Source organism: Pleurodeles waltl, chromosome 2_2 (assembly GCF_031143425.1).
Source record: "Pleurodeles waltl isolate 20211129_DDA chromosome 2_2, aPleWal1.hap1.20221129, whole genome shotgun sequence".
Lineage (NCBI taxonomy): Eukaryota > Metazoa > Chordata > Amphibia > Caudata > Salamandridae > Pleurodeles > Pleurodeles waltl.
The window spans coordinates 1,134,785,418-1,134,850,243 of NC_090439.1; positions in this window are offsets into that span (position 1 = coordinate 1,134,785,418).

Genomic DNA, 64,826 nt, shown 5'->3' on the forward strand with positions numbered 1-64,826 from the left:
TGGGAGCTGTAGTTTCCTAGGCCCTGTGTGTGGTAGGAGAGGTGGGAGCTGTAGTCCCCTACGCCCGGAGTGTGGTAGGAGGAGGTGGGAACTGTAGTTCCCTAAGCCCGGTGTGTGGTAGGAAGGGGCGGGATCTGTAGTCCCCTACACCTGGTGTGAGGTCAGGGGAGGGGGCTGTAGTCCCCTAGGTCTGGTGTGTGGTAGGAGGGGTGGGAGCCCTCGGCCCGGTGTGTGGTAGGAGGGGGTGGGAGCTGTAGTCCTCTAGACCTGGTGTGAGGTAGGAGGGGGTGGGAGCTGTAGTCCCCTAGGCCCGGTGTGTGGTAGGAGGGGTGGGAGCTGTAATCCCCTAGGCCCGGTGTGGTAGGAGGGGAGGGATCTGTAGTCCCCTAGGCCCGGTGAGTGGTAGGAGGGGGTGGGAGCTGTAGTCCTCTAGGCCCAGTGTGTGGTACGGGGGGTGGGGGCTGTAGTCCTCTAAGCCCAGTGTGTGGTGGGAGGGGGTGGGAGCTGTAGTCCCCTAGGACCGGTGTGTGGTAGGAGGGGTGGGAGCTGTAGTCCCCTAGGTACGGGGTGTGGCAGGAGGGGTGGGAGCTGTAGTCCCCTAGGCCCGGTGTGTGGTAGGAGGGTGTGGGATTTGTAGTCCCCTAGGCCCAGTGTGTGGTAGGAGGGGCGGGAGCTGTAGTCCCCTAGGCCCGGTGTGTGGTAGGATGGGTGGGAGCTGTAGTTTCCTAGGCCCGGTTTGTGGTAGGAGAGGTGGGAGCTGTAGTTCCCTATGCCCGGAGTGTGGTAGGAGGGGGTGGGAACTGTAGTTCCCTAGGCCTGGTGTGTGGTAGGAGGGGGCGGGATCTGTAGTCCCCTATACCTGGTGTGAGGTGGGGGGAAGGGGCTGTAGTCCCCTAGGTCTGGTGTGTGGTCGGAGGGGTGGGAGCCCTAGGCCCGGTGTGTGGTAGGAGGGGTGGGAGCTGTAGTCCTCTAGACCTGGTGTGAGGTAGGAGGGGGTGGGAGCTGTTGTCCCCTAGGCCCGGTGTGTGGTAGGAGGGGTGGGAGCTGTAATCCCCTAGGCCCGGTGTGGTAGGAGGGGTGGGAGCTGTACTCCCCTAGGCTCTGTGTGTGGTAGGGGGGAGGGAGCTGTAGTCCTCTAGGCCTGGTGTGTGGTGGGAGGGGGTGGGAGCTGTAGTCCCCTAGGCCTGGTGTGGGGTAGGGGGTGTTCGAGCTGTGGTCCCCTAGGCCTGTTGTGTGGTAGGGGGGAGGGAGCTGTAGTCCCATAGGCCCGGTGTGTGGTAGGAGGGGGTGGGAGCGGTAGTCCTCTAGGCCCGGTGTGCAGTGGGGGTGGGGGGGGCTGTAGCCCCCTCGGTCCGGTGTGTGGTAGGGGGGAGGGAGCTGTAGTCCCCTAGGCCCGGTGTGTGGTAGGAGAGGGAGGCAGCTGTAGTCCCCTAGGCCCGGTGTGTGGTAGGAGGGGGTGGGAGCTGTAGTCCTCTAGGCGCGGTGTGTGGTAGGAGGGGTGGGAGCTGTAGTCACCTAGGCCCAGTGTGTGGTAGGAGGGGAGGGAGCTGTAGTCCCCTAGGCCCGGTGTGGTAGGAGGGGTGGGAGCTGTAGTCACCTAGGCCCGGTGTGTGGTAGGAGGGGTGGGAGCTCTAGTCACCTAGGCCCAGTGTGTGGTAGGAGGGGAGTGAGCTGTAGTCACCTAGGCCCGGTGTGGTAGGAGGGGTGGGACCTGTAGTCCTCTAGGCTCTGTGTGTGCCAGGAGGAGTGGGATCTGTAGTCCCCTAGGCCCGGTGTGTGGTAGGAGAGGTAGGAGCTGCAGTCCCCTAGGCCCGGTGTGTGGTAGGAGGGGTGGGAGTTGTAGTACCCTAGACCCTGTGTGTGGCAGGAGGGGTGGGAGCTGTAGTCCCCTAGGCCCGGTGTGTGGTAGGAGGGGGTGGGAGCTACATTCCCCTAGGCCCGGTGTGTGGTAGGAGGGGCGGGAGCTGTAGTCCCCTAGGACCGGTGTGTGGTAGGAGGGGTGGGAGCTGTAGTCCCTTAGGCCCGGTGTGTGTTAGGAGGGGGTGGGAGCTGTAGTCCCCTAGGCCCGGTGTGTGGTAGGAGGGGTGGGGGCTGTAGTCCTCTAGGCCCGGTGTGTGGTAGGAGGGCTGGGAGCTGTACTCCCCTAGGCCTGATGTGTGGTAGGGGGGATGGGAGCTGTAGTCCCCTAGGTTCTGTGTGTGGTAGGAGGGGTGGGAGCTGTAGTCCCCTAGGCCTGGTGTGTGGTAGAAGGGGGTTGGAGCTGTATTCCCCTAGGCCCTGTGTGTGGTAGGAGGGGTGGGAGCTATAGTCCCCTACGCCTGGTGTATGGTAGGATGGGGTGGGAGCTGTAGTCCCCTAGACCCGGTGTGTGGGAGGAGGGGTGGGAGCTGTAGTCCCCTAGGCCCGGTGTGTGGTAGGATGGGTGGGAGCTGTAGTTTCCTAGGCCCTGTGTGTGGTAGGAGAGGTGGGAGCTGTAGTCCCCTACGCCCGGAGTGTGGTAGGAGGGGGTGGGAACTGTAGTTCCCTAGGCCCGGTGTGTGGTAGGAAGGGGCGGGATCTGTAGTCCCCTACACCTGGTGTGAGGTCGGGGGAGGGGGCTGTAGTCCCCTAGGTCTGGTGTGTGGTGGGAGGGGTGGGAGCCCTAGGCCCGGTGTGTGGTAGGAGGGGGTGGGAGCTGTAGTCCTCTAGACCTGGTGTGAGGTAGGAGGGGGTGGGAGCTGTAGTCCCCTAGGCCCGGTGTGTGGTAGGAGGGGTGAGAGCCGTAATCCCCTAGGCCCGGTGTGGTAGGAGGGGAGGGAGCTGTAGTCCCCTAGGCCCGGTGAGTAGTAGGAGGGGTGGGAGCTGTAGTCCTCTAGGCCCAGTGTGTGGTAGGGGGGGTGGGGGCTGTAGTCCTCTAAGCCCAGTGTGTGGTGGGAGGGGGTGGGAGCTGTAGTCCCCTAGGACCGGTGTGTGGTAGGAGGGGTGGGAGCTGTAGTCCCCTAGGTACGGGGTGTGGCAGGAGGGGTGGGAGCTGTAGTCCCCAGGCCCGGTGTGTGGTAGGAGGGTGTGGGATTTGTAGTCCCCTAGGCCCAGTGTGTGGTTGGAGGGGCGGGAGCTGTAGTCCCCTAGGCCCGGTGTGTGGTAGGATGGGTGGGAGCTGTAGTTTCCTAGGCCCGGTGTGTGGTAGGAGAGGTGGGAGCTGTAGTTCCCTATGCCCGGAGTGTGGTAGGAGGGGGTGGGAACTGTAGTTCCCTAGGCCCGGTGTGTGGTAGGAGGGGGCGGGATCTGTAGTACCCTATACCTGGTGTGAGGTGGGGGGAAGGGGCTGTAGTCCCCTAGGTCTGGTGTGTGGTCGGAGGGGTGGGAGCCCTAGGCCCGGTGTGTGGTAGGAGGGGTGGGAGCTGTAGTCCTCTAGACCTGGTGTGAGGTAGGAGGGGGTGGGAGCTGTTGTCCCCTAGGCCCGGTGTGTGGTAGGAGGGGTGGGAGCTGTAATCCCCTAGGCCCGGTGTGGTAGGAGGGGTGGGAGCTGTACTCCCCTAGGCTCTGTGTGTGGTAGGGGGGAGGGAGCTGTAGTCCTCTAGACCTGGTGTGTGGTGGGAGGGGGTGGGAGCTGTAGTCCCCTAGGCCTGGTGTGGGGTAGGGGGTGTTCGAGCTGGGGTCCCCTAGGCCTGTTGTGTGGTAGGGGGGAGGGAGCTGTAGTCCCATAGGTCCGGTGTGTGGTAGGAGGGGGTGGGAGCGGTAGTCCTCTAGGCCCGGTGTGCAGTGGGGGAGAGGGGGGCTGTAGCCCCCTCGGTCCGGTGTGTGGTAGGGGGGAGGGAGCTGTAGTCCCCTAGACCCGGTGTGTGGTAGGAGGGGGTGGGAGCTGTAGTCCTCTAGGCCCAGTGTGTGGTAGGAGGGATGGGGGCTGTAGTCCTCTATGCCCACTCTGTGGTGGGAGGCGGTGGGACCTGTAGTCCCCTAGGACCGGTGTGTGGTAGGAGGGGTGGGAGCTGTAGTCCCCTAGGCAAGGTGTGTGGCAGGAGGGGTGGGAGCTGTAGTCCCCTAGGACCGGTGTGTGGTAGGAGGGGTGGGAGCTGTAGTCTCCTAGGACCGGTGTGTGGTAGGAGGGGTGGGAGCTGTAGTCCCCTAGGCCCAGTGTGGTAGGAGGGGGTGGGAGCTGTAGTCCCCTAAGCCCGGTGTGTGGTAGGAGGGGGTGGGAGCTGTAGTCCCCTAGGACCAGTGTGTGGTAGGAGGGGAAGGAGCTGTAGTCCCCTAGGCCTGGTGTGTGGTAGGAGGGGTGGGAGCTGTAGTCCCCTAGGCCCGGTTTGTGGTAGGAGGGGTGGGAGCTGTAGTCCCCTAGGCCCGGTGTGTGGTAGGAGGGGTGGGAGCTGTAGTCCCCTAGGCCCGGCGTGTGGTAGGATGGGTGGGAGCTGTAGTCTCCTAGTGTGTGGTAGGAGGGGTGGGAGCTGTAGTCCCCTAGGCCTGGTGTGTGGTAGGAGGGGTGGGAGCTGTAGTCCCCTAGGTACGGGGTGTGGCAGGAGGGGTGGGAGCTGTAGTCCCCTAGGCCCGGTGTGTGGTAGGAGGGTGTGGGATTTGTAGTCCCCTAGGCCCAGTGTGTGGTAGGAGGGGCGGGAGCTGTAGTCCCCTAGGCCCGGTGTGTGGTAGGATGGGTGGGAGCTGTAGTTTCCTAGGCCCGGTTTGTGGTAGGAGAGGTGGGAGCTGTAGTTCCCTATGCCCGGAGTGTGGTAGGAGGGGGTGGGAACTGTAGTTCCCTAGGCCTGGTGTGTGGTAGGAGGGGGCGGGATCTGTAGTCCCCTATACCTGGTGTGAGGTGGGGGGAAGGGGCTGTAGTCCCCTAGGTCTGGTGTGTGGTCGGAGGGGTGGGAGCCCTAGGCCCGGTGTGTGGTAGGAGGGGTGGGAGCTGTAGTCCTCTAGACCTGGTGTGAGGTAGGAGGGGGTGGGAGCTGTTGTCCCCTAGGCCCGGTGTGTGGTAGGAGGGGTGGGAGCTGTAATCCCCTAGGCCCGGTGTGGTAGGAGGGGTGGGAGCTGTACTCCCCTAGGCTCTGTGTGTGGTAGGGGGGAGGGAGCTGTAGTCCTCTAGGCCTGGTGTGTGGTGGGAGGGGGTGGGAGCTGTAGTCCCCTAGGCCTGGTGTGGGGTAGGGGGTGTTCGAGCTGTGGTCCCCTAGGCCTGTTGTGTGGTAGGGGGGAGGGAGCTGTAGTCCCATAGGCCCGGTGTGTGGTAGGAGGGGGTGGGAGCGGTAGTCCTCTAGGCCCGGTGTGCAGTGGGGGTGGGGGGGGCTGTAGCCCCCTCGGTCCGGTGTGTGGTAGGGGGGAGGGAGCTGTAGTCCCCTAGGCCCGGTGTGTGGTAGGAGAGGGAGGCAGCTGTAGTCCCCTAGGCCCGGTGTGTGGTAGGAGGGGGTGGGAGCTGTAGTCCTCTAGGCGCGGTGTGTGGTAGGAGGGGTGGGAGCTGTAGTCACCTAGGCCCAGTGTGTGGTAGGAGGGGAGGGAGCTGTAGTCCCCTAGGCCCGGTGTGGTAGGAGGGGTGGGAGCTGTAGTCACCTAGGCCCGGTGTGTGGTAGGAGGGGTGGGAGCTCTAGTCACCTAGGCCCAGTGTGTGGTAGGAGGGGAGTGAGCTGTAGTCACCTAGGCCCGGTGTGGTAGGAGGGGTGGGACCTGTAGTCCTCTAGGCTCTGTGTGTGCCAGGAGGAGTGGGATCTGTAGTCCCCTAGGCCCGGTGTGTGGTAGGAGAGGTAGGAGCTGCAGTCCCCTAGGCCCGGTGTGTGGTAGGAGGGGTGGGAGTTGTAGTACCCTAGACCCTGTGTGTGGCAGGAGGGGTGGGAGCTGTAGTCCCCTAGGCCCGGTGTGTGGTAGGAGGGGGTGGGAGCTACATTCCCCTAGGCCCGGTGTGTGGTAGGAGGGGCGGGAGCTGTAGTCCCCTAGGACCGGTGTGTGGTAGGAGGGGTGGGAGCTGTAGTCCCTTAGGCCCGGTGTGTGTTAGGAGGGGGTGGGAGCTGTAGTCCCCTAGGCCCGGTGTGTGGTAGGAGGGGTGGGGGCTGTAGTCCTCTAGGCCCGGTGTGTGGTAGGAGGGCTGGGAGCTGTACTCCCCTAGGCCTGATGTGTGGTAGGGGGGATGGGAGCTGTAGTCCCCTAGGTTCTGTGTGTGGTAGGAGGGGTGGGAGCTGTAGTCCCCTAGGCCTGGTGTGTGGTAGAAGGGGGTTGGAGCTGTATTCCCCTAGGCCCTGTGTGTGGTAGGAGGGGTGGGAGCTATAGTCCCCTACGCCTGGTGTATGGTAGGATGGGGTGGGAGCTGTAGTCCCCTAGACCCGGTGTGTGGGAGGAGGGGTGGGAGCTGTAGTCCCCTAGGCCCGGTGTGTGGTAGGATGGGTGGGAGCTGTAGTTTCCTAGGCCCTGTGTGTGGTAGGAGAGGTGGGAGCTGTAGTCCCCTACGCCCGGAGTGTGGTAGGAGGGGGTGGGAACTGTAGTTCCCTAGGCCCGGTGTGTGGTAGGAAGGGGCGGGATCTGTAGTCCCCTACACCTGGTGTGAGGTCGGGGGAGGGGGCTGTAGTCCCCTAGGTCTGGTGTGTGGTGGGAGGGGTGGGAGCCCTAGGCCCGGTGTGTGGTAGGAGGGGGTGGGAGCTGTAGTCCTCTAGACCTGGTGTGAGGTAGGAGGGGGTGGGAGCTGTAGTCCCCTAGGCCCGGTGTGTGGTAGGAGGGGTGAGAGCCGTAATCCCCTAGGCCCGGTGTGGTAGGAGGGGAGGGAGCTGTAGTCCCCTAGGCCCGGTGAGTAGTAGGAGGGGTGGGAGCTGTAGTCCTCTAGGCCCAGTGTGTGGTAGGGGGGGTGGGGGCTGTAGTCCTCTAAGCCCAGTGTGTGGTGGGAGGGGGTGGGAGCTGTAGTCCCCTAGGACCGGTGTGTGGTAGGAGGGGTGGGAGCTGTAGTCCCCTAGGTACGGGGTGTGGCAGGAGGGGTGGGAGCTGTAGTCCCCTAGGCCCGGTGTGTGGTAGGAGGGTGTGGGATTTGTAGTCCCCTAGGCCCAGTGTGTGGTTGGAGGGGCGGGAGCTGTAGTCCCCTAGGCCCGGTGTGTGGTAGGATGGGTGGGAGCTGTAGTTTCCTAGGCCCGGTGTGTGGTAGGAGAGGTGGGAGCTGTAGTTCCCTATGCCCGGAGTGTGGTAGGAGGGGGTGGGAACTGTAGTTCCCTAGGCCCGGTGTGTGGTAGGAGGGGGCGGGATCTGTAGTACCCTATACCTGGTGTGAGGTGGGGGGAAGGGGCTGTAGTCCCCTAGGTCTGGTGTGTGGTCGGAGGGGTGGGAGCCCTAGGCCCGGTGTGTGGTAGGAGGGGTGGGAGCTGTAGTCCTCTAGACCTGGTGTGAGGTAGGAGGGGGTGGGAGCTGTTGTCCCCTAGGCCCGGTGTGTGGTAGGAGGGGTGGGAGCTGTAATCCCCTAGGCCCGGTGTGGTAGGAGGGGTGGGAGCTGTACTCCCCTAGGCTCTGTGTGTGGTAGGGGGGAGGGAGCTGTAGTCCTCTAGACCTGGTGTGTGGTGGGAGGGGGTGGGAGCTGTAGTCCCCTAGGCCTGGTGTGGGGTAGGGGGTGTTCGAGCTGGGGTCCCCTAGGCCTGTTGTGTGGTAGGGGGGAGGGAGCTGTAGTCCCATAGGTCCGGTGTGTGGTAGGAGGGGGTGGGAGCGGTAGTCCACTAGGCCCGGTGTGCAGTGGGGGTGAGGGGGGCTGTAGCCCCCTCGGTCCGGTGTGTGGTAGGGGGGAGGGAGCTGTAGTCCCCTAGACCCGGTGTGTGGTAGGAGGGGGTGGGAGCTGTAGTCCTCTAGGCCCAGTGTGTGGTAGGAGGGATGGGGGCTGTAGTCCTCTATGCCCACTCTGTGGTGGGAGGCGGTGGGACCTGTAGTCCCCTAGGACCGGTGTGTGGTAGGAGGGGTGGGAGCTGTAGTCCCCTAGGCAAGGTGTGTGGCAGGAGGGGTGGGAGCTGTAGTCCCCTAGGACCGGTGTGTGGTAGGAGGGGTGGGAGCTGTAGTCTCCTAGGACCGGTGTGTGGTAGGAGGGGTGGGAGCTGTAGTCCCCTAGGCCCAGTGTGGTAGGAGGGGGTGGGAGCTGTAGTCCCCTAAGCCCGGTGTGTGGTAGGAGGGGGTGGGAGCTGTAGTCCCCTAGGACCAGTGTGTGGTAGGAGGGGAAGGAGCTGTAGTCCCCTAGGCCTGGTGTGTGGTAGGAGGGGTGGGAGCTGTAGTCCCCTAGGCCCGGTTTGTGGTAGGAGGGGTGGGAGCTGTAGTCCCCTAGGCCCGGTGTGTGGTAGGAGGGGTGGGAGCTGTAGTCCCCTAGGCCCGGCGTGTGGTAGGATGGGTGGGAGCTGTAGTCTCCTAGTGTGTGGTAGGAGGGGTGGGAGCTGTAGTCCCCTAGGCCTGGTGTGTGGTAGGAGGGGGTGGGAGCTGTAGTCCCCTAGGCCCGGTGTGTGGTAGGAGGGGGTGGGAGCTGTAGTCCCCTAGGCCTGTTGTGGGGTAGGGGGGGTTGGAGCTGTGGTCCCCTAGGCTTGGTGTGTGGTAGGAGGGGGTTGGAGCTGTAGTCCCCCAGGCCTGGTGTGGGGTAGGGGGGTTAGAGCTGTGGTCTCCTAGGCCTGGTGTGTGGTAGGAGGGGGTTGGAACTGTAGTCCCCTAAGCCCGATGTGTTGTGGGAGGGGTGGGAGCTGTAGTCCCCTAGGCCTGGTGTGAGGTGGGTGGGTGGGAGCTGTAGTCCTCTAGGCCCGGTCTGTGGTAGGAGGGGGTGGGAGCTGTAGTCCCCTAGGCCTGCTGTGTGGGAGGAGAGGAGGGAGCTGTAGTCCCCTAGGCCCGGTGTGTGGTAGGAGGGGGCTGTAGCCCCCTATGACCGGTGTGTGGTAGGAAGGGGTGGGAGCTGTAGTCCTCTAGGCCTGGCGTGTGGTAGGAGGGGTGGGAGCTGTAGTCCCCTAGGCCTGGTGTGGGGTGGGGGGGTTGGAGCTGTGGTCCCCTAGGCCTGGTGTGTGGTAGGGGGGAGGCAGCTGTAGTACCCTAGGCCTGGTGTGTGGTGGGAGGGGTGGGAGGGGTGGGAGCTGTAGTCCCAGGCCCGGTGTGTGGTAGGAGGGGGTGGGAGATGTAGTCTCCTAGGAACGGTGTGTGGTAGGAGGGGTGGGAGCTGTAGTCCCCTAGGCCCGGTGTGCAGTAGGAAGGGGTGGGAGCTGTAGTTCCCTAGGCCCGGTGTGTGGTAGGAGGGGTGGGAGCTGTGGTCCTCTAGGCACTCTGTGTGCCAGGAGGGGTGGGATCTGTGTTCCCCTAGGCCCGGTGTGTGGTAGGAGGGGTGGGAGCTGTAGTCCCCTAGGCCTGGTGTGTGGTAGGAGGGGTGGGAGTTGTAGTACCCTAGGCCCTGTGTGTGGCAGGAGGGGTGGGAGCTGTAGTCCCCTAGGCCCGGTGTGTGGTAAGAGGGGGTGGGAGCTACATTCCCCTAGGCCCGGTGTGTGGTCGGAGGGGCGGGAGCTGTAGTCCCCTAGGACCGGTGTGTGGTAGGAGGGGTGGGAGCTGTAGTCCCTTAGGCCCGGTGTGTGTTAGGAGGGGTTGGGAGCTGTAGTCCCCTTGGCCCGGTGTGTGGTAGGAGGGGGTGGGGGCTGTAATAACCCTAGGCCGGTGTGTGGTAGGAGGGGTGGGGGCTGCAGTCCCTAGGCCTGCTGTGTGGTAAGAGGGGTGGGAGCTGTAGTCCCCTACACCCGGTGTGTGGTAGGAAGGGGTGGGAGCTGTAGTTCCCTAGGCTCTGTGTGTGGTGGGAGGGGTGGGAGCTGTAGTCCCCTAGGCCTGGTGTGTGGTAGGGGGGATGGGAGCTGTAGTCCCCTAGGTTCTGTGTGTGGTAGGAGCGGTGGGAGCTGTAGTCCCCTAGGACTGGTGTGTGGTAGAAGGGGGTTGGAGCTGTAGTCACCTAGGCACTGTGTGTGGTAGGAGGGGTGGGAGCTATAGTCCCCTACGCCTGGTGTATGGTAGGATGGGGTGGGAGCTGTAGTCTCCCAGACCCGGTGTGTGGTAGGAGGGGTGGGAGCTGTAGTTCCCTAGGCCCGGTGAGTGGTAGGATGGGTGGGAGCTGTAGTTTCCTAGGCCCGGTGTGTGGTAGGAGGGGTGGGAGCTGTAGTCCCGTACGCCCGGAGTGTGGTAGGAGGGGGTGGGAACTGTAGTTCCCTAGGCCCGGTGTGTGGTAGGAGGGGGCGGGATCTGTAGTCCCCTATACCTGGTGTGAGGTGGGGGGAGGGGGCTGTAGTCCCCTAGGTCTGCTGTGTGGTAGGAGAGATGGGAGCCCTATGCCCGGTGTGTGGTAGGAGGGGGTGGGAGCTGTAGTCCTCTAGGCCCGGTGTGTGGTAGGAGGGGTGGGAGCTGTAGTCCCCTAGACCTGGTGTGAGGTGGGGGGGTGGGAGCTGTAGTCCCCTAGGCCCGGTGTGTTGTAGGAGGGGGTGGGAGCTGTAGTCCCCTAGGCCTGATGTGTGGTAGGAGGGGAGGGAGCTGTAGTCCCCTAGTCCTGGTGTGTGGTAGGAGGGGTGGGAGCTGTAGTCCCCTAGGACCGGTGTGTGGTAGGAGGGGTGGGAGCTGTAGTCCCCTAGGCCCAGTGTGTGGTAGGAGGGGTGGGAGCTGTAGTCCCCTAGGCCCGGTGTGTGGTAGGAGGGGTGGGAGCTGTAGTCCCCTAGGCTCTGTGTGTGGTAGGGGGGAGGGAGCTGTAGTCCTCTAGGCCTGGTGTGTGGTGGGAGGGGATGGGAGTTGTAGTCCCTAGGCCTGGTGTGGGGTAGGGGGTGTTGGAGCTTTGGTCCCCTAGGCCTGGTGTGTGGTAGGAGGGGTGGGAGCTATAGTCCCCTACGCCTGGTGTATGGTAGGATGGGGTGGGAGCTGTAGTCCCCCAGACCCGGTGGGAGCTGTAGTCCCCTAGGCCCGGTGTGTGGTAGGATGGGTGGGAGCTGTAGTTTCCTAGGCCCGGTGTGTGGTAGGAGGGGTGGGAGCTGTAGTCCCCTACGCCCGGAGTGTGGTAGGAGGGGGTGGGAACTGTAGTTCCCTAGGCCCGGTGTGTGGTAGGAGGGGGCGGGATCTGTAGTCCCCTATACCTGGTGTGAGGTGGGGGGAAGGGGCTGTAGTCCTAGGTCTGGTGTGTGGTCGGAGGGGTGGGAGCCCTAGGCCCGGTGTGTGGTAGGAGGGGTGGGAGCTGTAGTCCTCTAGACCTGGTGTGAGGTGGGGGGAGGGGGCTGTAGTCCCCTAGGTCTTGTGTGTGGTAGGAGGGATGGGAGCCCTAGGCCCGGTGTGTGGTAGGAGGGGGTGGGAGCTGTAGTCCTCTAGGCCCGGTGTGTGGTAGGAGGGGTGGGAGCTGTAGTCCCCTAGACCTGGTGTGAGGTGGGGGGGTGGAAGCTGTAGTCCCCTAGGCCCAGTGTGTTGTAGGAGGGGGTGGGAGCTGTAGTCCCCTAGGCCTGATGTGTAGTAGGAGGGGAGGGAGCTGTAGTCCCCTAGTCCCGGTGTGTGGTAGGAGGGGTGGGAGCTGTAGTCCCCTAGGACCGGTGTGTGGTAGGAGGGGGTGGGAGCTGTAGTCCCCTAGGCCCGGTGTGTGGTAGGAGGGGTGGGAGCTGTAGTCCCCTAGGCCCGGTGTGTGGTAGGAGGGTTGGGAGCTGTAGTCCCCTAGGCTCTGTGTGTGGTAGGGGGGAGGGAGCTGTAGTCCTCTAGGCCTGGTGTGTGGTGGGAGGGGATGGGAGCTGTAGTCCCCTAGGCCTGGTGTGGGGTAGGGGGTGTTGGAGCTTTGGTCCCCTAGGCCTGGTGTGTGGTAGGGGGGAGGGAGCTGTAGTCCCATTGGCCCAGTGTGTGGTAGGAGGGGGTGGGAGCTGTAGTTCTCTAGGCCCGGCGTGCAGTGGGGGTGGGGGGGCTGTACCCCCTTGGTCCGGTGTGTGGTAGGTGGGAGGGAGCTGTAGTCCGCTAGACCCGGTGTGTGGTAGGAGGGGTTGGGAGCTGTAGTCCTCTATGCCCAGTGTGTGGTGGGAGGGGGTGGGAGCTGTAATCCCCTAGGCCCGGTTGGTGGTAGAAGGGTGTGGGAGCTGTAGTCCCCTAGGCCCGGTGTGTGGTAGGAGGGGTGGGAGCTGTAGTCCCCTAGGCCCGGTGTGGTAGGAGGGGGTGGGAGCTGTAGTCCCCTAAGCCCGGTGTGTTGTAGGAGGGGGTGGGAGCTGTAGTCCCCTAAGCCCGGTGTGTGGTAGGAGGGGGTGGGAGCTGTAGTCCCCTACACCCGGAGTGTGGTAGGAGGGCGTGGGAGCTGTAGTTCCCTAGGCCTCGTGTGTGGTAGAAGGGGGTTGGAGCTGTAGTCCCCTAGGTTCTGTGTGTGGTAGGAGGGGTGGGAGCTGTAGTCCCCTAGGCCCGGTGTGTGGTAGGAGGGGGTGGGAGCTGTAGTCCCCTACACCCGGAGTGTGGTAGGAGGGCGTGGGAGCTGTAGTTCCCTAGGCCTGGTGTGTGGTAGAAGGGAGTTGGAGCTGTAGTCCCCTAGGTTCTGTGTGTGGTAGGAGGGGTGGGAGCTGTAGTCCCCTAGGCCTGCTGTGTGGTAGAAGGGGGTTGGAGCTGTAGTGCCCTAGGCCCGGTGTGTGGTGGGAGGGGTGGGAGCTGTAGTCCCCTAGGCCTGGTGTATGGTAGGATGGGGTGGGAGCTGTAGTCCCCTAGGCCTGGTGTGTGGTAGGAGGGGTGGGAGCTGTAGTTCCCTAGGCCCGGTGTGTGGTAGGAGGGGTGGGAGCTGTAGTCCCCTAAACCCGGAGTGTGGTACGAGGGGGTGGGAGCTGTAGTTCCCTAGGCCCGGTGTGTGGTAGGAGGGGGCGGGATCTGTAGTCCCCTAGACCTGGTGTGAGGTGGGGGGTGGGAGCTGTAGTCCCCTAGGCCCCGTGTGTGGTAGGATGGGTGGGAGCTGTAGTTCCCTAGGCCCGGTGTGTGGTAGGAGGGGTGGGAGCTGTAGTCCCCTACACCCGGAGTGTGGTACGAGAAGGTGGGAGCTGTAGTTCCCTAGGCCCGGTGTGTGGTAGGAGGGGGCGGGATCTGTAGTCCCCTAGACCTCGTGTGAGGTGGGGGGAGGGGGCTGTAGTCCCCTAGGTCTGGTGTGTGGTAGGAGGGGTGGGAGTCCTAGGCCCGGTGTGTGGTAGGAGGGGGTGGGAGCTGTAGTTCTCTAGACCAGGTGTGAGGTGGGGGTAGGGGGCTGTAGTCCCCTAGGTCTGGTGTGTGGTAGGAGGGGTTGGAGCCCTAGGCCCGGTGTGTGGTAAGAGGGGGTGGGAGCTCTAGTCCTCTAGGCCCGGTGTGTGGTAGGAGGGGTGGGAGGGGTGGGAGCTGTAGTCCCCTAGGCCTGGTGTGAGGTGGGGGGGTGGTAGCTGTAGTCTCCTAGGACCGGTGTGTGATAGGAGGGGGTGGGAGCTGTAGTTCCCTAGGCCCGGTGTCTGGTAGGAGGGGTGAGAGCTGTACTCCCCTAGGCCCGGTGTGTGGTAGGGGGGGTGGGAATTGTAGTCCCCTAGGCTCTGTGTGTGGTAGGGGGGAGGGAGCTGTAGTCCTCTAGGCCTGGTGTGGTGTAGGGGGTGTTGGAGCTTTGGTCCCCTTGGCCTGGTGTGTGGTAGGGGGGAGGGAGCTGTAGTCCTCTAGGCCCGGTGTGCAGTGTGGGTGGGGGGGTGTATCTCCCTCGGTCCGGTGTGTTGTAAGGGGGGAGGGAGCTGTAGTCCCCTAGGCCCGGTGAGTGGTAGGAGGGGGTGGGAGCTGTAGTCCTCTAGGCCCAGTGTGTGGTAGGGGGGGTGGGGGCTGTAGTCCTCTATGCCCAGTGTGTGGTGGGAGGGGGTGGGAGCTGTAGTCCCCTAGGACCGGTGTCTGGTAGGAGGGGTGGGAGCTGTAGTCCCCTAGGTACGGGGTGTGGCAGGAGGGGTGGGAGCTGTAGTCCCCTAGGCCCGGTGTGTGGTAGGAGGTTGTGGGATTTGTAGTCCCCTAGGCCCAGTGTGTGGTAGGAGGAGCGGGAGCTGTAGTCCCCTAGGACCGGTGTGTGGTAGGAGGGGTGGGAGCCGTAGTCCCCTAGGCCAGGTGTGGTAGGAGGGGGTGGGAGCTGTAGTCCCCTAAGCCCGGTGTGTGGTTGGAGGGCGTGGGAGCTGTAGTCCCCTAGGCCCGGTGTGTGGTAGGAGGGGTACGAACTGTAGTCCCCTAGGCCTGGTGGGTGGTAGGATGGGTGAGGGCTGTAGTGCTCTAGGCCCGGTGTGTGGTAGGAGGGTTGGGAGCTGTAGTCCCGTAGGCCCCGTGTGTGGTAGGGGGGTGGGAGCTGTAGTACCATAGGTTCTGTGTGTGGTAGGAGGGGTGGGAGCTGTAGTCCCCTAGACCTGGTGTGGAGTAGAAGGGGGTTGGAGCTGTAGTCCCCTAGGCCTGGTGTGTGGTAGGAGGGGTGGGAGCTGTAGTCCCCTAGGCCCGTTGTGTGGTAGTAGGGGGTGGGAGCTGTAGTCCCCTAGGCCCGGTGTGGTAGGAGGGGTGGGAGCTGTAGTCCCCTAGGCCCGGTGTGTGGTAGGATGGGTGGGAGCTGTAGTCCCCTAGGCCTGTTGTGGGGTAGGGGGGGTTGGAGCTGTGGTCCCCTAGGCCTGGTGTGTGGTAGGAGGGGGTTGGAGATGTAGTCCCCTAGGCCCGGTGTGGAGTAGTGGGGGTTAGAGCTGTGGTCTCCTAGGCCTGGTGTGTGGTAGGAGGGGGTTGGAGCTGTAGTCCCCTAGGCCCTTTGTGTGGTGGGAGGGGTGGGAGCTGTAGTCCCCTCGGCCTGGTGTGAGGTGGGGGGGTGGGAGCTGTAGTCCCCTAGGCCCGGTGTGTGGTAGGAGGGGGTGGGAGCTGTAGTACCCTAGGCCTGCTGTGTGGTAGGAGGGGAGGGAGCTGTAGTCCCCTAGGCCCAGTGTGTGGTATAAGGGGGCTGTAGTCCCCTAGGACCGGTGTGTGGTAGGAGGGGGTGGGACCTGTAGTCCCCTAGGCCCGGTGTGTGGTAGGAGGGGGTGGGAGCTCTAGTCCCCTAGGTCTGCTGTGTGGTAGGAGGGGAGGGAGCTGTAGTCCCCTAGGCCCAGTGTGTGGTAGGAGGGGGCTGTAGTCCCCTAGCACCGGTGTGTGGTAGGAGGGGGTGGGAGCTGTAGTCCTCTAGGCCTGGTGTGTAGTAGGAGGGGTCGGAGCTGTAGTCCCCTAAGCCTGGTGTGGGGTGGGGGGGTTGGAGCTGTGGTCCCCTAGGCCTGGTGTGTGGGAGGGGGAGGGAGCTGTAGTCCCCTAGTCCTAGTGTGTGGTGGGAGGGGTGGGAGCTGTAGTCCCAGGCCCGGTATGTGGTAGGAGGCGGTGGGAGCTGTAGTCCCCTAGGACCGGTGTGTGGTAGGAGGGGTGGGAGCTGTAGTCCCCTAGGCCCGGTGTGTGGTAGGAGGGGGTGGGAGCTGTAGTCCCCTATGCCCGGTGTGTGGTAGGAGGGGTGGGAGCCCTAGGCCCGGTGTGTGGTAGGAGGGGGTGGGAGCTGTAGTCCTCTAGGCCCGGTGCGTGGTAGGAGGGATGGGAGGGGTGGGAGCTGTAGTCCCCTATGCCTGGTGTGTGGTGGGAGGGGTGGGAGCTGTAGTCCCAGGCCTGGTGTGTGGTAGGAGGGGGTGGGAGCTGTAGTCCCCTGGGCTCGCTGTGTGGTAGGAGGGGTGGGAGCTGTAGTCCCCTAGGCCCGGTGTGTGGCAGGAGGGGTGGGAGATGTAGTCTCCTAGGCCCGGTGTGTGGTTGGAGGGGGTGGGAGCTGTAGTCCCGTAGGCCTGGTGTGTGGTAGGAGGGGGTGGGAGCTGCAGTCCCCTAGGCCCGGTGTGTGGTAGGAGGGGTGGGACCTGTAGTCCCCTACGCCCGGTGTGGTAGGAGGGGGTGGGAGCTGTAGTTCCCTAGGCTCTGTGTGTGGTGGGAGGGGTGGGAGCTGTAGTCCCCTAGGCCTGGTGTGTGGTAGGGGGGATGGGAGCTGTAGTCCCCTAGGTTCTGTGTGTGGTAGGAGCGGTGGGAGCTGTAGTCCCCTAGGACTGGTGTGTGGTAGAAGGGGGTTGGAGCTGTAGTCACCTAGGCACTGTGTGTGGTAGGAGGGGTGGGAGCTATAGTCCCCTACGCCTGGTGTATGGTAGGATGGGGTGGGAGCTGTAGTCTCCCAGACCCGATGTGTGGTAGGAGGGGTGGGAGCTGTAGTTCCCTAGGCCCGGTGTGTGGTAGGATGGGTGGGAGCTGTAGTTTCCTAGGCCCGGTGTGTGGTAGGAGGGGTGGGAGCTGTAGTCCCCTGCGCCCGGAGTGTGGTAGGAGGGGGTGGGAACTGTAGTTCCCTAGGCCCGGTGTGTGGTAGGAGGGGGCGGGATCTGTAGTCCCCTATACCTGGTGTGAGGTGGGGGGAGGGGGCTGTAGTCCCCTAGGTCTGCTGTGTGGTCGGAGGGGTGGGAGCCCTAGGCCCGGTGTGTGGTAGGAGGGGGTGGGAGCTGTAGTCCTCTAGACCTGGTGTGAGGTGGGGGGAGGGGGCTGTAGTCCCCTAGGTCTTGTGTGTGGTAGGAGGGATGGGAGCCCTATGCCCGGTGTGTGGTAGGAGGGGGTGGGAGCTGTAGTCCTCTAGGCCCGGTGTGTGGTAGGAGGGGTGGGAGCTGTAGTCCCCTAGACCTGGTGTGAGGTGGGGGGGTGGGAGCTGTAGTCCCCTAGGCCCGGTGTGTTGTAGGAGGGGGTGGGAGCTGTAGTCCCCTAGGCCTGATGTGTGGTAGGAGGGGAGGGAGCTGTAGTCCCCTAGTCCTGGTGTGTGGTAGGAGGGGTGGGAGCTGTAGTCCCCTAGGACCGGTGTGTGGTAGGAGGGGTGGGAGCTGTAGTCCCCTAGGCCCAGTGTGTGGTAGGAGGGGTGGGAGCTGTAGTCCCCTAGGCCCGGTGTGTGGTAGGAGGGGTGGGAGCTGTAGTCCCCTAGGCTCTGTGTGTGGTTAGGGGGGAGGGAGCTGTAGTCCTCTAGGCCTGGTGTGTGGTGGGAGGGGATGGGAGCTGTAGTCCCTAGGCCTGGTGTGGGGTAGGGGGTGTTGGAGCTTTGGTCCCCTAGGCCTGGTGTGTGGTAGGAGGGGTGGGAGCTATAGTCCCCTACGCCTGGTGTATGGTAGGATGGGGTGGGAGCTGTAGTCCCCCAGACCCGGTGTGTGGTAGGAGGGGTGGGAGCTGTAGTCCCCTCGGCCCGGTGTGTGGTAGGATGGGTGGGAGCTGTAGTTTCCTAGGCCCGGTGTGTGGTAGGAGGGGTGGGAGCTGTAGTCCCCTACGACCGGAGTGTGGTAGGAGGGGGTGGGAACTGTAGTTCCCTAGGCCCGGTGTGTGGTAGGAGGGGGCGGGATCTGTAGTCCCCTATACCTGGTGTGAGGTGGGGGGAAGGGGCTGTAGTCCTAGGTCTGGTGTGTGGTCGGAGGGGTGGGAGCCCTAGGCCCGGTGTGTGGTAGGAGGGGTGGGAGCTGTAGTCCTCTAGACCTGGTGTGAGGTGGGGGGAGGGGGCTGTAGTCCCCTAGGTCTTGTGTGTGGTAGGAGGGATGGGAGCCCTAGGCCCGGTGTGTGGTAGGAGGGGGTGGGAGCTGTAGTCCTCTAGGCCCGGTGTGTGGTAGGAGGGGTGGGAGCTGTAGTCCCCTAGACCTGGTGTGAGATGGGGGGGTGGAAGCTGTAGTCCCCTAGGCCCAGTGTGTTGTAGGAGGGGGTGGGAGCTGTAGTCCCCTAGGCCTGATGTGTAGTAGGAGGGGAGGGAGCTGTAGTCCCCTAGTCCCGGTGTGTGGTAGGAGGGGTGGGAGCTGTAGTCCCCTAGGACCGGTGTGTGGTAGGAGGGGGTGGGAGCTGTAGTCCCCTAGGCCCGGTGTGTGGTAGGAGGGGTGGGAGCTGTAGTCCCCTAGGCCCGGTGTGTGGTAGGAGGGTTGGGAGCTGTAGTCCCCTAGGCTCTGTGTGTGGTAGGGGGGAGGGAGCTGTAGTCCTCTAGGCCTGGTGTGTGGTGGGAGGGGATGGGAGCTGTAGTCCCCTAGGCCTGGTGTGGGGTAGGGGGTGTTGGAGCTTTGGTCCCCTAGGCCTGGTGTGTGGTAGGGGGGAGGGAGCTGTAGTCCCATTGGCCCAGTGTGTGGTAGGAGGGGGTGGGAGCTGTAGTTCTCTAGGCCCGGTGTGCAGTGGGGGTGGGGGGGCTGTACCCCCTTGGTCCGGTGTGTGGTAGGTGGGAGGGAGCTGTAGTCCGCTAGACCCGGTGCGTGGTAGGAGGGGTTGGGAGCTGTAGTCCTCTATGCCCAGTGTGTGGTGGGAGGGGGTGGGAGCTGTAATCCCCTAGGCCCGGTTGGTGGTAGAAGGGTGTGGGAGCTGTAGTCCCCTAGGCCCGGTGTGTGGTAGGAGGGGTGGGAGCTGTAGTCCCCTAGGCCCGGTGTGGTAGGAGGGGGTGGGAGCTGTAGTCCCCTAAGCCTGGTGTGTTGTAGGAGGGGGTGGGAGCTGTAGTCCCCTAAGCCCGGTGTGTGGTAGGAGGGGGTGGGAGCTGTAGTCCCCTACACCCGGAGTGTGGTAGGAGGGCGTGGGAGCTGTAGTTCCCTAGGCCTCGTGTGTGGTAGAAGGGGGTTGGAGCTGTAGTCCCCTAGGTTCTGTGTGTGGTAGGAGGGGTGGGAGCTGTAGTCCCCTAGGCCCGGTGTGTGGTAGGAGGGGGTGGGAGCTGTAGTCCCCTACACCCGGAGTGTGGTAGGAGGGCGTGGGAGCTGTAGTTCCCTAGGCCTGGTGTGTGGTAGAAGGGAGTTGGAGCTGTAGTCCCCTAGGTTCTGTGTGTGGTAGGAGGGGTGGGAGCTGTAGTCCCCTAGGCCTGCTGTGTGGTAGAAGGGGGTTGGAGCTGTAGTGCCCTAGGCCCGGTGTGTGGTGGGAGGGGTGGGAGCTGTAGTCCCCTAGGCCTGGTGTATGGTAGGATGGGGTGGGAGCTGTAGTCCCCTAGGCCTGGTGTGTGGTAGGAGGGGTGGGAGCTGTAGTTCCCTAGGCCCGGTGTGTGGTAGGAGGGGTGGGAGCTGTAGTCCCCTAAACCCGGAGTGTGGTACGAGGGGGTGGGAGCTGTAGTTCCCTAGGCCCGGTGTGTGGTAGGAGGGGGCGGGATCTGTAGTCCCCTAGACCTGGTGTGAGGTGGGGGGTGGGAGCTGTAGTCCCCTAGGCCCCGTGTGTGGTAGGATGGGTGGGAGCTGTAGTTCCCTAGGCCCGGTGTGTGGTAGGAGGGGTGGGAGCTGTAGTCCCCTACACCCGGAGTGTGGTACGAGAAGGTGGGAGCTGTAGTTCCCTAGGCCCGGTGTGTGGTAGGAGGGGGCGGGATCTGTAGTCCCCTAGACCTCGTGTGAGGTGGGGGGAGGGGGCTGTAGTCCCCTAGGTCTGGTGTGTGGTAGGAGGGGTGGGAGTCCTAGGCCTGGTGTGTGGTAGGAGGGGGTGGGAGCTGTAGTCCTCTAGACCAGGTGTGAGGTGGGGGTAGGGGGCTGTAGTCCCCTAGGTCTGGTGTGTGGTAGGAGGGGTTGGAGCCCTAGGCCCGGTGTGTGGTAAGAGGGGGTGGGAGCTCTAGTCCTCTAGGCCCGGTGTGTGGTAGGAGGGGTGGGAGGGGTGGGAGCTGTAGTCCCCTAGGCCTGGTGTGAGGTGGGGGGGTGGTAGCTGTAGTCTCCTAGGACCGGTGTGTGATAGGAGGGGGTGGGAGCTGTAGTTCCCTAGGCCCGGTGTCTGGTAGGAGGGGTGAGAGCTGTACTCCCCTAGGCCCGGTGTGTGGTAGGGGGGGTGGGAATTGTAGTCCCCTAGGCTCTGTGTGTGGTAGGGGGGAGGGAGCTGTAGTCCTCTAGGCCTGGTGTGGTGTAGGGGGTGTTGGAGCTTTGGTCCCCTTGGCCTGGTGTGTGGTAGGGGGGAGGGAGCTGTAGTCCTCTAGGCCCGGTGTGCAGTGTGGGTGGGGGGGTGTATCTCCCTCGGTCCGGTGTGTTGTAAGGGGGGAGGGAGCTGTAGTCCCCTAGGCCCGGTGAGTGGTAGGAGGGGGTGGGAGCTGTAGTCCTCTAGGCCCAGTGTGTGGTAGGGGGGGTGGGGGCTGTAGTCCTCTATGCCCAGTGTGTGGTGGGAGGGGGTGGGAGCTGTAGTCCCCTAGGACCGGTGTCTGGTAGGAGGGGTGGGAGCTGTAGTCCCCTAGGTACGGGGTGTGGCAGGAGGGGTGGGAGCTGTAGTCCCCTAGGCCCGGTGTGTGGTAGGAGGTTGTGGGATTTGTAGTCCCCTAGGCCCAGTGTGTGGTAGGAGGAGCGGGAGCTGTAGTCCCCTAGGACCGGTGTGTGGTAGGAGGGGTGGGAGCCGTAGTCCCCTAGGCCAGGTGTGGTAGGAGGGGGTGGGAGCTGTAGTCCCCTAAGCCCGGTGTGTGGTTGGAGGGCGTGGGAGCTGTAGTCCCCTAGGCCCGGTGTGTGGTAGGAGGGGTACGAACTGTAGTCCCCTAGGCCTGGTGGGTGGTAGGATGGGTGAGGGCTGTAGTGCTCTAGGCCCGGTGTGTGGTAGGAGGGTTGGGAGCTGTAGTCCCGTAGGCCCCGTGTGTGGTAGGGGGGTGGGAGCTGTAGTACCATAGGTTCTGTGTGTGGTAGGAGGGGTGGGAGCTGTAGTCCCCTAGACCTGGTGTGGAGTAGAAGGGGGTTGGAGCTGTAGTCCCCTAGGCCTGGTGTGTGGTAGGAGGGGTGGGAGCTGTAGTCCCCTAGGCCCGTTGTGTGGTAGTAGGGAGTGGGAGCTGTAGTCCCCTAGGCCCGGTGTGGTAGGAGGGGTGGGAGCTGTAGTCCCCTAGGCCCGGTGTGTGGTAGGATGGGTGGGAGCTGTAGTCCCCTAGGCCTGTTGTGGGGTAGGGGGGGTTGGAGCTGTGGTCCCCTAGGCCTGGTGTGTGGTAGGAGGGGGTTGGAGATGTAGTCCCCTAGGCCCGGTGTGGAGTAGTGGGGGTTAGAGCTGTGGTCTCCTAGGCCTGGTGTGTGGTAGGAGGGGGTTGGAGCTGTAGTCCCCTAGGCCCTTTGTGTGGTGGGAGGGGTGGGAGCTGTAGTCCCCTCGGCCTGGTGTGAGGTGGGGGGGTGGGAGCTGTAGTCCCCTAGGCCCGGTGTGTGGTAGGAGGGGGTGGGAGCTGTAGTCCCCTAGGCCTGCTGTGTGGTAGGAGGGGAGGGAGCTGTAGTCCCCTAGGCCCAGTGTGTGGTATAAGGGGGCTGTAGTCCCCTAGGACCGGTGTGTGGTAGGAGGGGGTGGGACCTGTAGTCCCCTAGGCCCGGTGTGTGGTAGGAGGGGGTGGGAGCTCTAGTCCCCTAGGCCTGCTGTGTGGTAGGAGGGGAGGGAGCTGTAGTCCCCTAGGCCCAGTGTGTGGTAGGAGGGGGCTGTAGTCCCCTAGCACCGGTGTGTGGTAGGAGGGGGTGGGAGCTGTAGTCCTCTAGGCCTGGTGTGTAGTAGGAGGGGTCGGAGCTGTAGTCCCCTAAGCCTGGTGTGGGGTGGGGGGGTTGGAGCTGTGGTCCCCTAGGCCTGGTGTGTGGGAGGGGGAGGGAGCTGTAGTCCCCTAGTCCTAGTGTGTGGTGGGAGGGGTGGGAGCTGTAGTCCCAGGCCCGGTATGTGGTAGGAGGCGGTGGGAGCTGTAGTCCCCTAGGACCGGTGTGTGGTAGGAGGGGTGGGAGCTGTAGTCCCCTAGGCCCGGTGTGTGGTAGGAGGGGGTGGGAGCTGTAGTCCCCTATGCCCGGTGTGTGGTAGGAGGGGTGGGAGCCCTAGGCCCGGTGTGTGGTAGGAGGGGGTGGGAGCTGTAGTCCTCTAGGCCCGGTGTGTGGTAGGAGGGATGGGAGGGGTGGGAGCTGTAGTCCCCTATGCCTGGTGTGTGGTGGGAGGGGTGGGAGCTGTAGTCCCAGGCCTGGTGTGTGGTAGGAGGGGGTGGGAGCTGTAGTCCCCTGGGCTCGCTGTGTGGTAGGAGGGGTGGGAGCTGTAGTCCCCTAGGCCCGGTGTGTGGCAGGAGGGGTGGGAGATGTAGTCTCCTAGGCCCGGTGTGTGGTTGGAGGGGGTGGGAGCTGTAGTCCCGTAGGCCTGGTGTGTGGTAGGAGGGGGTGGGAGCTGCAGTCCCCTAGGCCCGGTGTGTGGTAGGAGGGGTGGGACCTGTAGTCCCCTACGCCCGGTGTGGTAGGAGGGGGTGGGAGCTGTAGTTCCCTAGGCCCGGTGTGTGGTAGGAGGGGTGGGAGCTGTAGTCCCCTAGCTTCTGTGTGTGGTAGGAGGGGTGAGAGCTGTAGTCCCCTAGACCTGGTGTGTGGTAGAAGGGGGTTGGAGTTGTAGTCCCCTAGGCCTGGTGTGTGGTAGGAGGGGTGGGAGCTGTAGTCCCCTAGGCCCGTTGTGTGGTAGGAAGGGGTGGGAGCTGAAGTCCCCTAGGCTCGGTGTGTGGTAGGAGGGGTGGGAGCTGTAGTCCCCTAGGCCCGGTGTGTGGTAGGATGGGTGGGAGCTGTAGTTCCCTAGGCCTGTTGTGGGGTTGGGGGGTTGGAGCTGTGGTCCCCTAGGCCTGGTGTGTGGTAGGAGGGGGTTGGAGCTGTAGTCCCCTAGGCCTGGTGTGGAGTAGTGGGGGTTAGAGCTGTGGTCTCCTAGGCCTGGTGTGTGGAAGGAGGGGGTTGGAGCTGGAGTCCCCTAGGCCCTTTGTGTGGTGGGAGGGGTGGGAGCTGTAGTCCCCTCGGCCTGGTGTGAGGTGGCGGGGTGGGAGCTGTAGTCCCCTAGGCCCGGTGTGGGGTAGGAGGGGTGGGAGCTGTAGTCCCCTAGGCCTGGTGTGGGGTGGGGGGGTTGGAGCTGTGGTCCCCTAGGCCTGGTGTGTGGTAGGGGGGGTGGGAGCTGTAGTCCCCTAGGCCTGGTGTGGGGTGGGGGGGTTGGAGCTGTGGTCCCCTAGGCCTGGTGTGTGGTAGGGGGGAGGGAGCTGTAGTCCCCTAGGCCTAGTGTGTAGTGGGAGGGGTGGGAGAGGTGGAAGCTGTAGTCCCAGGCCTGGTGTGTGGTAGGAGGGGGTGGGAGCTGTAGTCCCCTAGGACCGGACTAGCTGTAGTCCCCTACGCCCGGTGTGGTAGGAGGGGGTGGGAGCTGTAGTTCCCTAGGCCCGGTGTGTGGTAGGAGGGGTGGGAGCTGTAGTCCCCTAGCTTCTGTGTGTGGTAGGAGGGGTGAGAGCTGTAGTCCCCTAGACCTGGTGTGTGGTAGAAGGGGGTTGGAGCTGTAGTCCCCTAGGCCTGGTGTGTGGTAGGAGGGGTGGGAGCTGTAGTCCCCTAGGCCCGTTGTGTGGTAGGAAGGGGTGGGAGCTGAAGTCCCCTAGGCTCGGTGTGTGGTAGGAGGGGTGGGAGCTGTAGTCCCCTAGGCCCGGTGTGTGGTAGGATGGGTGGGAGCTGTAGTCCCCTAGGCCTGTTGTGGGGTTGGGGGGTTGGAGCTGTGGTCCCCTAGGCCTGGTGTGTGGTAGGAGGGGGTTGGAGCTGTAGTCCCCTAGGCCTGGTGTGGAGTAGTGGGGGTTAGAGCTGTGGTCTCCTAGGCCTGGTGTGTGGTAGGAGGGGGTTGGAGCTGGAGTCCCCTAGGCCCTTTGTGTGGTGGGAGGGGTGGGAGCTGTAGTCCCCTCGGCCTGGTGTGAGGTGGCGGGGTGGGAGCTGTAGTCCCCTAGGCCCGGTGTGGGGTAGGAGGGGTGGGAGCTGTAGTCCCCTAGGCCTGGTGTGGGGTGGGGGGGTTGGAGCTGTGGTCCCCTAGGCCTGGTGTGTGGTAGGGGGGGTGGGAGCTGTAGTCCCCTAGGCCTGGTGTGGGGTGGGGGGGTTGGAGCTGTGGTCCCCTAGGCCTGGTGTGTGGTAGGGGGGAGGGAGCTGTAGTCCCCTAGGCCTAGTGTGTAGTGGGAGGGGTGGGAGGGGTGGGAGCTGTAGTCCCAGGCCTGGTGTGTGGTAGGAGGGGGTGGGAGCTGTAGTCCCCTAGGACCGGACTAGCTGTAGTCCCCTAGGCCCGGTGTGTGGTAGGAGGGGGTGGGAGTTGTAGTCCCCTATGCCCGGTGTGTGGTAGGAGGGGTGGGAGCCCTAGGCCCGGTGTGTGGTAGGAGGTGGTGGGAGCTGTAGTCCTCTAGGCCCGGTGTGTGGTAGGAGGGATGGGAGGGGTGGGAGCTGTAGTCCCCTAGGCCTGGTGTGTGGTGGGAGGGGTGGGAGCTGTAGTCCCAGGCCTGGTGTGTGGTAGGAGGGGGTGGGAGCGTAGTCCCCTAGGCTCGGTGTGTGGTAGGAGGGGTGGGAGCTGTGGTCCCCTAGGCCCGGTGTGTGGCAGGAGGGGTGGGAGCTGTAGTCCCCTAGGCCCGGTGTGTGGTTGGAGGGGGTGGGAGCTGTAGTCCCGTAGGCCGGGTGTGTGGTAGGAGGGGGTGGGAGCTGCAATCCCCTAGGTCCGATGTGTGGTAGGAGGGGGTGGGAGCTGTAGTCTCCTAGGCCCGGTGTGTGGTGGGAGGGGTGGGAACTGTAGTCCCCTAGGCCTGGTGTGTGGTAGGAGGGGTGGGAGCTGTAGTCCCCTAGGCCCGGTGTGTGGTAGGAGGGGTGGGAGCTGTAATTCCCTAGGCCTGGTGTGTGCTAGGAGGGGCGAGAGCTGTAGTGCCCTACGCCCGGTGTGTGGTAGGAGGGGGTGGGAGCTGTAGTTCCCTAGGCCCGGTGTGTGGTAGGAGGGGTGGGATCTGTAGTCCCCTAGGCTCTGTGTGTGGTGGGAGGGGTGGGGGATGTAGTCCCCTAGGCCCGGTGTGTGGTAGGAGGGGTGGGAGCTGTAGTCCCCTACACCCGGTGCGAGGTAGGAAGGGGTGGGAGCTGTAGTTCCCTAGGCTCTGTGTGTGGTGGGAGGGGTCAGAGCTGTAGTTCCCTAGGCCCGGTGTGTGGTAGGAGGGGCGGGATCTGTAGTCCCCTAGGCCCGGTGTGTGGTAGGAGGGGACGGGAGCTGTAGTTCCCTAGCCCCAGTATGTGGTAGGAGGGGGTGGGAGCTGTAGTCCTCTAAGCCTGGTGTGTGGTAGGGGGGGTGGGAGCTGTAGTCTCCTAGGCCCGGTGTGTGGTAGGAGGGGGTGGGAGCTGTATTCCCGTAGCCCCGGTGTGTGGTAGGAGGGGTGGGAGCTGTAGTTCCCTACGCCCGGTGTGTGGTAGGAGGAGTGGGAGCTGTAGTCCCCTAGGTCGGGTGTGAGGTAGGAGGGGTGGGGGCTATGGTCCCCCAGGCCCAGTGTGTGGTAGGAGGGAGGGAGATGTAGTCCCCTAGGCCCTTTTTGTGGTAGGGGGGAGGGAGATGTAGTCACCTAGGCCCGGTGTGTGGTAGGAGGGGGTGGGAGATGTAGTCCCCTAGGCCCGGTGTGTGGTAGGAGGGGTGGGAGCTATAGTCCCCTAGGCCCAGTGTGTGGTAGGAGGGGGAGGGAGCTGTAGTCTCCTAGACCCGGTGTGTGGTGGGAGGGGTGGGGGAGTAGTCCCCTCGGCCCGGTGTGTGGTAGGAGGGGAGGGAGCTGTAGTCCCCTAGGCCTGGTGTGTGGTAGGAGGGGTGATGGCTGTGGGCCCCTAGGCCCGGTGTGTGGTAGGAGGGGTGGGAGCTGTAGTCACTTAGGCCCGGTGTGTGGTAGGAGGGGGTGGGAGCTGTGGTCCCCTAGGCCTGGTGTGTGGGGTGGGGGGGTTGGAGCTGTGGTCCCCTAGAACTGGTGTGTGGTAGGGGGGAGGGAGCTGTAGTCCCCTAGGCCTAGTGTGTAGTGGGAGGGGTGGGAAGGGTGGGAGCTGTAGTCCCCTAAGCCTGGTGTGGGGTGGGGGGGTTGGAGCTGTGGTCCCCTAGGCCTGGTGTGTGGGAGGGGGAGGGAGCTGTAGTCCCCTAGTCCTAGTGTGTGGTGGGAGGGGTGGGAGCTGTAGTCCCAGGCCCGGTATGTGGTAGGAGGCGGTGGGAGCTGTAGTCCCCTAGGACCGGTGTGTGGTAGGAGGGGTGGGAGCTGTAGTCCCCTAGGCCCGGTGTGTGGTAGGAGGGGGTGGGAGCTGTAGTCCCCTATGCCCGGTGTGTGGTAGGAGGGGTGGGAGCCCTAGGCCCGGTGTGTGGTAGGAGGGGGTGGGAGCTGTAGTCCTCTAGGCCCGGTGTGTGGTAGGAGGGATGGGAGGGGTGGGAGCTGTAGTCCCCTATGCCTGGTGTGTGGTGGGAGGGGTGGGAGCTGTAGTCCCAGGCCTGGTGTGTGGTAGGAGGGGGTGGGAGCTGTAGTCCCCTGGGCTCGCTGTGTGGTAGGAGGGGTGGGATCTGTAGTCCCCTAGGCCCGGTGTGTGGCAGGAGGGGTGGGAGATGTAGTCCCCTAGGCCCGGTGTGTGGTTGGAGGGGGTGGGAGCTGTAGTCCCGTAGGCCTGGTGTGTGGTAGGAGGGGGTGGGAGCTGCAGTCCCCTAGGCCCGACGTGTGGTAGGAGGGGGGGGAGCTGTAGTCTCCTAGGCCCGGTGTGTGGTGGGAGGGGTGGGAACTGTAGTCCCCTAGGCCTGGTGTGTGGTAGGAGGGGTGGGAGCTGTAGTCCTCTAGGCCCGGTGTGTGGTAGGAGGGGTGGGACCTGTAGTCCCCTACGCCCGGTGTGGTAGGAGGGGGTGGGAGCTGTAGTTCCCTAGGCCCGGTGTGTGGTAGGAGGGGTGGGAGCTGTAGTCCCCTAGCTTCTGTGTGTGGTAGGAGGGATGAGAGCTGTAGTCCCCTAGACCTGGTGTGTGGTAGAAGGGGGTTGGAGCTGTAGTCCCCTAGGCCTGGTGTGTGGTAGGAGGGGTGGGAGCTGTAGTCCCCTAGGCCCGTTGTGTGGTAGGAAGGGGTGGGAGCTGAAGTCCCCTAGGCTCGGTGTGTGGTAGGAGGGGTGGGAGCTGTAGTCCCCTAGGCCCGGTGTGTGGTAGGATGGGTGGGAGCTGTAGTCCCCTAGGCCTGTTGTGGGGTTGGGGGGTTGGAGCTGTGGTCCCCTAGGCCTGGTGTGTGGTAGGAGGGGGTTGGAGCTGTAGTCCCCTAGGCCTGGTGTGGAGTAGTGGGGGTTAGAGCTGTGGTCTCCTAGGCCTGGTGTGTGGTAGGAGGGGGTTGGAGCTGGAGTCCCCTAGGCCCTTTGTGTGGTGGGAGGGGTGGGAGCTGTAGTCCCCTCGGCCTGGTGTGAGGTGGCGGGGTGGGAGCTGTAGTCCCCTAGGCCCGGTGTGTGGTAGGAGGGGTGGGGGCTGTAGTCTCCTAGGCCCGGTGTGTGGTAGGAGGGGGTGGGAGCTGTAGTCCCCTAGGCCCGGTGTATGGTGGGAGGGGTGGGAGCTGTAGTCCCCTAGGCCCGGTGTGTGGTTGGAGGGGGTGGGAGCTGTAGTCCCCTAGGCCCGGTGTGTGGTAGGAGGGGTGGGAGCTGTAGTCACCTAGGCCTGGTGTGTGGTAGGAGGGGGTGGGAGCTGTAGTCCCGTGGGCCCGGTGTGTGGTAGGAGGGGTGAGAGCTGTAGTCCCCTAGGCCCGGTGTGTGGTAGGAGGGGTGGGAGCTGTAGTCCTCTAGGCCTGGTGTGTGGTAGGAGGGGTGGGAGCTGTAGTCCTCTACGCCCGGTGTGTGGTAGGAGTGGTGGGAGCTGTAGTTCCCTAGGCCCGGTGTGTGGTTGGAGGGGGGGGGGCTGTAGTCCCCTAGGCCCGGTGTGTGTTTGGAGAGGGTGGGAGCTGTAGTCCCCTAGGCCTGGTGTGTGGTTGAAGGGGGTGGGAGCTGTAGTCCCCTAGGCCCGGTGTGTGGTAGGAGGGGGTGGGAGCTGTAGTACCCTAGGCCCGGTGTGGGGTGGGAGGGGTGGGAGCTGTAGTCCACTAGGCCCGGTGTGTGGTAGGAGGGGTGGGAGCTGTAGTCCCCTAGGCCCGGTGTGTGGTAGGAGGGGGTGGGAGCTGTAGTCCCCTAGGCCCGGTGTGTGGTAGGAGGGGTGAGAGCTGTAGTCCCTTAGGCCCGGTGTGTGGTAGGAGGGGTGGGAGCTGTAGCCCTCTAGACCCGGTGTGTGGTAGGAGGGGGTGGAAGCTGTAGTCCTCTAAGCCCGGTGTGTGGTAGGAGGGGTGGGAGCTGTAGTCCCCTAGGCCTGGTGTGTGGTGGAAGGGGGTGGGAGCTGTAGTCCCCTAGGCGCGGTGTGTGGTAGAAGGGGTGGGAGCTGTAGTCCCCTAGGCGCGGTGTGTGGTAGGAGGGGTGGGAGCTGTAGTCCCCTAGGCCTGTTGTGCAGTGGGGGGTGAGGGCTGTAGTCCCCTAGAACCGGTGTGTGGTGGGAGGGGTGGGAGCTGTAGTCCCGTAGTCCCGGTGTGTGGTAAGAGGGGGTGGGAGCTGTAGTCCTCTAGGCCTGGTGTGCAGTGGGGTGGGCGGGGGCTGTAGTCCACTAGGACCGGTGTGTGGTGGGAGGGGTGGGAGCTGTAGTCCCCTAGGCCCGGTGTTGGGTAAGAGGGGGTGGGAGATCGAGTCCTCTAGGCCCGGTGTGTGGTAGGAGGGGTGGGAGCTGTAGTCCCGTAGTCCCGGTGTGTGGTAAGAGGGGGTGGGAGCTGTAGTCCTCTAGGCCTGGTGTGCAGTGGGGTGGGCGGGGGCTGTAGTCCACTAGGACCGGTGTGTGGTGGGAGGGGTGGGAGCTGTAGTCCCATAGGCCCGGTGTGTGGTAGGAGGGGGTGGGAGCGGTAGTCCTCTAGGCCCGGTGTGCAGTAGGGGTGTGGGGGGGCTGTAGCCCCCTCGGTCCGGTGTGTGGTAGGGGGGAGGGAGCTGTAGTCCCCTAGGCCCGGTGTGTGGTAGGAGAGGGTGGGAGCTGTAGTCCCCTAGGCCCGGTGTGTGGTAGGAGGGGGTGGGAGCTGTAGTCCTCTAGGCGCGGTGTGTGGTAGGAGGGGTGGGAGCTGTAGTCACCTAGGCCCAGTGTGTGGTAGGAGGGGAGGGAGCTGTAGTCCCCTAGGCCCGGTGTGTGGTAGGAGGGGTGGGAGCTGTAGTCACCTAGGCCCGGTGTGTGGTAGGAGGGGTGGGAGCTCTAGTCACCTAGGCCCGGTGTGTGGTAGGAGGGGAGTGAGCTGTAGTCACCTAGGCCCGGTGTGTGGTAGGAGGGGTGGGACCTGTAGTCCTCTAGGCTCTGTGTGTGCCAGGAGGAGTGGGATCTGTAGTCCCCTAGGCCCGGTGTGTGGTAGGAGGGGTAGGAGCTGCAGTCCCCTAGGCCCGGTGTGTGGTAGGAGGGGTGGGAGTTGTAGTACCCTAGGCCCTGTGTGTGGCAGGAGGGGTGGGAGCTGTAGTCCCCTAGGCCCGGTGTGTGGTAGGAGGGGGTGGGAGCTACATTCCCCTAGGCCCGGTGTGTGGTAGGAGGGGCGGGAGCTGTAGTCCCCTAGGACCGGTGTGTGGTAGGAGGGGTGGGAGCTGTAGTCCCTTAGGCCCGGTGTGTGTTAGGAGGGGGTGGGAGCTGTAGTCCCCTAGGCCCGGTGTGTGGTAGGAGGGGTGGGGGCTGTAGTCCTCTAGGCCCGGTGTGTGGTAGGAGGGCTGGGAGCTGTAGTCCCCTAGGCCTGATGTGTGGTAGGGGGGATGGGAGCTGTAGTCCCCTAGGTTCTGTGTGTGGTAGGAGGGGTGGGAGTTGTAGTCCCCTAGGCCTGGTGTGTGGTAGAAGGGGGTTGGAGCTGTATTCCCCTAGGCCCTGTGTGTGGTAGGAGGGGTGGGAGCTATAGTCCCCTACGCCTGGTGTATGGTAGGATGGGGTGGGAGCTGTAGTCCCCTAGGCCCGGTGTGGTAGGAGGGGTGGGAGCTGTAGTCACCTAGGCCCGGTGTGTGGTAGGAGGGGTGGGAGCTCTAGTCACCTAGGCCCGTGTGTGGTAGGAGGGGAGTGAGCTGTAGTCACCTAGGCCCGGTGTGTGGTAGGAGGGGTGGGACCTGTAGTCCTCTAGGCTCTGTGTGTGCCAGGAGGAGTGGGATCTGTAGTCCCCTAGGCCCGGTGTGTGGTAGGAGGGGTGGGAGCTGCAGTCCCCTAGGCCCGGTGTGTGGTAGGAGGGGTGGGAGTTGTAGTACCCTAGACCCTGTGTGTGGCAGGAGGGGTGGGAGCTGTAGTCCCCTAGGCCCGGTGTGTGGTAGGAGGGGGTGGGAGCTACATTCCCCTAGGCCCGGTGTGTGGTAGGAGGGGCGGGAGCTGTAGTCCCCTAGGACCGGTGTGTGGTAGGAGGGGTGGGAGCTGTAGTCCCTTAGGCCCGGTGTGTGTTAGGAGGGGGTGGGAGCTGTAGTCCCCTAGGCCCGGTGTGTGGTAGGAGGGGTGGGGGCTGTAATCCTCTAGGCCCGGTGTGTGGTAGGAGGGCTGGGAGCTGTAGTCCCCTAGGCCTGATGTGTGGTAGGGGGGATGGGAGCTGTAGTCCCCTAGGTTCTGTGTGTGGTAGGAGGGGTGGGAGCTGTAGTCCCCTAGGCCTGGTGTGTGGTAGAAGGGGGTTGGAGCTGTATTCCCCTAGGCCCTGTGTGTGGTAGGAGGGGTGGGAGCTATAGTCCACTACGCCTGGTGTATGGTAGGATGGGGTGGGAGCTGTAGTCCCCTAGACCCGGTGTGTGGGAGGAGGGATGGGAGCTGTAGTCCCCTAGGCCCGGTGTGTGGTAGGATGGGTGGGAGCTGTAGTTTCCTAGGCCCTGTGTGTGGTAGGAGAGGTGGGAGCTGTAGTCCCCTACGCCCGGAGTGTGGTAGGAGGGGGTGGGAACTGTAGTTCCCTAGGCCCGGTGTGTGGTAGGAAGGGGCGGGATCTGTAGTCCCCTACACCTGGTGTGAGGTCGGGGGAGGGGGCTGTAGTCCCCTAGGTCTGGTGTGTGGTGGGAGGGGTGGGAGCCCTAGGCCCGGTGTGTGGTAGGAGGGGGTGGGAGCTGTAGTCCTCTAGACCTGGTGTGAGGTAGGAGGGGGTGGGAGCTGTAGTCCCCTAGGCCCGGTGTGTGGTAGGAGGGGTGGGAGCCGTAATCCCCTAGGCCCGGTGTGGTAGGAGGGGAGGGAGCTGTAGTCCACTAGGCCCGGTGAGTAGTAGGAGGGGGTGGGAGCTGTAGTCCTCTAGGCCCAGTGTGTGGTAGGGGGGGTGGGGGCTGTAGTCCTCTAAGCCCAGTGTGTGGTGGGAGGGGGTGGGAGCTGTAGTCCCCTAGGACCGGTGTGTGGTAGGAGGGGTTGGAGCTGTAGTCCCCTAGGTACGGGGTGTGGCAGGAGGGGTGGGAGCTGTAGTCCCCTAGGCCCGGTGTGTGGTAGGAGGGTGTGGGATTTGTAGTCCCCTAGGCCCAGTGTGTGGTAGGAGGGGCGGGAGCTGTAGTCCCCTAGGCCCGGTGTGTGGTAGGATGGGTGGGAGCTGTAGTTTCCTAGGCCCGGTGTGTGGTAGGAGAGGTGGGAGCTGTAGTTCCCTATGCCCGGAGTGTGGTAGGAGGGGGTGGGAACTGTAGTTCCCTAGGCCCGGTGTGTGGTAGGAGGGGGCGGGATCTGTAGTCCCCTATACCTGGTGTGAGGTGGGGGGAAGGGGCTGTAGTCCCCTAGGTCTGGTGTGTGGTCGGAGGGGTGGGAGCCCTAGGCCCGGTGTGTGGTAGGAGGGGTGGGAGCTGTAGTCCTCTAGACCTGGTGTGAGGTAGGAGGGGGTGGGAGCTGTTGTCCCCTAGGCCCGGTGTGTGGTAGGAGGGGTGGGAGCTGTAATACCCTAGGCCCGGTGTGGTAGGAGGGGTGGGAGCTGTACTCTCCTAGGCTCTGTGTGTGGTAGGGGGGAGGGAGCTGTAGTCCTCTAGACCTGGTGTGTGGTGGGAGGGGGTGGGAGCTGTAGTCCCCTAGGCCTGGTGTGGGGTAGGGGGTGTTCGAGCTGGGGTCCCCTAGGCCTGTTGTGTGGTAGGGGGAGGGAGCTGTAGTCCCATAGGTCCGGTGTGTGGTAGGAGGGGGTGGGAGCGGTAGTCCTCTAGGCCCGGTGTGCAGTGGGGGTGAGGGGGGCTGTAGCCCCCTCGGTCCGGTGTGTGGTAGGGGGGAGGGAGCTGTAGTCCCCTAGACCCGGTGTGTGGTAGGAGGGGGTGGGAGCTGTAGTCCTCTAGGCCCAGTGTGTGTTAGGAGGGATGGGGGCTGTAGTCCTCTATGCCCACTCAGTGGTGGGAGGCGGTGGGACCTGTAGTCCCCTAGGACCGGTGTGTGGTAGGAGGGGTGGGAGCTGTAGTCCCCTAGGCAAGGTGTGTGGCAGGAGGGGTGGGAGCTGTAGTCCCCTAGGCCCGGTGTGTAGTAGGAGGGTGTGGGAGATGTAGTCTCCTAGGACCGGTGTGTGGTAGGAGGGGTGGGAGCTGTAGTCCCCTAGGCCCAGTGTGGTAGGAGGGGGTGGGAGCTGTAGTCCCCTAAGCCCGGTGTGTGGTAGGAGGGGGTGGGAGCTGTAGTCCCCTAGGACCAGTGTGTGGTAGGAGGGGAAGGAGCTGTAGTCCCCTAGGCCTGGTGTGTGGTAGGAGGGGTGGGAGCTGTAGTCCCCTAGGCCCGGTTTGTGGTAGGAGGGGTGGGAGCTGTAGTCCCCTAGGCCCGGTGTGTGGTAGGAGGGGTGGGAGCTGTAGTCCCCTAGGCCCGGCGTGTGGTAGGATGGGTGGGAGCTGTAGTCTCCTAGTGTGTGGTAGGAGGGGTGGGAGCTGTAGTCCCCTAGGCCTGGTGTGTGGTAGGAGGGGGTGGGAGCTGTAGTCCCCTAGGCCCGGTGTGTGGTAGGAGGGGGTGGGAGCTGTAGTCCCCTAGGCCTGTTGTGGGGTAGGGGGGGTTGGAGCTGTGGTCCCCTTGGCTTGGTGTGTGGTAGGAGGGGGTTGGAGCTGTAGTCCCCCAGGCCTGGTGTGGGGTAGGGGGGTTAGAGCTGTGGTCTCCTAGGCCTGGTGTGTGGTAGGAGGGGGTTGGAACTGTAGTCCCCTAAGCCCGATGTGTTGTGGGTGGGTGGGAGCTGTAGTCCCCTAGGCCCGGTGTGTGGTAGGAGGGGGTGGGAGCTGTAGTCCCCTAGGCCTGCTGTGTGGGAGGAGAGGAGGGAGCTGTAGTCCCCTAGGCCCGGTGTGTGGTAGGAGGGGGCTGTAGCCCCCTACGACCGGTGTGTGGTAGGAAGGGGTGGGAGCTGTAGTCCTCTAGGCCTGGCGTGTGGTAGGAGGGGTGGGAGCTGTAGTCCCCTAGGCCTGGTGTGGGGTGGGGGGGTTGGAGCTGTGGTCCCCTAGGCCTGGTGTGTGGTAGGGGGGAGGCAGCTGTAGTACCCTAGGCCTGGTGTGTGGTGGGAGGGGTGGGAGGGGTGGGAGGGGTGGGAGCTGTAGTCCCAGGCCCGGTGTGTGGTAGGAGGGGGTGGGAGATGTAGTATCCTAGGAACGGTGTGTGGTAGGAGGGGTGGGAGCTGTAGTCCCCTAGGCCCGGTGTGCGGTAGGAAGGGGTGGGAGCTGTAGTTCCCTAGGCCCGGTGTGTGGTAGGAGGGGTGGGAGCTGTGGTCCTCTAGGCTCTCTGTGTGCCAGGAGGGGTGGGATCTGTAGTCCCCTAGGCCCGGTGTGTGGTAGGAGGGGTGGGAGCTGTAGTCCCCTAGGCCTGGTGTGTGGTAGGAGGGGTGGGAGTTGTAGTACCCTAGGCCCTGTGTGTGGCAGGAGGGGTGTGAGCTGTAGTCCCCTAGGCCCGGTGTGTGGTAAGAGGGGGTGGGAGCTACATTCCCCTAGGCCCGGTGTGTGGTCGGAGGGGCGGGAGCTGTAGTCCCCTAGGACCGGTGTGTGGTAGGAGGGGTGGGAGCTGTAGTCCCTTAGGCCCGGTGTGTGTTAGGAGGGGTTGGGAGCTGTAGTCCCCTTGGCCCGGTGTGTGGTAGGAGGGGGTGGGGGCTGTAATAACCCTAGGCCCGGTGTGTGGTAGGAGGGGTGGGGGCTGCAGTCCCTAGGCCTGCTGTGTGGTAAGAGGGGTGGGAGCTGTAGTCCCCTACACCCGGTGTGTGGTAGGAAGGGGTGGGAGCTGTAGTTCCCTAGGCTCTGTGTGTGGTGGGAGGGGTGGGAGCTGTAGTCCCCTAGGCCTGGTGTGTGGTAGGGGGGATGGGAGCTGTAGTCCCCTAGGTTCTGTGTGTGGTAGGAGCGGTGGGAGCTGTAGTCCCCTAGGACTGGTGTATGGTAGAAGGGGGTTGGAGCTGTAGTCCCCTAGGCCCTGTGTGTGGTAGGAGGGGTGGGAGCTATAGTCCCCTACGCCTGGTGTATGGTAGGATGGGGTGGGAGCTGTAGTCTCCCAGACCCGGTGTGTGGTAGGAGGGGTGGGAGCTGTAGTTCCCTAGGCCCGGTGTGTGGTAGGATGGGTGGGAGCTGTAGTTTCCTAGGCCCGGTGTGTGGTAGGAGGGGTGGGAGCTGTAGTCCCCTACGCCCGGAGTGTGGTAGGAGGGGGTGGGAACTGTAGTTCCCTAGGCCCGGTGTGTGGTAGGAGGGGGCGGGATCTGTAGTCCCCTATACCTGGTGTGAGGTGGGGGGAGGGGGCTGTAGTCCCCTAGGTCTGCTGTGTGGTCGGAGGGGTGGGAGCCCTAGGCCCGGTGTGTGGTAGGAGGGGGTGGGAGCTGTAGTCCTCTAGACCTGGTGTGAGGTGGGGGGAGGGGGCTGTAGTCCCCTAGGTCTTGTGTGTGGTAGGAGGGATGGGAGCCCTATGCCCGGTGTGTGGTAGGAGGGGGTGGGAGCTGTAGTCCTCTAGGCCCGGTGTGTGGAAGGAGGGGTGGGAGCTGTAGTCCCCTACACCTGGTGTGAGGTGGGGGGGTGGGAGCTGTAGTCCCCTAGGCCCGGTGTGTTGTAGGAGGGGGTGGGAGCTGTAGTCCCCTAGGCCTGATGTGTGGTAGGAGGGGAGGGAGCTGTAGTCCCCTAGTCCTGGTGTGTGGTAGGAGGGGTGGGAGCTGTAGTCCCCTAGGACCGGTGTGTGGTAGGAGGGGTGGGAGCTGTAGTCCCCTAGGCCCAGTGTGTGGTAGGAGGGGTGGGAGCTGTAGTCCCCTAGGCCCGGTGTGTGGTAGGAGGGGTGGGAGCTGTAGTCCCCTACGCCCGGAGTGTGGTAGGAGGGGGTGGGAACTGTAGTTCCCTAGGCCCGGTGTGTGGTAGGAGGGGGCGGGATCTGTAGTCCCCTATACCTGGTGTGAGGTGGGGGCAAGGGGCTGTAGTCCTAGGTCTGGTGTGTGGTCGGAGGGGTGGGAGCCCTAGGCCCGGTGTGTGGTAGGAGGGGTGGGAGCTGTAGTTCTCTAGACCTGGTGTGAGGTGGGGGGAGGGGGCTGTAGTCCCCTAGGTCTTGTGTGTGGTAGGAGGGATGGGAGCCCTAGGCCCGGTGTGTGGTAGGAGGGGGTGGGAGCTGTAGTCCTCTAGGCCCGGTGTGTGGTAGGAGAGGTGGGAGCTGTAGTCCCCTAGACCTGGTGTGAGGTGGGGGGGTGGAAGCTGTAGTCCCCTAGGCCCAGTGTGTTGTAGGAGGGGGAGGGAGCTGTAGTCCCCTAGGCCTGATGTGTAGTAGGAGGGGAGGGAGCTGTAGTCCCCTAGTCCCGGTGTGTGGTAGGAGGGGTGGGAGCTGTAGTCCCCTAGGACCGGTGTGTGGTAGGAGGGGTGGGAGCTGTAGTCCCCTAGGCCCGGTGTGTGGTAGGAGGGGTGGGAGCTGTATTCCCCTAGGCTCGGTGTGTGGTAGGAGGGTTGGGAGCTGTAGTCCCCTAGGCTCTGTGTGTGGTAGGGGGGAGGGAGCTGTAGTCCTCTAGGCCTGGTGTGTGGTGGGAGGGGATGGGAGCTGTAGTCCCCTAGGCCTGGTGTGGGGTAGGGGGTGTTGGAGCTTTGGTCCCCTAGGCCTGGTGTGTGGTAGGGGGGAGGGAGCTGTAGTCCCATTGGTCCAGTGTGTGGTAGGAGGGGGTGGGAGCTGTAGTTCTCTAGGCCCGGTGTGCAGTGGGGGTGGGGGGGCTGTACCCCCTTGGTCCGGTGTGTGGTAGGTGGGAGGGAGCTGTAGTCCGCTAGACCCGGTGTGTGGTAGGAGGGGTTGGGAGCTGTAGTCCTCTATGCCCAGTGTGTGGTGGGAGGGGGTGGGAGCTGTAATCCCCTAGGCCCGGTTGGTGGTAGAAGGGTGTGGGAGCTGTAGTCCCCTAGGCCCGGTGTGTGGTAGGAGGGGTGGGAGCTGTAGTCCCCTAGGCCCGGTGTGGTAGGAGGGGGTGGGAGCTGTAGTCCCCTAAGCCCGGTGTGTTGTAGGAGGGGGTGGGAGCTGTAGTCCCCTAAGCCCGGTGTGTGGTAGGAGGGGGTGGGAGCTGTAGTCCCCTACACCCGGAGTGTGGTAGGAGGGCGTGGGAGCTGTAGTTCCCTAGGCCTCGTGTGTGGTAGAAGGGGGTTGGAGCTGTAGTCCCCTAGGTTCTGTGTGTGGTAGGAGGGGTGGGAGCTGTAGTCCCCTAGGCCCGGTGTGTGGTAGGAGGGGGTGGGAGCTGTAGTCCCCTACACCCGGAGTGTGGTAGGAGGGCGTGGGAGCTGTAGTTCCCTAGGCCTGGTGTGTGGTAGAAGGGAGTTGGAGCTGTAGTCCCCTAGGTTCTGTGTGTGGTAGGAGGGGTGGGAGCTGTAGTCCCCTAGGCCTGCTGTGTGGTAGAAGGGGGTTGGAGCTGTAGTGCCCTAGGCCCGGTGTGTGGTGGGAGGGGTGGGAGCTGTAGTCCCCTAGGCCTGGTGTATGGTAGGATGGGGTGGGAGCTGTAGTCCCCTAGGCCTGGTGTGTGGTAGGAGGGGTGGGAGCTGTAGTTCCCTAGGCCCGGTGTGTGGTAGGAGGGGTGGGAGCTGTAGTCCCCTAAACCCGGAGTGTGGTACGAGGGGGTGGGAGCTGTAGTTCCCTAGGCCCGGTGTGTGGTAGGAGGGGGCGGGTCTGTAGTCCCCTAGACCTGGTGTGAGGTGGGGGGTGGGAGCTGTAGTCCCCTAGGCCCCGTGTGTGGTAGGATGGGTGGGAGCTGTAGTTCCCTAGGCCCGGTGTGTGGTAGGAGGGGTGGGAGCTGTAGTCCCCTACACCCGGAGTGTGGTACGAGAAGGTGGGAGCTGTAGTTCCCTAGGCCCGGTGTGTGGTAGGAGGGGGCGGGATCTGTAGTCCCCTAGACCTCGTGTGAGGTGGGGGGAGGGGGCTGTAGTCCCCTAGGTCTGGTGTGTGGTAGGAGGGGTGGGAGTCCTAGGCCCGGTGTGTGGTAGGAGGGAGTGGGAGCTGTAGTCCTCTAGACCTGGTGTGAGGTGGGGGGAGGGGGCTGTAGTCCCCTAGGTCTTGTGTGTGGTAGGAGGGATGGGAGCCCTAGGCCCGGTGTGTGGTAGGAGGGGGTGGGAGCTGTAGTCCTCTAGGCCCGGTGTGTGGTAGGAGAGGTGGGAGCTGTAGTCCCCTAGACCTGGTGTGAGGTGGGGGGGTGGAAGCTGTAGTCCCCTAGGCCCAGTGTGTTGTAGGAGGGGGAGGGAGCTGTAGTCCCCTAGGCCTGATGTGTAGTAGGAGGGGAGGGAGCTGTAGTCCCCTAGTCCCGGTGTGTGGTAGGAGGGGTGGGAGCTGTAGTCCCCTAGGACCGGTGTGTGGTAGGAGGGGTGGGAGCTGTAGTCCCCTAGGCCCGGTGTGTGGTAGGAGGGGTGGGAGCTGTATTCCCCTAGGCTCGGTGTGTGGTAGGAGGGTTGGGAGCTGTAGTCCCCTAGGCTCTGTGTGTGGTAGGGGGGAGGGAGCTGTAGTCCTCTAGGCCTGGTGTGTGGTGGGAGGGGATGGGAGCTGTAGTCCCCTAGGCCTGGTGTGGGGTAGGGGGTGTTGGAGCTTTGGTCCCCTAGGCCTGGTGTGTGGTAGGGGGGAGGGAGCTGTAGTCCCATTGGTCCAGTGTGTGGTAGGAGGGGGTGGGAGCTGTAGTTCTCTAGGCCCGGTGTGCAGTGGGGGTGGGGGGGCTGTACCCCCTTGGTCCGGTGTGTGGTAGGTGGGAGGGAGCTGTAGTCCGCTAGACCCGGTGTGTGGTAGGAGGGGTTGGGAGCTGTAGTCCTCTATGCCCAGTGTGTGGTGGGAGGGGGTGGGAGCTGTAATCCCCTAGGCCCGGTTGGTGGTAGAAGGGTGTGGGAGCTGTAGTCCCCTAGGCCCGGTGTGTGGTAGGAGGGGTGGGAGCTGTAGTCCCCTAGGCCCGGTGTGGTAGGAGGGGGTGGGAGCTGTAGTCCCCTAAGCCCGGTGTGTTGTAGGAGGGGGTGGGAGCTGTAGTCCCCTAAGCCCGGTGTGTGGTAGGAGGGGGTGGGAGCTGTAGTCCCCTACACCCGGAGTGTGGTAGGAGGGCGTGGGAGCTGTAGTTCCCTAGGCCTCGTGTGTGGTAGAAGGGGGTTGGAGCTGTAGTCCCCTAGGTTCTGTGTGTGGTAGGAGGGGTGGGAGCTGTAGTCCCCTAGGCCCGGTGTGTGGTAGGAGGGGGTGGGAGCTGTAGTCCCCTACACCCGGAGTGTGGTAGGAGGGCGTGGGAGCTGTAGTTCCCTAGGCCTGGTGTGTGGTAGAAGGGAGTTGGAGCTGTAGTCCCCTAGGTTCTGTGTGTGGTAGGAGGGGTGGGAGCTGTAGTCCCCTAGGCCTGCTGTGTGGTAGAAGGGGGTTGGAGCTGTAGTGCCCTAGGCCCGGTGTGTGGTGGGAGGGGTGGGAGCTGTAGTCCCCTAGGCCTGGTGTATGGTAGGATGGGGTGGGAGCTGTAGTCCCCTAGGCCTGGTGTGTGGTAGGAGGGGTGGGAGCTGTAGTTCCCTAGGCCCGGTGTGTGGTAGGAGGGGTGGGAGCTGTAGTCCCCTAAACCCGGAGTGTGGTACGAGGGGGTGGGAGCTGTAGTTCCCTAGGCCCGGTGTGTGGTAGGAGGGGGCGGGTCTGTAGTCCCCTAGACCTGGTGTGAGGTGGGGGGTGGGAGCTGTAGTCCCCTAGGCCCCGTGTGTGGTAGGATGGGTGGGAGCTGTAGTTCCCTAGGCCCGGTGTGTGGTAGGAGGGGTGGGAGCTGTAGTCCCCTACACCCGGAGTGTGGTACGAGAAGGTGGGAGCTGTAGTTCCCTAGGCCCGGTGTGTGGTAGGAGGGGGCGGGATCTGTAGTCCCCTAGACCTCGTGTGAGGTGGGGGGAGGGGGCTGTAGTCCCCTAGGTCTGGTGTGTGGTAGGAGGGGTGGGAGTCCTAGGCCCGGTGTGTGGTAGGAGGGAGTGGGAGCTGTAGTCCTCTAGACCAGGTGTGAGGTGGGGGTAGGGGGCTGTAGTCCCCTAGGTCTGGTGTATGGTAGGAGGGGTTGGAGCCCTAGGCCCGGTGTGTGGTAAGAGGGGGTGGGAGCTCTAGTCCTCTAGGCCCGGTGTGTGGTAGGAGGGGTGGGAGGGGTGGGAGCTGTAGTCCCCTAGGCCTGGTGTGAGGTGGGGGGGGTGGTAGCTGTAGTCTCCTAGGACCGGTGTGTGATAGGAGGGGGTGGGAGCTGTAGTTCCCTAGGCCCGGTGTCTGGTAGGAGGGGTGAGAGCTGTACTCCCCTAGGCCCGGTGTGTGGTAGGGGGGGTGGGAATTGTAGTCCCCTAGGCTCTGTGTGTGGTAGGGGGGAGGGAGCTGTAGTCCTCTAGGCCTGGTGTGGTGTAGGGGGTGTTGGAGCTTTGGTCCCCTTGGCCTGGTGTGTGGTAGGGGGGAGGGAGCTGTAGTCCTCTAGGCCCGGTGTGCAGTGTGGGTGGGGGGGTGTATCTCCCTCGGTCCGGTGTGTTGTAAGGGGGAGGGAGCTGGAGTCCCCTAGGCCCGGTGAGTGGTAGGAGGGGGTGGGAGCTGTAGTCCCCTAAGCCCGGTGTGTGGTTGGAGGGCGTGGGAGCTGTAGTCCCCTAGGCCCGGTGTGTGGTAGGAGGGGTACGAACTGTAGTCCCCTAGGCCTGGTGTGTGGTAGGGGGGATGGGAGCTGTAGTCCCCTAGGTTCTGTGTGTGGTAGGAGCGGTGGGAGCTGTAGTCCCCTAGGACTGGTGTATGGTAGAAGGGGGTTGGAGCTGTAGTCCCCTAGGCCCTGTGTGTGGTAGGAGGGGTGGGAGCTATAGTCCCCTACGCCTGGTGTATGGTAGGATGGGGTGGGAGCTGTAGTCTCCCAGACCCGGTGTGTGGTAGGAGGGGTGGGAGCTGTAGTTCCCTAGGCCCGGTGTGTGGTAGGATGGGTGGGAGCTGTAGTTTCCTAGGCCCGGTGTGTGGTAGGAGGGGTGGGAGCTGTAGTCCCCTACGCCCGGAGTGTGGTAGGAGGGGGTGGGAACTGTAGTTCCCTAGGCCCGGTGTGTGGTAGGAGGGGGCGGGATCTGTAGTCCCCTATACCTGGTGTGAGGTGGGGGGAGGGGGCTGTAGTCCCCTAGGTCTGCTGTGTGGTCGGAGGGGTGGGAGCCCTAGGCCCGGTGTGTGGTAGGAGGGGGTGGGAGCTGTAGTCCTCTAGACCTGGTGTGAGGTGGGGGGAGGGGGCTGTAGTCCCCTAGGTCTTGTGTGTGGTAGGAGGGATGGGAGCCCTATGCCCGGTGTGTGGTAGGAGGGGGTGGGAGCTGTAGTCCTCTAGGCCCGGTGTGTGGTAGGAGGGGTGGGAGCTGTAGTCCCCTAGACCTGGTGTGAGGTGGGGGGGTGGGAGCTGTAGTCCCCTAGGCCCGGTGTGTTGTAGGAGGGGGTGGGAGCTGTAGTCCCCTAGGCCTGATGTGTGGTAGGAGGGGAGGGAGCTGTAGTCCCCTAGTCCTGGTGTGTGGTAGGAGGGGTGGGAGCTGTAGTCCCCTAGGACCGGTGTGTGGTAGGAGGGGTGGGAGCTGTAGTCCCCTAGGCCCAGTGTGTGGTAGGAGGGGTGGGAGCTGTAGTCCCCTAGGCCCGGTGTGTGGTAGGAGGGGTGGGAGCTGTAGTCCCCTACGCCCGGAGTGTGGTAGGAGGGGGTGGGAACTGTAGTTCCCTAGGCCCGGTGTGTGGTAGGAGGGGGCGGGATCTGTAGTCCCCTATACCTGGTGTGAGGTGGGGGCAAGGGGCTGTAGTCCTAGGTCTGGTGTGTGGTCGGAGGGGTGGGAGCCCTAGGCCCGGTGTGTGGTAGGAGGGGTGGGAGCTGTAGTTCTCTAGACCTGGTGTGAGGTGGGGGGAGGGGGCTGTAGTCCCCTAGGTCTTGTGTGTGGTAGGAGGGATGGGAGCCCTAGGCCCGGTGTGTGGTAGGACGGGGTGGGAGCTGTAGTCCTCTAGGCCCGGTGTGTGGTAGGAGAGGTGGGAGCTGTAGTCCCCTAGACCTGGTGTGAGGTGGGGGGGTGGAAGCTGTAGTCCCCTAGGCCCAGTGTGTTGTAGGAGGGGGTGGGAGCTGTAGTCCCCTAGGCCTGATGTGTAGTAGGAGGGGAGGGAGCTGTAGTCCCCTAGTCCCGGTGTGTGGTAGGAGGGGTGGGAGCTGTAGTCCCCTAGGACCGGTGTGTGGTAGGAGGGGGTGGGAGCTGTAGTCCCCTAGGCCCGGTGTGTGGTAGGAGGGGTGGGAGCTGTAGTCCCCTAGGCCCGGTGTGTGGTAGGAGGGTTGGGAGCTGTAGTCCCCTAGGCTCTGTGTGTGGTAGGGGGGAGGGAGCTGTAGTCCTCTAGGCCTGGTGTGTGGTGGGAGGGGATGGGAGCTGTAGTCCCCTAGGCCTGGTGTGGGGTAGGGGGTGTTGGAGCTTTGGTCCCCTAGGCCTGGTGTGTGGTAGGGGGGAGGGAGCTGTAGTCCCATTGGTCCAGTGTGTGGTAGGAGGGGGTGGGAGCTGTAGTTCTCTAGGCCCGGTGTGCAGTGGGGGTGGGGGGGCTGTACCCCCTTGGTCCGGTGTGTGGTAGGTGGGAGGGAGCTGTAGTCCGCTAGACCCGGTGTGTGGTAGGAGGGGTTGGGAGCTGTAGTCCTCTATGCCCAGTGTGTGGTGGGAGGGGGTGGGAGCTGTAATCCCCTAGGCCCGGTTGGTGGTAGAAGGGTGTGGGAGCTGTAGTCCCCTAGGCCCGGTGTGTGGTAGGAGGGGTGGGAGCTGTAGTCCCCTAGGCCCGGTGTGGTAGGAGGGGGTGGGAGCTGTAGTCCCCTAAGCCCGGTGTGTTGTAGGAGGGGGTGGGAGCTGTAGTCCCCTAAGCCCGGTGTGTGGTAGGAGGGGGTGGGAGCTGTAGTCCCCTACACCCGGAGTGTGGTAGGAGGGCGTGGGAGCTGTAGTTCCCTAGGCCTCGTGTGTGGTAGAAGGGGGTTGGAGCTGTAGTCCCCTAGGTTCTGTGTGTGGTAGGAGGGGTGGGAGCTGTAGTCCCCTAGGCCCGGTGTGTGGTAGGAGGGGGTGGGAGCTGTAGTCCCCTACACCCGGAGTGTGGTAGGAGGGCGTGGGAGCTGTAGTTCCCTAGGCCTGGTGTGTGGTAGAAGGGAGTTGGAGCTGTAGTCCCCTAGGTTCTGTGTGTGGTAGGAGGGGTGGGAGCTGTAGTCCCCTAGGCCTGCTGTGTGGTAGAAGGGGGTTGGAGCTGTAGTGCCCTAGGCCCGGTGTGTGGTGGGAGGGGTGGGAGCTGTAGTCCCCTAGGCCTGGTGTATGGTAGGATGGGGTGGGAGCTGTAGTCCCCTAGGCCTGGTGTGTGGTAGGAGGGGTGGGAGCTGTAGTTCCCTAGGCCCGGTGTGTGGTAGGAGGGGTGGGAGCTGTAGTCCCCTAAACCCGGAGTGTGGTACGAGGGGGTGGGAGCTGTAGTTCCCTAGGCCCGGTGTGTGGTAGGAGGGGGCGGGTCTGTAGTCCCCTAGACCTGGTGTGAGGTGGGGGGTGGGAGCTGTAGTCCCCTAGGCCCCGTGTGTGGTAGGATGGGTGGGAGCTGTAGTTCCCTAGGCCCGGTGTGTGGTAGGAGGGGTGGGAGCTGTAGTCCCCTACACCCGGAGTGTGGTACGAGAAGGTGGGAGCTGTAGTTCCCTAGGCCCGGTGTGTGGTAGGAGGGGGCGAGATCTGTAGTCCCCTAGACCTCGTGTGAGGTGGGGGAGGGGGCTGTAGTCCCCTAGGTCTGGTGTGTGGTAGGAGGGGTGGGAGTCCTAGGCCCGGTGTGTGGTAGGAGGGGGTGGGAGCTGTAGTCCTCTAGACCAGGTGTGAGGTGGGGGTAGGGGGCTGTAGTCCCCTAGGTCTGGTGTATGGTAGGAGGGGTTGGAGCCCTAGGCCCGGTGTGTGGTAAGAGGGGGTGGGAGCTCTAGTCCTCTAGGCCCGGTGTGTGGTAGGAGGGGTGGGAGGGGTGGGAGCTGTAGTCCCCTAGGCCTGGTGTGAGGTGGGGGGGGGTGGTAGCTGTAGTCTCCTAGGACCGGTGTGTGATAGGAGGGGGTGGGAGCTGTAGTTCCCTAGGCCCGGTGTCTGGTAGGAGGGGTGAGAGCTGTACTCCCCTAGGCCCGGTGTGTGGTAGGGGGGGTGGGAATTGTAGTCCCCTAGGCTCTGTGTGTGGTAGGGGGGAGGGAGCTGTAGTCCTCTAGGCCTGGTGTGGTGTAGGGGGTGTTGGAGCTTTGGTCCCCTTGGCCTGGTGTGTGGTAGGGGGGAGGGAGCTGTAGTCCTCTAGGCCCGGTGTGCAGTGTGGGTGGGGGGGTGTATCTCCCTCGGTCCGGTGTGTTGTAAGGGGGGAGGGAGCTGTAGTCCCCTAGGCCCGGTGAGTGGTAGGAGGGGGTGGGAGCTGTAGTCCTCTAGGCCCAGTGTGTGGTAGGGGGGGTGGGGGCTGTAGTCCTCTATGCCCAGTGTGTGGTGGGAGGGGGTGGGAGCTGTAGTCCCCTAGGACCGGTGTCTGGTAGGAGGGGTGGGAGCTGTAGTCCCCTAGGTACGGGGTGTGGCAGGAGGGGTGGGAGCTGTAGTCCCCTAGGCCCGGTGTGTGGTAGGAGGTTGTGGGATTTGTAGTCCCCTAGGCCCAGTGTGTGGTAGGAGGAGCGGGAGCTGTAGTCCCCTAGGACCGGTGTGTGGTAGGAGGGGTGGGAGCCGTAGTCCCCTAGGCCAGGTGTGGTAGGAGGGGGTGGGAGCTGTAGTCCCCTAAGCCCGGTGTGTGGTTGGAGGGCGTGGGAGCTGTAGTCCCCTAGGCCCGGTGTGTGGTAGGAGGGGTACGAACTGTAGTCCCCTAGGCCTGGTGGGTGGTAGGATGGGTGAGGGCTGTAGTGCTCTAGGCCCGGTGTGTGGTAGGAGGGTTGGGAGCTGTAGTCCCGTAGGCCCCGTGTGTGGTAGGGGGGTGGGAGCTGTAGTACCATAGGTTCTGTGTGTGGTAGGAGGGGTGGGAGCTGTAGTCCCCTAGACCTGGTGTGGAGTAGAAGGGGGTTGGAGCTGTAGTCCCCTAGGCCTGGTGTGTGGTAGGAGGGGTGGGAGCTGTAGTCCCCTAGGCCCGTTGTGTGGTAGTAGGGGGTGGGAGCTGTAGTCCCCTAGGCCCGGTGTGGTAGGAGGGGTGGGAGCTGTAGTCCCCTAGGCCCGGTGTGTGGTAGGATGGGTGGGAGCTGTAGTCCCCTAGGCCTGTTGTGGGGTAGGGGGGGTTGGAGCTGTGGTCCCCTAGGCCTGGTGTGTGGTAGGAGGGGGTTGGAGATGTAGTCCCCTAGGCCCGGTGTGGAGTAGTGGGGGTTAGAGCTGTGGTCTCCTAGGCCTGGTGTGTGGTAGGAGGGGGTTGGAGCTGTAGTCCCCTAGGCCCTTTGTGTGGTGGGAGGGGTGGGAGCTGTAGTCCCCTCGGCCTGGTGTGAGGTGGGGGGGTGGGAGCTGTAGTCCCCTAGGCCCGGTGTGTGGTAGGAGGGGGTGGGAGCTGTAGTCCCCTAGGCCTGCTGTGTGGTAGGAGGGGAGGGAGCTGTAGTCCCCTAGGCCCAGTGTGTGGTATAAGGGGGCTGTAGTCCCCTAGGACCGGTGTGTGGTAGGAGGGGGTGGGACCTGTAGTCCCCTAGGCCCGGTGTGTGGTAGGAGGGGGCTGTAGTCCCCTAGCACCGGTGTGTGGTAGGAGGGGGTGGGAGCTGTAGTCCTCTAGGCCTGGTGTGTAGTAGGAGGGGTCGGAGCTGTAGTCCCCTAAGCCTGGTGTGGGGTGGGGAGGTTGGAGCTGTGGTCCCCTAGGCCTGGTGTGTGGGAGGGGGAGGGAGCTGTAGTCCCCTAGTCCTAGTGTGTGGTGGGAGGGGTGGGAGCTGTAGTCCCAGGCCCGGTATGTGGTAGGAGGCGGTGGGAGCTGTAGTCCCCTAGGACCGGTGTGTGGTAGGAGGGGTGGGAGCTGTAGTCCCCTAGGCCCGGTGTGTGGTAGGAGGGGGTGGGAGCTGTAGTCCCCTATGCCCGGTGTGTGGTAGGAGGGGTGGGAGCCCTAGGCCCGGTGTGTGGTAGGAGGGGGTGGGAGCTGTAGTCCTCTAGGCCCGGTGTGTGGTAGGAGGGATGGGAGGGGTGGGAGCTGTAGTCCCCTATGCCTGGTGTGTGGTGGGAGGGGTGGGAGCTGTAGTCCCAGGCCTGGTGTGTGGTAGGAGGGGGTGGGAGCTGTAGTCCCCTGGGCTCGCTGTGTGGTAGGAGGGGTGGGAGCTGAAGTCCCCTAGGCCCGGTGTGTGGCAGGAGGGGTGGGAGATGTAGTCCCCTAGGCCCGGTGTGTGGTTTGAGGGGGTGGGAGCTGTAGTCCCGTAGGCCTGGTGTGTGGTAGGAGGGGGTGGGAGCTGCAGTCCCCTAGGCCCGGCGTGTGGTAGGAGGGGGGGGAGCTGTAGTCTCCTAGGCCCGGTGTGTGGTGGGAGGGGTGGGAACTGTAGTCCCCTAGGCCTGGTGTGTGGTAGGAGGGGTGGGAGCTGTAGTCCTCTAGGCCCGGTGTGTGGTAGGAGGGGTGGGACCTGTAGTCCCCTACGCCCGGTGTGGTAGGAGGGGGTGGGACCTGTAGTTCCCTAGGCCCGGTGTGTGGTAGGAGGGGTGGGAGCTGTAGTCCCCTAGCTTCTGTGTGTGGTAGGAGGGGTGAGAGCTGTAGTCCCCTAGACCTGGTGTGTGGTAGAAGGGGGTTAGACCTGTAGTCCCCTAGGCCTGGTGTGTGGTAGGAGGGGTGGGAGCTGTAGTCCCCTAGGCCCGTTGTGTGGTAGGAAGGGGTGGGAGCTGAAGTCCCCTAGGCTCGGTGTGTGGTAGGAGGGGTGGGAGCTGTAGTCCCCTTGGCCCGGTGTGTGGTAGGATGGGTGGGAGCTGTAGTCCCCTAGGCCTGTTGTGGGGTAGGGGGGTTGGAGCTGTGGTCCTCTAGGCCTGGTGTGTGGTAGGAGGGGGTTGGAGCTGTAGTCCCCTAGGCCTGGTGTGGAGTAGTGGGGGTTAGAGCTGTGGTCTCCTAGGCCTGGTGTGTGGTAGGAGGGGGTTGGAGCTGGAGTCCCCTAGGCCCTTTGTGTGGTGGGAGGGGTGGGAGCTGTAGTCCCCTCGGCCTGGTGTGAGGTGGCGGGGTGGGAGCTGTAGTCCCCTAGGCCCGGTGTGTGGTAGGAGGGGTGGGAGCTGTAGTCCCCTAGGCCTGGTGTGGGGTGGGGGGGTTGGAGCTGTGGTCCCCTAGGCCTGGTGTGTGGTAGGGGGGTGGGAGCTGTAGTCCCCTAGGCCTGGTGTGGGGTGGGGGGGTTGGAGCTGTGGTCCCCTAGGCCTGGTGTGTGGTAGGGGGGAGGGAGCTGTAGTCCCCTAGGCCTAGTGTGTAGTGGGAGGGGTGGGAGGGGTGGGAGCTGTAGTCCCAGGCCTGGTGTGTGGTAGGAGGGGGTGGGAGCTGTAGTCCCCTAGGACCGGACTAGCTGTAGTCCCCTAGGCCCGGTGTGTGGTAGGAGGGGGTGGGAGTTGTAGTCCCCTATGCCCGGTGTGTGGTAGGAGGGGTGGGAGCCCTAGGCCCGGTGTGTGGTAGGAGGTGTTGGGAGCTGTAGTCCTCTAGGCCCGGTGTGTGGTAGGAGGGATGGGAGGGGTGGGAGCTGTAGTCCCCTAGGCCTGGTGTGTGGTGGGAGGGGTGGGAGCTGTAGTCCCAGGCCTGGTGTGTGGTAGGAGGGGGTGGGAGCGTAGTCCCCTAGGCTCGGTGTGTGGTAGGAGGGGTGGGAGCTGTGGTCCCCTAGGCCCGGTGTGTGGCAGGAGGGGTGGGAGCTGTAGTCCCCTAGGCCCGGTGTGTGGTTGGAGGGGGTGGGAGCTGTAGTCCCGTAGGCCGGGTGTGTGGTAGGAGGGGGTGGGAGCTGCAGTCCCCTAGGTCCGATGTGTGGTAGGAGGGGGTGGGAGCTGTAGTCTCCTAGGCCCGGTGTGTGGTGGGAGGGGTGGGAACTGTAGTCCCCTAGGCCTGGTGTGTGGTAGGAGGGGTGGGAGCTGTAGTCCCCTAGGCCCGGTGTGTGGTAGGAGGGGTGGGAGCTGTAGTTCCCTAGGCCTGGTGTGTGGTAGGAGGGGCGGGAGCTGTAGTGCCCTACGCCCGGTGTGTGGTAGGAGGGGGTGGGAGCTGTAGTTCCCTAGGCCCGGTGTGTGGTAGGAGGGGTGGGATCTGTAGTCCCCTAGGCTCTGTGTGTGGAGGGAGGGGTGGGGGATGTAGTCCCCTAGGCCCGGTGTGTGGTAGGAGGGGTGGGAGCTGTAGTCCCCTACACCCGGTGCGAGGTAGGAAGGGGTGGGAGCTGTAGTTCCCTAGGCTCTGTGTGTGGTGGGAGGGGTCAGAGCTGTAGTTCCCTAGGCCCGGTGTGTGGTAGGAGGGGCGGGATCTGTAGTCCCCTAGGCCCGGTGTGTGGTAGGAGGGGACGGGAGCTGTACTTCCCTAGCCCCAGTATGTGGTAGGAGGGGGTGGGAGCTGTAGTCCTCTAAGCCCGGTGTGTGGTAGGGGGGGTGGGAGCTGTAGTCTCCTAGGCCCGGTGTGTGGTAGGAGGGGGTGGGAGCTGTAGTCCCCTACACCCGGAGTGTGGTAGGAGGGCGTGGGAGCTGTAGTTCCCTAGGCCTGGTGTGTGGTAGAAGGGAGTTGGAGCTGTAGTCCCCTAGGTTCTGTGTGTGGTAGGAGGGGTGGGAGCTGTAGTCCCCTAGGCCTGCTGTGTGGTAGAAGGGGGTTGGAGCTGTAGTGCCCTAGGCCCGGTGTGTGGTGGGAGGGGTGGGAGCTGTAGTCCCCTAGGCCTGGTGTATGGTAGGATGGGGTGGGAGCTGTAGTCCCCTAGGCCTGGTGTGTGGTAGGAGGGGTGGGAGCTGTAGTTCCCTAGGCCCGGTGTGTGGTAGGAGGGGTGGGAGCTGTAGTCCCCTAAACCCGGAGTGTGGTACGAGGGGGTGGGAGCTGTAGTTCCCTAGGCCCGGTGTGTGGTAGGAGGGGGCGGGATCTGTAGTCCCCTAGACCTGGTGTGAGGTGGGGGGTGGGAGCTGTAGTCCCCTAGGCCCCGTGTGTGGTAGGATGGGTGGGAGCTGTAGTTCCCTAGGCCCGGTGTGTGGTAGGAGGGGTGGGAGCTGTAGTCCCCTACACCCGGAGTGTGGTACGAGAAGGTGGGAGCTGTAGTTCCCTAGGCCCGGTGTGTGGTAGGAGGGGGCGGGATCTGTAGTCCCCTAGACCTCGTGTGAGGTGGGGGGAGGGGGCTGTAGTCCCCTAGGTCTGGTGTGTGGTAGGAGGGGTGGGAGTCCTAGGCCTGGTGTGTGGTAGGAGGGGGTGGGAGCTGTAGTCCTCTAGACCAGGTGTGAGGTGGGGGTAGGGGGCTGTAGTCCCCTAGGTCTGGTGTGTGGTAGGAGGGGTTGGAGCCCTAGGCCCGGTGTGTGGTAAGAGGGGGTGGGAGCTCTAGTCCTCTAGGCCCGGTGTGTGGTAGGAGGGGTGGGAGGGGTGGGAGCTGTAGTCCCCTAGGCCTGGTGTGAGGTGGGGGGGTGGTAGCTGTAGTCTCCTAGGACCGGTGTGTGATAGGAGGGGGTGGGAGCTGTAGTTCCCTAGGCCCGGTGTCTGGTAGGAGGGGTGAGAGCTGTACTCCCCTAGGCCCGGTGTGTGGTAGGGGGGGTGGGAATTGTAGTCCCCTAGGCTCTGTGTGTGGTAGGGGGGAGGGAGCTGTAGTCCTCTAGGCCTGGTGTGGTGTAGGGGGTGTTGGAGCTTTGGTCCCCTTGGCCTGGTGTGTGGTAGGGGGGAGGGAGCTGTAGTCCTCTAGGCCCGGTGTGCAGTGTGGGTGGGGGGGTGTATCTCCCTCGGTCCGGTGTGTTGTAAGGGGGGAGGGAGCTGTAGTCCCCTAGGCCCGGTGAGTGGTAGGAGGGGGTGGGAGCTGTAGTCCTCTAGGCCCAGTGTGTGGTAGGGGGGGTGGGGGCTGTAGTCCTCTATGCCCAGTGTGTGGTGGGAGGGGGTGGGAGCTGTAGTCCCCTAGGACCGGTGTCTGGTAGGAGGGGTGGGAGCTGTAGTCCCCTAGGTACGGGGTGTGGCAGGAGGGGTGGGAGCTGTAGTCCCCTAGGCCCGGTGTGTGGTAGGAGGTTGTGGGATTTGTAGTCCCCTAGGCCCAGTGTGTGGTAGGAGGAGCGGGAGCTGTAGTCCCCTAGGACCGGTGTGTGGTAGGAGGGGTGGGAGCCGTAGTCCCCTAGGCCAGGTGTGGTAGGAGGGGGTGGGAGCTGTAGTCCCCTAAGCCCGGTGTGTGGTTGGAGGGCGTGGGAGCTGTAGTCCCCTAGGCCCGGTGTGTGGTAGGAGGGGTACGAACTGTAGTCCCCTAGGCCTGGTGGGTGGTAGGATGGGTGAGGGCTGTAGTAATCTAGGCCCGGTGTGTGGTAGGAGGGTTGGGAGCTGTAGTCCCGTAGGCCCCGTGTGTGGTAGGGGGGTGGGAGCTGTAGTACCATAGGTTCTGTGTGTGGTAGGAGGGGTGGGAGCTGTAGTCCCCTAGACCTGGTGTGGAGTAGAAGGGGGTTGGAGCTGTAGTCCCCTAGGCCTGGTGTGTGGTAGGAGGGGTGGGAGCTGTAGTCCCCTAGGCCCGTTGTGTGGTAGTAGGGAGTGGGAGCTGTAGTCCCCTAGGCCCGGTGTGGTAGGAGGGGTGGGAGCTGTAGTCCCCTAGGCCCGGTGTGTGGTAGGATGGGTGGGAGCTGTAGTCCCCTAGGCCTGTTGTGGGGTAGGGGGGGTTGGAGCTGTGGTCCCCTAGGCCTGGTGTGTGGTAGGAGGGGGTTGGAGATGTAGTCCCCTAGGCCCGGTGTGGAGTAGTGGGGGTTAGAGCTGTGGTCTCCTAGGCCTGGTGTGTGGTAGGAGGGGTTGGAGCTGTAGTCCCCTAGGCCCTTTGTGTGGTGGGAGGGGTGGGAGCTGTAGTCCCCTCGGCCTGGTGTGAGGTGGGGGGGTGGGAGCTGTAGTCCCCTAGGCCCGGTGTGTGGTAGGAGGGGGTGGGAGCTGTAGTCCCCTAGGCCTGCTGTGTGGTAGGAGGGGAGGGAGCTGTAGTCCCCTAGGCCCAGTGTGTGGTATAAGGGGGCTGTAGTCCCCTAGGACCGGTGTGTGGTAGGAGGGGGTGGGACCTGTAGTCCCCTAGGCCCGGTGTGTGGTAGGAGGGGGTGGGAGCTCTAGTCCCCTAGGCCTGCTGTGTGGTAGGAGGGGAGGGAGCTGTAGTCCCCTAGGCCCAGTGTGTGGTAGGAGGGGGCTGTAGTCCCCTAGCACCGGTGTGTGGTAGGAGGGGGTGGGAGCTGTAGTCCTCTAGGCCTGGTGTGTAGTAGGAGGGGTCGGAGCTGTAGTCCCCTAAGCCTGGTGTGGGGTGGGGGGGTTGGAGCTGTGGTCCCCTAGGCCTGGTGTGTGGGAGGGGGAGGGAGCTGTAGTCCCCTAGTCCTAGTGTGTGGTGGGAGGGGTGGGAGCTGTAGTCCCAGGCCCGGTATGTGGTAGGAGGCGGTGGGAGCTGTAGTCCCCTAGGACCGGTGTGTGGTAGGAGGGGTGGGAGCTGTAGTCCCCTAGGCCCGGTGTGTGGTAGGAGGGGGTGGGAGCTGTAGTCCCCTATGCCCGGTGTGTGGTAGGAGGGGTGGGAGCCCTAGGCCCGGTGTGTGGTAGGAGGGGGTGGGAGCTGTAGTCCTCTAGGCCCGGTGTGTGGTAGGAGGGATGGGAGGGGTGGGAGCTGTAGTCCCCTATGCCTGGTGTGTGGTGGGAGGGGTGGGAGCTGTAGTCCCAGGCCTGGTGTGTGGTAGGAGGGGGTGGGAGCTGTAGTCCCCTGGGCTCGCTGTGTGGTAGGAGGGGTGGGAGCTGTAGTCCCCTAGGCCCGGTGTGTGGCAGGAGGGGTGGGAGATGTAGTCTCCTAGGCCCGGTGTGTGGTTGGAGGGGGTGGGAGCTGTAGTCCCGTAGGCCTGGTGTGTGGTAGGAGGGGGTGGGAGCTGCAGTCCCCTAGGCCCGGTGTGTGGTAGGAGGGGTGGGACCTGTAGTCCCCTACGCCCGGTGTGGTAGGAGGGGGTGGGAGCTGTAGTTCCCTAGGCCCGGTGTGTGGTAGGAGGGGTGGGAGCTGTAGTCCCCTAGCTTCTGTGTGTGGTAGGAGGGGTGAGAGCTGTAGTCCCCTAGACCTGGTGTGTGGTAGAAGGGGGTTGGAGCTGTAGTCCCCTAGGCCTGGTGTGTGGTAGGAGGGGTGGGAGCTGTAGTCCCCTAGGCCCGTTGTGTGGTAGGAAGGGGTGGGAGCTGAAGTCCCCTAGGCTCGGTGTGTGGTAGGAGGGGTGGGAGCTGTAGTCCCCTAGGCCCGGTGTGTGGTAGGATGGGTGGGAGCTGTAGTTCCCTAGGCCTGTTGTGGGGTTGGGGGGTTGGAGCTGTGGTCCCCTAGGCCTGGTGTGTGGTAGGAGGGGGTTGGAGCTGTAGTCCCCTAGGCCTGGTGTGGAGTAGTGGGGGTTAGAGCTGTGGTCTCCTAGGCCTGGTGTGTGGAAGGAGGGGGTTGGAGCTGGAGTCCCCTAGGCCCTTTGTGTGGTGGGAGGGGTGGGAGCTGTAGTCCCCTCGGCCTGGTGTGAGGTGGCGGGGTGGGAGCTGTAGTCCCCTAGGCCCGGTGTGGGGTAGGAGGGGTGGGAGCTGTAGTCCCCTAGGCCTGGTGTGGGGTGGGGGGGTTGGAGCTGTGGTCCCCTAGGCCTGGTGTGTGGTAGGGGGGGTGGGAGCTGTAGTCCCCTAGGCCTGGTGTGGGGTGGGGGGGTTGGAGCTGTGGTCCCCTAGGCCTGGTGTGTGGTAGGGGGGAGGGAGCTGTAGTCCCCTAGGCCTAGTGTGTAGTGGGAGGGGTGGGAGAGGTGGAAGCTGTAGTCCCAGGCCTGGTGTGTGGTAGGAGGGGGTGGGAGCTGTAGTCCCCTAGGACCGGACTAGCTGTAGTCCCCTAGGCCCGGTGTGTGGTAGGAGGGGGTGGGATCTGTAGTCCCCTACGCCCGGTGTGGTAGGAGGGGGTGGGAGCTGTAGTTCCCTAGGCCCGGTGTGTGGTAGGAGGGGTGGGAGCTGTAGTCCCCTAGCTTCTGTGTGTGGTAGGAGGGGTGAGAGCTGTAGTCCCCTAGACCTGGTGTGTGGTAGAAGGGGGTTGGAGCTGTAGTCCCCTAGGCCTGGTGTGTGGTAGGAGGGGTGGGAGCTGTAGTCCCCTAGGCCCGTTGTGTGGTAGGAAGGGGTGGGAGCTGAAGTCCCCTAGGCTCGGTGTGTGGTAGGAGGGGTGGGAGCTGTAGTCCCCTAGGCCCGGTGTGTGGTAGGATGGGTGGGAGCTGTAGTCCCCTAGGCCTGTTGTGGGGTTGGGGGGTTGGAGCTGTGGTCCCCTAGGCCTGGTGTGTGGTAGGAGGGGGTTGGAGCTGTAGTCCCCTAGGCCTGGTGTGGAGTAGTGGGGGTTAGAGCTGTGGTCTCCTAGGCCTGGTGTGTGGTAGGAGGGGGTTGGAGCTGGAGTCCCCTAGGCCCTTTGTGTGGTGGGAGGGGTGGGAGCTGTAGTCCCCTCGGCCTGGTGTGAGGTGGCGGGGTGGGAGCTGTAGTCCCCTAGGCCCGGTGTGGGGTAGGAGGGGTGGGAGCTGTAGTCCCCTAGGCCTGGTGTGGGGTGGGGGGGTTGGAGCTGTGGTCCCCTAGGCCTGGTGTGTGGTAGGGGGGGTGGGAGCTGTAGTCCCCTAGGCCTGGTGTGGGGTGGGGGGGTTGGAGCTGTGGTCCCCTAGGCCTGGTGTGTGGTAGGGGGGAGGGAGCTGTAGTCCCCTAGGCCTAGTGTGTAGTGGGAGGGGTGGGAGGGGTGGGAGCTGTAGTCCCAGGCCTGGTGTGTGGTAGGAGGGGGTGGGAGCTGTAGTCCCCTAGGACCGGACTAGCTGTAGTCCCCTAGGCCCGGTGTGTGGTAGGAGGGGGTGGGAGTTGTAGTCCCCTATGCCCGGTGTGTGGTAGGAGGGGTGGGAGCCCTAGGCCCGGTGTGTGGTAGGAGGTGGTGGGAGCTGTAGTCCTCTAGGCCCGGTGTGTGGTAGGAGGGATGGGAGGGGTGGGAGCTGTAGTCCCCTAGGCCTGGTGTGTGGTGGGAGGGGTGGGAGCTGTAGTCCCAGGCCTGGTGTGTGGTAGGAGGGGGTGGGAGCGTAGTCCCCTAGGCTCGGTGTGTGGTAGGAGGGGTGGGAGCTGTGGTCCCCTAGGCCCGGTGTGTGGCAGGAGGGGTGGGAGCTGTAGTCCCCTAGGCCCGGTGTGTGGTTGGAGGGGGTGGGAGCTGTAGTCCCGTAGGCCGGGTGTGTGGTAGGAGGGGGTGGGAGCTGCAATCCCCTAGGTCCGATGTGTGGTAGGAGGGGGTGGGAGCTGTAGTCTCCTAGGCCCGGTGTGTGGTGGGAGGGGTAGGAACTGTAGTCCCCTAGGCCTGGTGTGTGGTAGGAGGGGTGGGAGCTGTAGTCCCCTAGGCCCGGTGTGTGGTAGGAGGGGTGGGAGCTGTAATTCCCTAGGCCTGGTGTGTGCTAGGAGGGGCGGGAGCTGTAGTGCCCTACGCCCGGTGTGTGGTAGGAGGGGGTGGGAGCTGTAGTTCCCTAGGCCCGGTGTGTGGTAGGAGGGGTGGGATCTGTAGTCCCCTAGGCTCTGTGTGTGGTGGGAGGGGTGGGGGATGTAGTCCCCTAGGCCCGGTGTGTGGTAGGAGGGGTGGGAGCTGTAGTCCCCTACACCCGGTGCGAGGTAGGAAGGGGTGGGAGCTGTAGTTCCCTAGGCTCTGTGTGTGGTGGGAGGGGTCAGAGCTGTAGTTCCCTAGGCCCGGTGTGTGGTAGGAGGGGCGGGATCTGTAGTCCCCTAGGCCCGGTGTGTGGTAGGAGGGGACGGGAGCTGTAGTTCCCTAGCCCCAGTATGTGGTAGGAGGGGGTGGGAGCTGTAGTCCTCTAAGCCTGGTGTGTGGTAGGGGGGGTGGGAGCTGTAGTCTCCTAGGCCCGGTGTGTGGTAGGAGGGGGTGGGAGCTGTATTCCCGTAGCCCCGGTGTGTGGTAGGAGGGGTGGGAGCTGTAGTTCCCTACGCCCGGTGTGTGGTAGGAGGAGTGGGAGCTGTAGTCCCCTAGGTCGGGTGTGAGGTAGGAGGGGTGGGGGCTATGGTCCCCCAGGCCCAGTGTGTGGTAGGAGGGAGGGAGATGTAGTCCCCTAGGCCCTTTTTGTGGTAGGGGGGAGGGAGATGTAGTCACCTAGGCCCGGTGTGTGGTAGGAGGGGGTGGGAGATGTAGTCCCCTAGGCCCGGTGTGTGGTAGGAGGGGTGGGAGCTATAGTCCCCTAGGCCCAGTGTGTGGTAGGAGGGGGAGGGAGCTGTAGTCTCCTAGACCCGGTGTGTGGTGGGAGGGGTGGGGGAGTAGTCCCCTCGGCCCGGTGTGTGGTAGGAGGGGAGGGAGCTGTAGTCCCCTAGGCCTGGTGTGTGGTAGGAGGGGTGATGGCTGTGGGCCCCTAGGCCCGGTGTGTGGTAGGAGGGGTGGGAGCTGTAGTCACTTAGGCCCGGTGTGTGGTAGGAGGGGGTGGGAGCTGTGGTCCCCTAGGCCTGGTGTGTGGGGTGGGGGGGTTGGAGCTGTGGTCCCCTAGGCCTGGTGTGTGGTAGGGGGGAGGGAGCTGTAGTCCCCTAGGCCTAGTGTGTAGTGGGAGGGGTGGGAAGGGTGGGAGCTGTAGTCCCCTAAGCCTGGTGTGGGGTGGGGGGGTTGGAGCTGTGGTCCCCTAGGCCTGGTGTGTGGGAGGGGGAGGGAGCTGTAGTCCCCTAGTCCTAGTGTGTGGTGGGAGGGGTGGGAGCTGTAGTCCCAGGCCCGGTATGTGGTAGGAGGCGGTGGGAGCTGTAGTCCCCTAGGACCGGTGTGTGGTAGGAGGGGTGGGAGCTGTAGTCCCCTAGGCCCGGTGTGTGGTAGGAGGGGGTGGGAGCTGTAGTCCCCTATGCCCGGTGTGTGGTAGGAGGGGTGGGAGCCCTAGGCCCGGTGTGTGGTAGGAGGGGGTGGGAGCTGTAGTCCTCTAGGCCCGGTGTGTGGTAGGAGGGATGGGAGGGGTGGGAGCTGTAGTCCCCTATGCCTGGTGTGTGGTGGGAGGGGTGGGAGCTGTAGTCCCAGGCCTGGTGTGTGGTAGGAGGGGGTGGGAGCTGTAGTCCCCTGGGCTCGCTGTGTGGTAGGAGGGGTGGGATCTGTAGTCCCCTAGGCCCGGTGTGTGGCAGGAGGGGTGGGAGATGTAGTCCCCTAGGCCCGGTGTGTGGTTGGAGGGGGTGGGAGCTGTAGTCCCGTAGGCCTGGTGTGTGGTAGGAGGGGGTGGGAGCTGCAGTCCCCTAGGCCCGACGTGTGGTAGGAGGGGGGGGAGCTGTAGTCTCCTAGGCCCGGTGTGTGGTGGGAGGGGTGGGAACTGTAGTCCCCTAGGCCTGGTGTGTGGTAGGAGGGGTGGGAGCTGTAGTCCTCTAGGCCCGGTGTGTGGTAGGAGGGGTGGGACCTGTAGTCCCCTACGCCCGGTGTGGTAGGAGGGGGTGGGAGCTGTAGTTCCCTAGGCCCGGTGTGTGGTAGGAGGGGTGGGAGCTGTAGTCCCCTAGCTTCTGTGTGTGGTAGGAGGGATGAGAGCTGTAGTCCCCTAGACCTGGTGTGTGGTAGAAGGGGGTTGGAGCTGTAGTCCCCTAGGCCTGGTGTGTGGTAGGAGGGGTGGGAGCTGTAGTCCCCTAGGCCCGTTGTGTGGTAGGAAGGGGTGGGAGCTGAAGTCCCCTAGGCTCGGTGTGTGGTAGGAGGGGTGGGAGCTGTAGTCCCCTAGGCCCGGTGTGTGGTAGGATGGGTGGGAGCTGTAGTCCCCTAGGCCTGTTGTGGGGTTGGGGGGTTGGAGCTGTGGTCCCCTAGGCCTGGTGTGTGGTAGGAGGGGGTTGGAGCTGTAGTCCCCTAGGCCTGGTGTGGAGTAGTGGGGGTTAGAGCTGTGGTCTCCTAGGCCTGGTGTGTGGTAGGAGGGGGTTGGAGCTGGAGTCCCCTAGGCCCTTTGTGTGGTGGGAGGGGTGGGAGCTGTAGTCCCCTCGGCCTGGTGTGAGGTGGCGGGGTGGGAGCTGTAGTCCCCTAGGCCCGGTGTGTGGTAGGAGGGGTGGGGGCTGTAGTCTCCTAGGCCCGGTGTGTGGTAGGAGGGGGTGGGAGCTGTAGTCCCCTAGGCCCGGTGTATGGTGGGAGGGGTGGGAGCTGTAGTCCCCTAGGCCCGGTGTGTGGTTGGAGGGGGTGGGAGCTGTAGTCCCCTAGGCCCGGTGTGTGGTAGGAGGGGTGGGAGCTGTAGTCACCTAGGCCTGGTGTGTGGTAGGAGGGGGTGGGAGCTGTAGTCCCGTGGGCCCGGTGTGTGGTAGGAGGGGTGAGAGCTGTAGTCCCCTAGGCCCGGTGTGTGGTAGGAGGGGTGGGAGCTGTAGTCCTCTAGGCCTGGTGTGTGGTAGGAGGGGTGGGAGCTGTAGTCCTCTACGCCCGGTGTGTGGTAGGAGTGGTGGGAGCTGTAGTTCCCTAGGCCCGGTGTGTGGTTGGAGGGGGGGGGGCTGTAGTCCCCTAGGCCCGGTGTGTGTTTGGAGAGGGTGGGAGCTGTAGTCCCCTAGGCCTGGTGTGTGGTTGAAGGGGGTGGGAGCTGTAGTCCCCTAGGCCCGGTGTGTGGTAGGAGGGGGTGGGAGCTGTAGTACCCTAGGCCCGGTGTGGGGTGGGAGGGGTGGGAGCTGTAGTCCACTAGGCCCGGTGTGTGGTAGGAGGGGTGGGAGCTGTAGTCCCCTAGGCCCGGTGTGTGGTAGGAGGGGGTGGGAGCTGTAGTCCCCTAGGCCCGGTGTGTGGTAGGAGGGGTGAGAGCTGTAGTCCCTTAGGCCCGGTGTGTGGTAGGAGGGGTGGGAGCTGTAGCCCTCTAGACCCGGTGTGTGGTAGGAGGGGGTGGAAGCTGTAGTCCTCTAAGCCCGGTGTGTGGTAGGAGGGGTGGGAGCTGTAGTCCCCTAGGCCTGGTGTGTGGTGGAAGGGGGTGGGAGCTGTAGTCCCCTAGGCGCGGTGTGTGGTAGAAGGGGTGGGAGCTGTAGTCCCCTAGGCGCGGTGTGTGGTAGGAGGGGTGGGAGCTGTAGTCCCCTAGGCCTGTTGTGCAGTGGGGGGTGAGGGCTGTAGTCCCCTAGAACCGGTGTGTGGTGGGAGGGGTGGGAGCTGTAGTCCCGTAGTCCCGGTGTGTGGTAAGAGGGGGTGGGAGCTGTAGTCCTCTAGGCCTGGTGTGCAGTGGGGTGGGCGGGGGCTGTAGTCCACTAGGACCGGTGTGTGGTGGGAGGGGTGGGAGCTGTAGTCCCCTAGGCCCGGTGTTGGGTAAGAGGGGGTGGGAGATCGAGTCCTCTAGGCCCGGTGTGTGGTAGGAGGGGTGGGAGCTGTAGTCCCGTAGTCCCGGTGTGTGGTAAGAGGGGGTGGGAGCTGTAGTCCTCTAGGCCTGGTGTGCAGTGGGGTGGGCGGGGGCTGTAGTCCACTAGGACCGGTGTGTGGTGGGAGGGGTGGGAGCTGTAGTCCCATAGGCCCGGTGTGTGGTAGGAGGGGGTGGGAGCGGTAGTCCTCTAGGCCCGGTGTGCAGTAGGGGTGTGGGGGGGCTGTAGCCCCCTCGGTCCGGTGTGTGGTAGGGGGGAGGGAGCTGTAGTCCCCTAGGCCCGGTGTGTGGTAGGAGAGGGTGGGAGCTGTAGTCCCCTAGGCCCGGTGTGTGGTAGGAGGGGGTGGGAGCTGTAGTCCTCTAGGCGCGGTGTGTGGTAGGAGGGGTGGGAGCTGTAGTCACCTAGGCCCAGTGTGTGGTAGGAGGGGAGGGAGCTGTAGTCCCCTAGGCCCGGTGTGTGGTAGGAGGGGTGGGAGCTGTAGTCACCTAGGCCCGGTGTGTGGTAGGAGGGGTGGGAGCTCTAGTCACCTAGGCCCGGTGTGTGGTAGGAGGGGAGTGAGCTGTAGTCACCTAGGCCCGGTGTGTGGTAGGAGGGGTGGGACCTGTAGTCCTCTAGGCTCTGTGTGTGCCAGGAGGAGTGGGATCTGTAGTCCCCTAGGCCCGGTGTGTGGTAGGAGGGGTAGGAGCTGCAGTCCCCTAGGCCCGGTGTGTGGTAGGAGGGGTGGGAGTTGTAGTACCCTAGGCCCTGTGTGTGGCAGGAGGGGTGGGAGCTGTAGTCCCCTAGGCCCGGTGTGTGGTAGGAGGGGGTGGGAGCTACATTCCCCTAGGCCCGGTGTGTGGTAGGAGGGGCGGGAGCTGTAGTCCCCTAGGACCGGTGTGTGGTAGGAGGGGTGGGAGCTGTAGTCCCTTAGGCCCGGTGTGTGTTAGGAGGGGGTGGGAGCTGTAGTCCCCTAGGCCCGGTGTGTGGTAGGAGGGGTGGGGGCTGTAGTCCTCTAGGCCCGGTGTGTGGTAGGAGGGCTGGGAGCTGTAGTCCCCTAGGCCTGATGTGTGGTAGGGGGGATGGGAGCTGTAGTCCCCTAGGTTCTGTGTGTGGTAGGAGGGGTGGGAGTTGTAGTCCCCTAGGCCTGGTGTGTGGTAGAAGGGGGTTGGAGCTGTATTCCCCTAGGCCCTGTGTGTGGTAGGAGGGGTGGGAGCTATAGTCCCCTACGCCTGGTGTATGGTAGGATGGGGTGGGAGCTGTAGTCCCCTAGGCCCGGTGTGGTAGGAGGGGTGGGAGCTGTAGTCACCTAGGCCCGGTGTGTGGTAGGAGGGGTGGGAGCTCTAGTCACCTAGGCCCGTGTGTGGTAGGAGGGGAGTGAGCTGTAGTCACCTAGGCCCGGTGTGTGGTAGGAGGGGTGGGACCTGTAGTCCTCTAGGCTCTGTGTGTGCCAGGAGGAGTGGGATCTGTAGTCCCCTAGGCCCGGTGTGTGGTAGGAGGGGTGGGAGCTGCAGTCCCCTAGGCCCGGTGTGTGGTAGGAGGGGTGGGAGTTGTAGTACCCTAGACCCTGTGTGTGGCAGGAGGGGTGGGAGCTGTAGTCCCCTAGGCCCGGTGTGTGGTAGGAGGGGGTGGGAGCTACATTCCCCTAGGCCCGGTGTGTGGTAGGAGGGGCGGGAGCTGTAGTCCCCTAGGACCGGTGTGTGGTAGGAGGGGTGGGAGCTGTAGTCCCTTAGGCCCGGTGTGTGTTAGGAGGGGGTGGGAGCTGTAGTCCCCTAGGCCCGGTGTGTGGTAGGAGGGGTGGGGGCTGTAGTCCTCTAGGCCCGGTGTGTGGTAGGAGGGCTGGGAGCTGTAGTCCCCTAGGCCTGATGTGTGGTAGGGGGGATGGGAGCTGTAGTCCCCTAGGTTCTGTGTGTGGTAGGAGGGGTGGGAGCTGTAGTCCCCTAGGCCTGGTGTGTGGTAGAAGGGGGTTGGAGCTGTATTCCCCTAGGCCCTGTGTGTGGTAGGAGGGGTGGGAGCTATAGTCCACTACGCCTGGTGTATGGTAGGATGGGGTGGGAGCTGTAGTCCCCTAGACCCGGTGTGTGGGAGGAGGGATGGGAGCTGTAGTCCCCTAGGCCCGGTGTGTGGTAGGATGGGTGGGAGCTGTAGTTTCCTAGGCCCTGTGTGTGGTAGGAGAGGTGGGAGCTGTAGTCCCCTACGCCCGGAGTGTGGTAGGAGGGGGTGGGAACTGTAGTTCCCTAGGCCCGGTGTGTGGTAGGAAGGGGCGGGATCTGTAGTCCCCTACACCTGGTGTGAGGTCGGGGGAGGGGGCTGTAGTCCCCTAGGTCTGGTGTGTGGTGGGAGGGGTGGGAGCCCTAGGCCCGGTGTGTGGTAGGAGGGGGTGGGAGCTGTAGTCCTCTAGACCTGGTGTGAGGTAGGAGGGGGTGGGAGCTGTAGTCCCCTAGGCCCGGTGTGTGGTAGGAGGGGTGGGAGCCGTAATCCCCTAGGCCCGGTGTGGTAGGAGGGGAGGGAGCTGTAGTCCACTAGGCCCGGTGAGTAGTAGGAGGGGGTGGGAGCTGTAGTCCTCTAGGCCCAGTGTGTGGTAGGGGGGGTGGGGGCTGTAGTCCTCTAAGCCCAGTGTGTGGTGGGAGGGGGTGGGAGCTGTAGTCCCCTAGGACCGGTGTGTGGTAGGAGGGGTTGGAGCTGTAGTCCCCTAGGTACGGGGTGTGGCAGGAGGGGTGGGAGCTGTAGTCCCCTAGGCCCGGTGTGTGGTAGGAGGGTGTGGGATTTGTAGTCCCCTAGGCCCAGTGTGTGGTAGGAGGGGCGGGAGCTGTAGTCCCCTAGGCCCGGTGTGTGGTAGGATGGGTGGGAGCTGTAGTTTCCTAGGCCCGGTGTGTGGTAGGAGAGGTGGGAGCTGTAGTTCCCTATGCCCGGAGTGTGGTAGGAGGGGGTGGGAACTGTAGTTCCCTAGGCCCGGTGTGTGGTAGGAGGGGGCGGGATCTGTAGTCCCCTATACCTGGTGTGAGGTGGGGGGAAGGGGCTGTAGTCCCCTAGGTCTGGTGTGTGGTCGGAGGGGTGGGAGCCCTAGGCCCGGTGTGTGGTAGGAGGGGTGGGAGCTGTAGTCCTCTAGACCTGGTGTGAGGTAGGAGGGGGTGGGAGCTGTTGTCCCCTAGGCCCGGTGTGTGGTAGGAGGGGTGGGAGCTGTAATACCCTAGGCCCGGTGTGGTAGGAGGGGTGGGAGCTGTACTCTCCTAGGCTCTGTGTGTGGTAGGGGGGAGGGAGCTGTAGTCCTCTAGACCTGGTGTGTGGTGGGAGGGGGTGGGAGCTGTAGTCCCCTAGGCCTGGTGTGGGGTAGGGGGTGTTCGAGCTGGGGTCCCCTAGGCCTGTTGTGTGGTAGGGGGAGGGAGCTGTAGTCCCATAGGTCCGGTGTGTGGTAGGAGGGGGTGGGAGCGGTAGTCCTCTAGGCCCGGTGTGCAGTGGGGGTGAGGGGGGCTGTAGCCCCCTCGGTCCGGTGTGTGGTAGGGGGGAGGGAGCTGTAGTCCCCTAGACCCGGTGTGTGGTAGGAGGGGGTGGGAGCTGTAGTCCTCTAGGCCCAGTGTGTGTTAGGAGGGATGGGGGCTGTAGTCCTCTATGCCCACTCAGTGGTGGGAGGCGGTGGGACCTGTAGTCCCCTAGGACCGGTGTGTGGTAGGAGGGGTGGGAGCTGTAGTCCCCTAGGCAAGGTGTGTGGCAGGAGGGGTGGGAGCTGTAGTCCCCTAGGCCCGGTGTGTAGTAGGAGGGTGTGGGAGATGTAGTCTCCTAGGACCGGTGTGTGGTAGGAGGGGTGGGAGCTGTAGTCCCCTAGGCCCAGTGTGGTAGGAGGGGGTGGGAGCTGTAGTCCCCTAAGCCCGGTGTGTGGTAGGAGGGGGTGGGAGCTGTAGTCCCCTAGGACCAGTGTGTGGTAGGAGGGGAAGGAGCTGTAGTCCCCTAGGCCTGGTGTGTGGTAGGAGGGGTGGGAGCTGTAGTCCCCTAGGCCCGGTTTGTGGTAGGAGGGGTGGGAGCTGTAGTCCCCTAGGCCCGGTGTGTGGTAGGAGGGGTGGGAGCTGTAGTCCCCTAGGCCCGGCGTGTGGTAGGATGGGTGGGAGCTGTAGTCTCCTAGTGTGTGGTAGGAGGGGTGGGAGCTGTAGTCCCCTAGGCCTGGTGTGTGGTAGGAGGGGGTGGGAGCTGTAGTCCCCTAGGCCCGGTGTGTGGTAGGAGGGGGTGGGAGCTGTAGTCCCCTAGGCCTGTTGTGGGGTAGGGGGGGTTGGAGCTGTGGTCCCCTTGGCTTGGTGTGTGGTAGGAGGGGGTTGGAGCTGTAGTCCCCCAGGCCTGGTGTGGGGTAGGGGGGTTAGAGCTGTGGTCTCCTAGGCCTGGTGTGTGGTAGGAGGGGGTTGGAACTGTAGTCCCCTAAGCCCGATGTGTTGTGGGTGGGTGGGAGCTGTAGTCCCCTAGGCCCGGTGTGTGGTAGGAGGGGGTGGGAGCTGTAGTCCCCTAGGCCTGCTGTGTGGGAGGAGAGGAGGGAGCTGTAGTCCCCTAGGCCCGGTGTGTGGTAGGAGGGGGCTGTAGCCCCCTACGACCGGTGTGTGGTAGGAAGGGGTGGGAGCTGTAGTCCTCTAGGCCTGGCGTGTGGTAGGAGGGGTGGGAGCTGTAGTCCCCTAGGCCTGGTGTGGGGTGGGGGGGTTGGAGCTGTGGTCCCCTAGGCCTGGTGTGTGGTAGGGGGGAGGCAGCTGTAGTACCCTAGGCCTGGTGTGTGGTGGGAGGGGTGGGAGGGGTGGGAGGGGTGGGAGCTGTAGTCCCAGGCCCGGTGTGTGGTAGGAGGGGGTGGGAGATGTAGTATCCTAGGAACGGTGTGTGGTAGGAGGGGTGGGAGCTGTAGTCCCCTAGGCCCGGTGTGCGGTAGGAAGGGGTGGGAGCTGTAGTTCCCTAGGCCCGGTGTGTGGTAGGAGGGGTGGGAGCTGTGGTCCTCTAGGCTCTCTGTGTGCCAGGAGGGGTGGGATCTGTAGTCCCCTAGGCCCGGTGTGTGGTAGGAGGGGTGGGAGCTGTAGTCCCCTAGGCCTGGTGTGTGGTAGGAGGGGTGGGAGTTGTAGTACCCTAGGCCCTGTGTGTGGCAGGAGGGGTGTGAGCTGTAGTCCCCTAGGCCCGGTGTGTGGTAAGAGGGGGTGGGAGCTACATTCCCCTAGGCCCGGTGTGTGGTCGGAGGGGCGGGAGCTGTAGTCCCCTAGGACCGGTGTGTGGTAGGAGGGGTGGGAGCTGTAGTCCCTTAGGCCCGGTGTGTGTTAGGAGGGGTTGGGAGCTGTAGTCCCCTTGGCCCGGTGTGTGGTAGGAGGGGGTGGGGGCTGTAATAACCCTAGGCCCGGTGTGTGGTAGGAGGGGTGGGGGCTGCAGTCCCTAGGCCTGCTGTGTGGTAAGAGGGGTGGGAGCTGTAGTCCCCTACACCCGGTGTGTGGTAGGAAGGGGTGGGAGCTGTAGTTCCCTAGGCTCTGTGTGTGGTGGGAGGGGTGGGAGCTGTAGTCCCCTAGGCCTGGTGTGTGGTAGGGGGGATGGGAGCTGTAGTCCCCTAGGTTCTGTGTGTGGTAGGAGCGGTGGGAGCTGTAGTCCCCTAGGACTGGTGTATGGTAGAAGGGGGTTGGAGCTGTAGTCCCCTAGGCCCTGTGTGTGGTAGGAGGGGTGGGAGCTATAGTCCCCTACGCCTGGTGTATGGTAGGATGGGGTGGGAGCTGTAGTCTCCCAGACCCGGTGTGTGGTAGGAGGGGTGGGAGCTGTAGTTCCCTAGGCCCGGTGTGTGGTAGGATGGGTGGGAGCTGTAGTTTCCTAGGCCCGGTGTGTGGTAGGAGGGGTGGGAGCTGTAGTCCCCTACGCCCGGAGTGTGGTAGGAGGGGGTGGGAACTGTAGTTCCCTAGGCCCGGTGTGTGGTAGGAGGGGGCGGGATCTGTAGTCCCCTATACCTGGTGTGAGGTGGGGGGAGGGGGCTGTAGTCCCCTAGGTCTGCTGTGTGGTCGGAGGGGTGGGAGCCCTAGGCCCGGTGTGTGGTAGGAGGGGGTGGGAGCTGTAGTCCTCTAGACCTGGTGTGAGGTGGGGGGAGGGGGCTGTAGTCCCCTAGGTCTTGTGTGTGGTAGGAGGGATGGGAGCCCTATGCCCGGTGTGTGGTAGGAGGGGGTGGGAGCTGTAGTCCTCTAGGCCCGGTGTGTGGAAGGAGGGGTGGGAGCTGTAGTCCCCTACACCTGGTGTGAGGTGGGGGGGTGGGAGCTGTAGTCCCCTAGGCCCGGTGTGTTGTAGGAGGGGGTGGGAGCTGTAGTCCCCTAGGCCTGATGTGTGGTAGGAGGGGAGGGAGCTGTAGTCCCCTAGTCCTGGTGTGTGGTAGGAGGGGTGGGAGCTGTAGTCCCCTAGGACCGGTGTGTGGTAGGAGGGGTGGGAGCTGTAGTCCCCTAGGCCCAGTGTGTGGTAGGAGGGGTGGGAGCTGTAGTCCCCTAGGCCCGGTGTGTGGTAGGAGGGGTGGGAGCTGTAGTCCCCTACGCCCGGAGTGTGGTAGGAGGGGGTGGGAACTGTAGTTCCCTAGGCCCGGTGTGTGGTAGGAGGGGGCGGGATCTGTAGTCCCCTATACCTGGTGTGAGGTGGGGGCAAGGGGCTGTAGTCCTAGGTCTGGTGTGTGGTCGGAGGGGTGGGAGCCCTAGGCCCGGTGTGTGGTAGGAGGGGTGGGAGCTGTAGTTCTCTAGACCTGGTGTGAGGTGGGGGGAGGGGGCTGTAGTCCCCTAGGTCTTGTGTGTGGTAGGAGGGATGGGAGCCCTAGGCCCGGTGTGTGGTAGGAGGGGGTGGGAGCTGTAGTCCTCTAGGCCCGGTGTGTGGTAGGAGAGGTGGGAGCTGTAGTCCCCTAGACCTGGTGTGAGGTGGGGGGGTGGAAGCTGTAGTCCCCTAGGCCCAGTGTGTTGTAGGAGGGGGAGGGAGCTGTAGTCCCCTAGGCCTGATGTGTAGTAGGAGGGGAGGGAGCTGTAGTCCCCTAGTCCCGGTGTGTGGTAGGAGGGGTGGGAGCTGTAGTCCCCTAGGACCGGTGTGTGGTAGGAGGGGTGGGAGCTGTAGTCCCCTAGGCCCGGTGTGTGGTAGGAGGGGTGGGAGCTGTATTCCCCTAGGCTCGGTGTGTGGTAGGAGGGTTGGGAGCTGTAGTCCCCTAGGCTCTGTGTGTGGTAGGGGGGAGGGAGCTGTAGTCCTCTAGGCCTGGTGTGTGGTGGGAGGGGATGGGAGCTGTAGTCCCCTAGGCCTGGTGTGGGGTAGGGGGTGTTGGAGCTTTGGTCCCCTAGGCCTGGTGTGTGGTAGGGGGGAGGGAGCTGTAGTCCCATTGGTCCAGTGTGTGGTAGGAGGGGGTGGGAGCTGTAGTTCTCTAGGCCCGGTGTGCAGTGGGGGTGGGGGGGCTGTACCCCCTTGGTCCGGTGTGTGGTAGGTGGGAGGGAGCTGTAGTCCGCTAGACCCGGTGTGTGGTAGGAGGGGTTGGGAGCTGTAGTCCTCTATGCCCAGTGTGTGGTGGGAGGGGGTGGGAGCTGTAATCCCCTAGGCCCGGTTGGTGGTAGAAGGGTGTG